Source organism: Mauremys mutica, chromosome 3 (assembly GCF_020497125.1).
Source record: "Mauremys mutica isolate MM-2020 ecotype Southern chromosome 3, ASM2049712v1, whole genome shotgun sequence".
Lineage (NCBI taxonomy): Eukaryota > Metazoa > Chordata > Testudines > Geoemydidae > Mauremys > Mauremys mutica.
The window spans coordinates 182,270,498-182,342,586 of NC_059074.1; positions in this window are offsets into that span (position 1 = coordinate 182,270,498).

Here is a 72,089-nt window from a genome sequence, read left to right on the forward strand (position 1 = left end):
CTTTATACAGCTCAGGCCTTTGATATTGGCTGTCTGTAACAGGTAATCAGCAGACAATGATCATCTCAAAAGGCTAGGTTTTTGCAAAACTGGAGCTGGGAAATTTGCATTAATCTCTCCCTAGGGATTCCCCAAGAAATCCACTTAACACTTATTGTCCCAATAGTCCATACTTGTCTGGCACATTTTCAACATAGTCTTTTGAACTCCCAGGTCTTACATGTGTCACACCTTCCCACAATAGAGGATATCTACAATTCTGGCCCATAATAATACATAAACTAAATAAATAAGGTATTTCAAGGATATTTCAGAAAATTGCCATCTCTGTCACAGTAGTGCAGGGGCTAGCATATAACTGTTTCTTTGTGGCTCTCCCTTTCCAGCTGCACCCACTGCTTGCCAGCTGCATATGGGGATTCAGCCCCAACTTTCTGCTGCAGTTGAACTCAAACAAAAAGTCACTTCTGTTCACCCCATAATTCTGATTCTTAGTCTCAGTTTGGAGATCACACCTGGTTTTTCTGGTAAGAGGAATGTTAGGATATAGATATGCAGGCCTGCCAGTAAAGGCCTATACTTTAAGAACTTACGTGTATTTTTATCACTTAGCTAGTTATAGAGGTATAAAGCAAAGAATCAAAATCACAGTCTGCCTGTCTATGGGCCTTCTCTCACTAGGATAGTCTGAGGCCTGGTTCTTAGGCTAAGGCCTTTGGCTAAGCAGCAGAGGCAGCCATAAACTGGGAAGCAAATGGTCATATCCTCACATTCCAAATTAGTCACATTGAAATAAGGTGCTATTGGGCTGTTAGGAAAACAATCCTGTCCTGATAATGCCTATCACCGCCAGATAAAGATGGTTAAAGAAAACTTAGTTTGATAGCATCCTGTCTGGCAAAAAATCACTTCTCACTACTTGTGGTTGTGAAATCCTCATTTCTCTATGTTTTATCTTTATGGCTCCCACTTTTTTATTGTTAATCTGACTGGTTCTCTAATTGTTTTTTTTTAAATTTTGCTAGGTGTAAGTTAATTAGGGTAGTGGGATATAATTGGTTAGAGAATTATGATACAAGGGGGAGGGATAGCTCAGTGGTTTGAGCATTGGCCTGCTAAACCCAGAGTTGTGAGTTCAATCCTTGAGGGGGCCATTTAGGGATCTGGGGCAAAAATCTGCCTGGGGATTGATCCTGCTTTGAGCAGGAGGTTGAACTAGATGACCTCCTGAGGTCCCTTCCAACCCTGATATTCTATCCTTCTATGAGTATGTTAGGCTTGGTTAGATAGATTTCAGTAAAATGATTGGTTAAGGTATAGCTGAGAATATTACTTTATAAATTAGGAGCAAACAGGAAGTAAGTTGGGATTCAAAAATAAGGGAAAAGGAGCTTGGATTTAAGATTGCTGGAAGTTCACCCCAATAAACATCAGATTGTTTGCACCTTCAGACTTCAGGTATTGTTGCTCTCTGTTCATGCGAGAAGGACCAGGGAAGTGGGAGAGTGAAGGAATAAGATCTCTAACAAGGAGTTCTTCAAAGTCATGAGATATAGGAATAGCTAAATACAAGTAGAAAAATTAAAAGTGTGTTGGGGGGGCAACTGGGAAAGGTGGGAGGAGCCACTACATCTAAAATGTATTAGATCTTTCTGACTGTATTTTTCCAAGACCAATTTAAAATTAAAAAGCATTTAAAAGTGCTCCTTAGGGGTCCATACACTCTTCAAAATACAAAAGTTTGGAAATGCTGCAGTTTTGTGACAAAATCATGTGTTTTCCATTTCAGCAGCAGCTAAATCCATGGCAATTGTCTAATCTGTGCTCCCTACTCCCATACAAAAAGCAGAATAGAAGTAACATTCAGAAAGATATGACACAACATGATACTTGAAATAAAGCTTTATGTCCCACAATTTAGGCCGCTCCAGTGCAATTCTTTCAAGAGGGGAAGGAGACCAGTTGGCTGGGCTATTTGGTCATAATACACAAAGCCTTTTCTTTTTAGAAAACAAGTCTCATTCTCGCCAGGTAAGTAATAATAGTATTACTATGTGGCAAAAGTTTGGTTATCTATGCAAAACCACTTGGTCTCACTGTAATTCCTACTAACAATTGCTCATATCACAAAATTATCTGTACAACTGATCTCATCAGCAGATGGGTAAAAGCTTAAATGGGCATTGAGCAAACATTCCTCTGACCTTAAGAGATTCTTCCTCCACATCAGGGGTGAGCCATATTGGTGGGGAAGCAGGCACTGTTTGGCTGTACCATTTTTCCTATAGAGGAGTGTAGTTCACAATTCTGCTCTCAGGAACCTTTCACAAGCATTAAATTGGACATTGGTCATCTCAGACCTACCCGTATCACTGTAACAGGCTTAAATACTTCATGAACATTTGTATGAAAGGAGATAATATGTCATATTCCATCATGGGTCATAGGGTCAAAACACCCTATCTGGTAGACTGATAAACAGCTACCACCTGGGATGACTTGTCATAAGGAAATACTTTAATTTCTTTTTTAACTCTGGTCATAAATGTCCTGGGCATTGACAATGCAAAGGCAGGATGACACTGCTCTATTTTGGGAAATGGGTGTGGTTTACAGGACAATGGAGAGTAAATGCCTATGGATAGTAACATTAAGAAGAATTTGGATTCCCTCTTGTTACTGTGGATAACAATGATGACATGGGTGTGTCTACGGCTGAATTCCTCAGGCTGCTATAAGTTTGTATCTTTATTTTTGCGTGCACTAAGGGGCTATTCTTATTTAACTTTGGTCTGTATAATGAAGTGACTGCAGTAGAGTGAATGAAATAGTCCCGTTATATTCAAACTAAGCAACTGTTCCAAATCTTTTGAGAAATTGGTATCTGAAAAATGTAAGACATGACTTGGGGTGCAATGGTAAGACTGAAGTAGGTTGTTTCTACTACTCATCACCCAGATCTTCATCTGGTGTAAACTGGCAAAATTCTGATATCAACGGAGGATGCCAATTTCTGCCAGTGGAGAATCTAACATGGTGTCATTAGCATTCTGTTGTACTGTGAAAGCAATGGTGGGAAGAATCTATTTCTTCAATGAGCTAAGAGAAAAACATGGCCTGCAGCTCTTTGCTTCTTTATCAGGTCAGGGATGGATCTACAGAGAAGGACAGGACCACTCTTGCAAATGTCATGGCTGCTGCTGCTCTTGTGAGTATTAAAGCAACTTGTTAGCTTCCCTTTGCTGTTCAGTGGTGGTTTCCCTTGAGTTTTTGCTACTTTTCAATGGACAGCACTATGTAGTACTAGTGACATTCCTAATATATTTCCAATAGTCTAGTTAACATGCAGGAAGTCAATGCTAAGAAATGGTGAGTAGTGTACAATGCAGGTTGAAGATACAGAACAAGCACTAGTATTCGTCAAGGTCTATCCTGAATTAGCAGCTTTGACACCAATCTATTATAAATGTTTCCTAAGTGAGGAACTTTCTGTACTGCATGGATCCTTCTCCCTTGGCTACCCTCAATAAAATCAAGCCAATAAATGATGACATGGGCCCAAGTCCTGCCCCTCTCTGCAGTTGCAATAGGTGCCCAATGCTGTGTCTGTGATGGGAAGGATGCCAGGTACCCCTGCAAAGTCCAGCTCAGGTGTAGTTTGGTGGAGTCAAGCCTGGCAGTTTTTTGGGAGACTCAGAGACAGAGAATCAGAGAGGAAGTATGGGCCGGGGTTAGGCACTTAGTATGGCACTTAGGAAACCTAGATTTGATTCGTTGCTCCACCACAATCTTCCTGCATGACCATGGGAAAGTCACATAGCTTCCCCATGCCTCAGTTCCCTGTCTGTAAAATGGGGATCTAGTACCTCACAGAAGTGTTCTGAGGATAAATACTTAAAGACTGAGAGGCACTCAGCTATTATGGCAATGGGTGGAGGGGTGTAATATAATTACCCTAAATAGGATCTGCTTCTACATGGATCATCTACTGTGCCCAGGCTTTATGACAAGCCTGATCTAATACATGTATTGGTGTAAAGACTGCAGAAAGGCTCTTTGACCTTGGGAGAAGATTCCTCACACCTTTATTTCCACACACTTATTCAGCTCCCACCATCACACATTGTACTGAATTGTACAAAATGTGAGTGTGCGACTTAATAATCCTTGGGTCACATTATGGCTTCCTGATGCAGGTGCATTTAGGTCTGAGAGGTCAGGTATCCCCTCCACATGTTCCTCCAATGCACTCATGCAGAAGGCAGCCACAATGCTGGTATAAGGGGTTCTGCTATAGCTGGTTGCAGCACTGCAAACCCCAAAGGGGGCATGGGCAGGGTCGCCATGCTAGTACCAGAACAGTGGGGCTGAAGAGGGCAAAATAAATCTTTTGCACAGGTGTAGCAAGTACATTGCTGAGCATGCTGTCCCCAGCACTCCTGGGGCTGTTCTATGTGCCTCCATCACTAATTGAGCATTACAATTCTGACTCTCCACAGCACTCCACTGTCTCAGAACCATCACATAGCCCTTTATGCTGAAGAGAAGGAAATGTGACTCTGTTTATCAGCACTGCATGTGCTATAGTAATAAAATATAATTAGATCCCAGTGCATGCAGCCATTTGAACAAAACAGAACTATTGACCTTCATTCTGATTATTAGTGTGCCAAACTCATAGCCTCCCATCTGTGAAAACTGTCCCTCATTTCTGAGGTGAGAACAAAAACAATTTCATTTCCTGTACCTGTGAAAACTTATTTTTGCTGAGGGTGAGAATTTTACCCACAGTAGCTCTAGCTAGCAGTTGCGGCATTGCAGATCACTGTACCTGCCTTCTTTTCTCATTTACTTTGTGTAATGCTATCAAACTTGAGGCGCTGGTGCCCTTCTAACTGTGGCATATGTTGATAGCAGCATGCAGAAACACTGCTCCCAGTGATGAAATCCACTCTCATGCAAAGACCAGTGCAGAGCCCTACACAACACTTATCTTGAAATGGGAAGGTGTCAGAGTAGGGTAAAATGATTATATACCCTACTATAACCAGGGCTGTCATTTGTTTCATATCATGTCATGGGAAGTTTTTTTTAGGACACCCAAAATGTTCTCCTTTTTATTTAATCCATCTGAACACTTGGATTTCTTATAATACAAACCATTTGTTCAAGATATATTACTATGGCAAGTGGCATTTGATCTGTGTTTACCAGGAAAAAACAATTCAGTGGAATCACTATTAAGTGTAATAAACGGTCTTTGGAGTGAAGAGGAAAACTGAATGAGTTAGCCACTATAAAAGCTGTTCTTTTGCTCAGAATGTATGCTAACTGTGCTTGTTCAGTTTCCTGATAAACTCATTCACAAAACTAAGTTAATAGAACAACAACAGCAACAAAAATCCTCTAATCTGAGAAATATACCTGCAGAGTCAGAAGCAAGCAGTAGTGACGCCAGCAGAGATTTTTTTTTAAAAAAGCTCTTTTGTCCATTATATGAGTGAATCATGACTCTCAAAATGTCAAGTCACCCCACTCCCTTATGCTCCCACAACACTTAGGCACTTTTTAAAATTTTATGTCAAGTTTAAAGCAGAGAAGCCCACTAAGTCCATAATGGGCTCTAACTTCTACCTAGAGGAGTAAAATATTCGTGACACAATTGTTATCTAAAACATAGAATCATAGAATATTAGGATTGGAAGAGACCTCAGGAGGTCATCTAGTCCAATCCCCTGTTCAAAGCAGGACCAACACCAACTAAATCATTCCAGCAGGGCTTTGTCAAGCTGGGACTGAAAAACCTCTAAGGATGGAGATTCCACCACTTCCCTAAGTATCCCATTCCAGTGCTTCATCACACTCCTAGTGAAATAGTGTTTCCTAATATCCAACCTAGACCTCCTCCACTGCAACTTGAGACCATTGCTCCTTGTTCTGCCATCTGCCACCACTGTGAACAGCCTAGCTCCATCCTCTTTGGAACCCCACTTCAGGTAGTTGAAGGCTGCTATCAAATCCTCCCCCCACCCCACTCTTCTCTTCAGCAGACTAAATAACCTCAGTTCCCTCAGCCTCTCCTCATAGGTCATGTGCCTCAGCCCCCTGATCATTTTCGTTGCCCTCCGCTGGACTGTCTCCAATTTTTCTACATCCCTTCTGTAGTGGGGGGCCCAAAACTGGATGCAATATTCAAGATGTGGCCTCACCATTGCCGAATAGAGGGAAATAATCACTTCCCTCGATCTCCTGGCAATGCTCCTACTAATGCAGCCCAATATGCCATTAGCCTTCATAGCAACAAGGGCACACTGCTGACTCATATCCAGCTTCTCATCCACTGTAATCCCCAGGTCCTTTTCTGCAGAATTCCTGCTTAGCCAGTTGGTCCCCACCCTGTAGCGGTGCATGGGATTCTTCCTTTCTAAGTGCAGGACTCTGCACTTGTCCTTGTTGAACCTCATCAGATTTCTTTTGATCCAATCTTCCAATTTGTCTAGGTCACTCTGGACTCTATCCCTACCCTCCAGCGTATCTACCTCTCCCCGCAATTTAGTGTCATCTGCGAGCTTGCTGAGGATGCAATTAATCCCATCATCCAGATCATTAATAAAGATGTTTAACAAAAATGGTCCCAGGACCGACCCCTGGGGCACTCCTCTTGATATCAGCTGCCAGCTAGACATCGAGACTTGATCACTACCCATTGAGCCTGACAGCTGTCTATTCACCTTATAATCCATTCATTCAATGCATACTTTTAAAACTTGCTGGCAAGAATATTGTGGGAGACCATATCAAAAGCTTTGCTAAAGTCAAGATATATCACATCCACTGCTTTCCCCATATCCACAGAGCCAGTTCTCTCATCATGGAAGGCAATCAGGTTGGTCAGGCATGACTTGCCCTTGGTGAATCCATGTGAACTGTTTCTGATCAGCTTCCTCTCCTCCAAGTGCTTCAAAATGGATTCCTTGAGGACCTGCTCCATGATTTTGCCAGGGACTGAAGTGAGGCTGGCCAGTCTGTAGTTCTCTTTCTTCCCTTTTTTAAATATGGGCACTATATTTGCCTTTTTCCAATTGTCTGGGACATCCCTGATCCCCACAAATTTTCAAAGATAATGGCCAATGGCTCTGCAATCACATCAGCTAACTCCCTCAGCACCCTTGGATGCATTAGATCTCAATCCGTGGACTTGTGCATGTCCAGCTTTTCTAAATAGTCCTTAACCTGTTCTTTCACCACAGGAGGGCTGCTCACCCCCTCCCCATACTGTGTTGCCCAGTGCAGCAGTCTGGGAATTGACCTTGTCTGTGAAGACCGAGGCAAAAAAAGCATTGAGTGCTTCAGCTTTTTCCACATCATCTGTCACGAGGTTGCCTCTCCCATTCAGTAAGGGCCCCACACTTTCCCTGACCTTCTTGTTGCTAACATACCTGTAGAAACCCTTCATGTTACCCTTCACATCCCTTGCTAGCTGCAACTCTAATTGTGCCTTGGCCTTCCAGATTACACCTCTGCATGCTCTAGCAATATTTTTCTACTCCTCCCTAGTCATCTGTCCAAATTTCCACTTCTTGTAAGCTTCCTTTTTGAGTTTAAGCTCACCGAAGATTTCACTGTTAAGCCAAGCTGGTTGCCTGTCATATTTGCTATTCTTTCTGCACTTCAGCATGGTTTGTTCCTGCACCCTCAATAAGGCTTCTTTAAAATAGCCAGGAAAGCTGGCTGTTTCTCCCCCTTTCCTTTCTGCAGTCTCAAGGCAGCCAGCTAGCCAGTTTCAAGAATAAGAACACAAAGTTTGCCTTACTTGCTGTGATGGTGCAGATAACCCTCACACCTCAAGAAGAGGTTAAAGTCCTTTGGTCCCAATCAGCCCCAATCTGCCACACTTGTGAGACTTGTCAGGCCTATGGAGAGTCCTTCAAAGGGAGGAACTCAACACGGTGGAGAAAAAAAAGCAAAGGTAGATCTTCCAAATGTGGTCCAATTACTACTAAGTGATGTGTAGCTTAAGAATGCTGCCTGCCTGAGTCCTCTGAGGAAGAAGACATGCTGGTCTGTCTTTTTCCTGTTGAAATTTCCGAGAACTAAGCCTTGGCTGTTAGCTGTGCAGGAGAGTGGGAGCTGAGGTTGCCTGCAGGGCAGAAAAAGTTGCTTCCCTCTCCTATGCATGAGGAAGAGGGCTGTGAAATCATTTTTCTTTTGTTTGGATTGCTTTATATTCCTGAAAGTGGGTGAACTTGATAAGAGGCACAGATGGTACCCCGGAACTGGACTACAGGGTTGCTGGTGCCCAGAGAATGACATATGAGATAATTGCTCTCATCCCAAGGAAATGACCTTGAGAGAGAAACATCGATGCTTGTTCAGGCCACAGGGTAGTTATAGATCATCCTGATGCCGCTGGACTCTTGTGTACCCATACAGTTGTGCCAGAGTATATATGAGATACAAAAAGTTATTTCCTGTTCCCTGTAGATGAAAAGAGTACACTCATCATTACCCCATGGCTTCAAAAGTGGGCCAGACCCTGAAATCTTTATAGTCCCCATCTTGCAAATAGCTGTGCAGGTACTTAACTCTATGCACTTGAGTAGTGAAGCCAATGGGGCTTTATTTAGGCTGTGTCTACACTACCACTTATGGCGGCAAAACTTAAGTCGCTCAGGAGTGTGAAAAAACACCCTCCCAAACAACATAAATTCTACCAGCATAAGTAGTGTGCACAGCGCTATGTCAGCGGCAGAGCTTCTCCTGCCGACAGAGCTATTGCTGCTCGTTGGGGGTGGTTTAATTATGTCATTGGGAGAACTCTCTTCCATTAACATAGAGCAGCTACACAACAGATCTTATAGCAGCACAGCTGCATTGGTGCAGCTGAGCTGCTGTAAGGTCTCCAGTGTCAACGTAGCCTTAAGGCTTTGTCTATACTAGCACTTTTGTCAATAAAACTTTTGTTGGTCAGTGGTGAATAAACACCCCCTTGACCGACATAAGTTTCACTGCCAAAAGCATGGGTTTGGACAGCGCCATGTTGGTGGGAGACGCTATCCTGCCGACATAGCTACTGTCACTTGTTGAGGGTGGTTTATTGATGTCAGTGGGAGAGCTCTCACCTGTCAGCATAGAGCAGCTACATGGGAGACCTTACAGCAGCGCAGCTGCAGCGGTACAGCTGTGTCGCTGTAAGGTCTGTTGTGCAGACATACTCCTAGAGTGTGAGCTCCTAAGGGCAGGCACTCATTCAAAATTCACTTGAATTAAGATAAACCAAATTAAGGCCATTTTAATTCTGAATTAAAATGCCCACTCAGGAAATGAGTGAAGTTTAACTACTAATTCACATCTTTAGTTAATTCAGATTAATTTTTCTGAGTGTCACTGTGTAGATAAGTCCTAGTACCTCGCAACCTTTAATGTATTTATTTTCACAACGTCCTTGTGAGGTAGGGAAGTGACACTCTCCCTATTATGCAGCTGGGGAACTGAGGCACAGAGAAACTAAAGGTTTGTTTACACTTCAAATGCTATAACTGCACTGCTGCAGTGGCTCAGTGTAGACACTACCTACACCAACAGGTGGGGTTCTCCTGTTGGGGTAAGTAATCCACCTCCCCACGAGGCAGTAACTAAATTGTTGGAAGAATTCTTCCAATGACATAACACCGTCTACACTGAAGATTAGGTTGGCTTAACTACACTGCTCAGGGGTGTTGATTTTTTCACGTCCCTGCGTGACATAGTTAAGCTGACTTAATATTCTAGAGTAGATGAGAGCTAAGTGATTTACCTGTGGTCACAAAAGTAGCCTGTGGCAGAGCAGGGACTTGAAAACAGGTCTCCTGAGTCCCAAGCTTGCACTGGACTACAGTTCTTCTCCATCAAATATAGACAAGATCTTACTTTTACTCAGCCCTCACTTGGGCAAAACTCATATTGATTCAAGGATTTTAAACCTGTGTCCATATAGTTACTAGGGAGTGAGAGAAAAACAACCTCTGTCACTACAGTATAAAACCAAATATTAAGGGCAAAACATCTAGGACAGGTCTACACTTAACACACTGTGTAAGTGCAGCTACACTGCTGTAGCATTTTAATGAAGATGTTCTAAGCTGAGAGGAGAGAGCTCTCCTGTCGGCATATTTAGCCCACCTCTGCAAGAGACGGTAGCTAGGCGGACAGGAGAAGCTCTCCCACCAACATAGCGATATCTACACTGAGGTTTAGGTCAGTATAACTACGTCACTCAGGCATGTGGATTTTTTATACCCCTGAGTGACAAAGTTATACCAATATAGGTCTGTAGCGTAGCCCAGACCTTAGGTTAAATCTGTCCACAAAGGTTTAAAGCAGTTTAAAAGTCAAGTGTTTTTGTTGTTGTTTTTTTTTCTTCTCAGCTAATGCCACAAGTGCAATGATGCCAGCACCTAACAGTCAAATAGTAATGGCTGCTGGCCTTGTTGGCTGGTGAAAGATGGATATGCACCTCAAAAGAATGTCATTTCAACTAAGAAAGAGCCTCTGAAATAAAAATCCTCGCAGGCCTCTTTAAACAGGGAGAACCTTTACCCCCTCAGCCTGTGGAAGAGCAGCGAGATCATGCACATTGGAGAAAATATCCATCCCAGCAGTAAATAGGGCATTCCAAGCTGTACAAGCCTTACAAAGGATTTCAGAAGGTCTTCACAATTAGAGTGGTGGCTCAAAAATTTGATCCTTAGTGTCTTCCAGAAGGAAAATGGATTAAACCAGTCTGGAAGTGTTTAGCTACAGTGGGTCAGATCCTCAGCTGGTGTAAATTAGCATTGATCCATTGATTTATACCAGTTGAGGCCCCGGCCTTGTACCTTCAAAGGATAGAGCTGCCTCCTCCTGGGAATTCTAGTCTGCACAGATTTTGCCAACACAATTAAAGAGGCCATTTGAACAAAATGTGACCCTTAATTTAACCAGAATTGCTAAGAATTAAATAGCAATTTATCCTGAGTTACAGGCTCAACAACCCGGTCTCTCAGCTTCTTATATCTTTGTGTTGAGCTTCATAACATGATCAATACAGAAATAATACATCTGAATGGCCTTGGCTGTGGCAAAGACATAAAAGCTATGGGAGGCTGTTAAAATGAAACTCTTCCTTTCTAAATGGAGAGTTTTTAAGGACAAAAAGCAGATGCTTTGCAATGCTTGTAAATTCTTTTCCCCCCGCAATTAGTAGCAAACGGTAAAAGCCTGTGCATTTCTGTGTATTGATGGCATTTCCATGGCTTTGGCAGCTTGTATCTTTTCTAAATGGCAATAACTGTGTGTGTGTGTGTGTGTGTGTGTGTGTGTGTTTCTTTCTGTTTAGCAGGGACTGTGGCTCCCCGTAAAACACAAGCTCATTCTGCATGCTAGCTCTAGGCATATTGTTCCAAGAAACAGTTTCCAGCATGGGCCTCTGTAATTAGTATTTTTACTGATATGTAATATAACCATAATAGTCCTGTTGTACTGAGTTTACATGAGATTGGTGAGCACTGAAATCTCTTACTAGCCAGCTGCTGAGCAGTCCTCTCTCTGTTCCCCAAACTCTGCAGGCAAAAACACTGCTGACTTGGTGTTACGAGGAGGAATAAGAGAACTGGCTTGTGTAAAGAAAGAGCTAATTTGAATCTTTAGCCATCCTTTGAATGGGAAACTTCAATAATTGACTTGCATCTCCCTCCTCTAGAGGCCGTGTGATCTAGTGGAAAGGGCACTGGACTGGACCGGGGCTCAGGAGACCTGGATACTTTTCCCAGTAGAGCTGGGTAAATAACAGATTTTTCAGATCAGTGGCAATTCCTAAAAACTGAAAAAAAAATCCATTTCAGGCCTTTTTTTTTTTTTTTTTTGGACAATTGAAAAGTTGGGGGAGAAATGCTTCTGGAAACAAGTAAGTGAAGCCGACACAAATTCACAAAACGTTTGCATCGCCAATTGCACAAACATTACATCCATGAAGGAGGTTAATGACTTACTGTTTTGAAGCTCTGATTGCCTGTTTCAGTATTTGAAGATGTAAATTCAGTGCTCATGTCTGGTAGAATTGACCAACTGGGCTTCAACTGCTATTAAAATCTATTATGTTCTGAACTGTGCAATATACACAAGTAACCTCAAAGCAAAAGCATTTCAATTCTGTAGTAGTGGAGCCCTGCAAAGGAATCTGCTAGCCGCTGGGACCCACCAGAATAGTTGTTTCTTCCCGCAGGAAGGTTGGAGAGTCATAGTGCTTGGAAGTGGGGAGAGGGTCAAAGGCCACCCTACTGAAAGTTGTGCCACTTAGGCACAGAGGGGGCTGCAGGCTTGCCTTTCAAAATTTCTCCCACTGGAAGGGGTGCAAAACTTTCACGGTCTCTTCCACTAGAGAATCTGGTAGCTTGAAAAGAAGGAGGGTCACGGGCTTTTGCTGGAAACTTTGGGTGTTCTATAAAGGAAGAGTATTGCAAGCCTCCAAGTGAAGATTCTTGCTGCTACCAATGGAGGTTGGCAATATTGCATCTTCACAAGTGCTCAAAACTCTTGAGTTAGGCCCCAGAGTTATGAGATGGGCTTAAAAATCATGTTAGTTAAAAAAAATTAAAAATGGGGGTTCTTTTTCTTCAGGTTGCACTTGGGTCATGTGTCCAAACTCTTCTCTGCACACTGAGACCTGAGATTTTCATTCAGTCTTTTAATTCCAGGAGCTGGGACTTTAAAAAAAAAATCCCCAAATATCACAGAGATTGCCAAAAATCATGAACTCACAACTCTGAGGGTAGAAGCAGGCCTATGATTGGATCTATTCAAGGTAAGGAGGCCGTAGAAGAGTTTTGTTTTATCTTTCCTAGACCAGGTCTAGCACTGTGTTTGTGCAGTACCTAGCACAATGGGTCCCATTCTTGGTTGGCCTTTAGGCTCTATCATAATAACCATGATTAATAATTGAATAAGGTGAAGGGGTTGTAAAGAAAAACATGCATGGGTGGATAAGAAGTTAGCTAAGGGGTGAGAAGGGGAGAGCCACATGGATAGGCAAGAGGGAATCAATAGGGGAAACGTATGAAGGAAAGGTCCTCCCTTACTATGTTTACTACTTATGATATTGTCAGACTGAGCATACACACTGAGCTGTTGTGTCTAGGGCTACAAACCTCTTAAGACCTGTACCAGAAATTAGGTACTGTGATTTACACACCAAGGGCACAGTTTGGCAGGGGAATTGTATGTTCTAGAAACTAGGCTCACATTTTTAATGGTGAGGTAGACTATTCAGTGGAACAACGTACCTAGGGATGTGGTGGATTCTCCATCACTCAAAATAAAGACTGGATATCTTTCTAAAAGATATGCTATAGCTCAATCAGACACTACAAGCCTGATGGGGGTGAAATTCTGTGGCCTGTGTTATGTAGGAAATTAGACTAGATGATTATCATATCGTCTGTTTTGGCCCTAAAATCTGCGTATGTGTAGAGTGACCAGATGTCCCGTTTTTAAAGGGACAGTCTCGTTTTTTGGGACTTTTTCTTATATAGGCGCCTATTACCCCCCACCCCATCCCATTTTTTCACAATTGCTATCTGGTAACACTACGTATGTTCAATAGAAAAACCCCACGTACTCCAGAGTTCCTTAGCTCCACAGGCAAGCTATGCAAGTAGAGTGGATTTAAGATTGCTGTAACTACTGTCACGAAGTGTGGGGGAGACAAGGCCCTGCACCCCTGGCTTCCTGAGACTCACCATGACTCTCAGCCAGCCAGTAAAACAGAAGGTTTATTTAGACGACAGGAACACAGTCCAAGACAGGTCTTGCAGGTACAGACAACAGGACCTCCCTCATTTAGGTCCATTTTGCAGGGGGGCAGGGAGGCCAGAGCCCCACTGGGAAGCCAGAGCCCCATCTGGACTCCCCTCCATTTTCCCAGCCAGCTCCAAACTGAAACTCCCTACAACTGTCTCACCCAGCCTCCCCCTGGCTCCTCCCCCAGCCTTTGTCCATTTCCCGGGCAAAGGTGTCACCTGGCTTCAGCCCCCCTCCTGGTTCTCATGTTACATGCTCAGGTATCTGGCCTTAAGGGAAAGTCTCCCCTCCCCAATGCAGACAGTCCCAGCAAAACTCCCCTGCAAACTTCCCAGGTCAATACTCCCCTTTCCCTGCTGCGTCACAGGCACCCACACAGTATTCAAAGAAAACATTAAGAACATCCCCAGTTCATCACAACTACAGACTGTGAACTTCCTTAATTCCTTAACAAGATCTCTTTAATCAAAATACCTCTCTTCCATACAAGGCAGTATGGTGTGGGGGGTGAAATGTTTGCAAAGGAGGGGACAGAGTTAAGGTTGTTTGGATAACTTTAACTATCCATTTCCATGCAAATAATTGTTTTACTATAATCTTAGCTTTAAATTCCGAGTCTTCCTAATGACTTTTGAGCAAACTCCAGTGTTTTCTTACACCCCCCCCCCCCCCCCCCCGCCAGGCCCTTTAAGCAATTAAAAGATGTTTACAGCCTTAACTCTAGCTTAATGGAATTGTTTTTTGCTTGGAAATTTTATACAGGCCTTATCTCCCAGCTTTTCTTTTGCAGTGCAAGCACAATTCAGCATCCATATGCAGTCGCACCTCATTTCTGGCCACTCAATTTTGCAGACTCCCTCACGAGCTGCAATGAAGGCAGTGGGCCAAATTCAGCTCTTAGCTATGCTGGTGCAACCTCATCTATTCAAAGCACAAATCCCTTTTCAGGCTTGTGTACAAATGAACCTACAAAGCTGATAAACCACTTCTGCAAAAGACAAAGCAGGACTGTTTACCCAGGATGAAAGCAGCCTTCAAAATCAATTCCCTCTAGCAAACCTTAATGCATGCATTGTTTTACAGTGACTAAGTCAGTGTTAGCAAGCTTCACAGCCTTTGTTAAACAATCACATTTGAAAGGGCAGAATCTTGTGGAAAAAGAAGTATTTTCTTGACTCCCCACCTTAAGGGACAGATATAGCTGGTGGCTTTTCCAGCCACAAGAAAAACAAACAAAATTTTTTTTGTTCCTGGAGTGGATGCCTGGCCTTGTCTTCTTAAGAGTCCCTGGATGAGGTTCTTAAGCAAACAGCAGTATGTATCCGAAGGCTCAAACCAAAAAACAAACAAGCAAACAAAACCCTACCCCAAATTCTTTATTTAAACAAAAATGCATTTTGTTTTCTTTAAACACTGGCAATACTGCATCTGGATTTTACTTTCAGTTACAGCAGTCTCCCATGCTGTTTATTATACCAACTCATGATTTATATCAATGTAACTCAAAGGAAAAACATTTTATTTTACAAAAAATCTAGGCAGTGTTAAAATTATTCTTCCTATCTTGTCTTGTTTTTATGGTTGCCTCAGTTCGATTTGTTTATTTCTAGCTAAACCCTTTGTATTATTTACTGCTCCCTTGAACAATGCAATATGTATTTCTTCCTCAGCACAGGGGTAATCTGGGCTGGTTTCCAAAGTTGTTTGGAAACTAGTTAGCCATAGCTGCTAGCAGTAGCATAGAAGAGGAGGCTCGGTGTTACTCCTTTGTCAAAATGTCTGTTGTGGTTATTAACTTAGGCCTGGTCTACACTAAAAAGGGGGTTCGAATTAGGGTACGCAAATTCAGCTACGTGAATAGCGTAGCTGAATTCGAAGTACCCTAATTCGAACTACTCACCCGTCCAGACGCGGCGGGGTCGAACTCCGCGGCTCCCCTGTCGACTCTACCACCGCCGTTTGCAGTGGTGGAGTACCGGAGTTGACCGCGGCGCTTCCGGAGTTCGAACTATCGCGTCTAGATCAGACGCGATAGTTCGAACTCCGAGAAGTCGAACTCACCGCGTCGACCCGGACGGTAAGTGTAGACATACCCTTACAGTGCATCAGTGGTCTGCTTAATTTTTTTCTTCTTGAATTTTTCAGTTATGTCCTGGCTCCACCCTTTTTGTGATTTCCCCCCCTTATTCCATTCCCCCAAGTGTGGAGATTGGGAGTGAACACAACACTGCCAGGGAGAGACTTAAAGCATATTTTGTGTCAAAAGTAGGAGTCAATAAGTTACTATAAATGCAGATAAGAATTAATATGAATGTGTTTATTGGGCAAAAGATTGTTGGGGGGTGGACTAAAGAGGAAGGAATAAAAGTAATATCATGCCAGTAATTATTTGCTATCTGTAAATCACTGTGGGTGGGAAGGAGAGTCTATTTTGATCTATGTCGAGTCCTTTGTTTAGTAACTTAACCATCAGTCTTTTTATGTATGTTGTATTCCCCTAACAAGACATCCTAGCATCCTATTGGTCCCTTTGTTAATATAGCTGCATACAGTCAGAATGCTTCAAGAATGTTTCTGAAATAACTATCAAATCTTTCTTCATCAGGTTGCTGTAATAACTCTCCATTTAGTGGATAAATACCCTCTCTGATTCTTTGTTACAAATCTTTTAAAATAATAAGCCTTCACTGGCTATGTACAGCACTGTATGTCTCAACTAGCTGGTCCTTCCAGACAGTCAGCCTCTTTCTGTGTAGCTTAGAGAGACTATGTATCTATCAAATATAGATGATCACAATTTTAGAATGGACAGCAGAAACAGAGGGTGTTCAGGAACAGAAGTTGGAAATTATTAGAAGCATGGAAAAATCTTCTACATGAAGAGGGAGGACAAAGACTGGAACTGTTCGCAGAGAAAAGGAATAAGAGGGGATGTGATATAAGTATACCAGAAAATCAGTTTCATAGAGAAGGCAAATCAAGTGCTACTATTATTTTCTCAAAAAACAATGGCAAAGGGACTTCTGATGTAACTGAAAGACAGCAAAGTTAAAGCTGAAAAGAAACTTTTAAAAACACAACACATAATTAGTTGGTGAAACTCATTGCCACAATATGCCAGTGAGGCTAAGAGCTTAGCAGGATTTTTTTTAAGAATGATTAGACACTTACATTACTAATGAGAACATCCACAGCTATGTTACCGAAATATTGGGTCCGTTATTTCCCTCCAAACTACTCTCACCTCTCTCCACAGCTACATAAAATAGAATTTTTAAGAAGAGATATTATAAATCTTCATGCTTCAGTCATAAGCCAGCCTCTGACTAAGGGGGGTTAGGAAGAAAATTCCCACATGGGCAGGTTGTGCCTTGTCAGGGTTCATATTTCCTCTGGAGCATAAGATACTGGCCACTATAAGAGACATGATACTGGAATAGATGAACCTTGTGTCTGATCTGATATGAGAATGTGTATGTTTCTAGGTATTTGACTGGTACCACTTTACAAGAACATATTAGAATCAGATATAAGTAGAAACTTGATGAAGGCCTTCATCAACACATCTGGTCTAATTCTGATACCACATTACTTCAGTAGAGTTATTTGGATTCACACAGGTAGCAGTGGAGAATCAGGTCCATAGTTGCTTTAAAATAGCTACACATTTTTTGTTCTTGAAAATTTCCAATAGTGTAAATGTGCAGGCTGCCAAACAGGTTCAGCAGTTATACCATATACGAATCCTCGCCCAGGTTATAGAGCGTCAGCACAGCCATTCCCTGGCCATTCGTGCAGCCTTGAGGATGCTGTAGGTTCTGTTTGGCCTGCATCCTTCCATAGCTGAACATTCACAAACCTCACCCAAGCTCATCTTCTGGCCCTAGCTGAAACTCCCCTCCAAGCAAAGGGAGCCTCTGCAGAGCTGAACTCTGTGCAATACAGAAGGAGCACAGACCTTTCAAATGCTGTTCTTCAGAGAAGTTCCAAGGCAGCCAGGGTGGTCTGTGGTCACAGAGAAGGGTTTGGATTTTCCCCAATGATGCAAAAGTTAATCTGTGAAATTCTTCATGGCAGACCACAGGCCTGTTCAATCCAACTGCATTTTAGGGGGTTTATGTTGTTTGTTCATGTCACTGCATATTGGGATTTCATGAACTGGCATATTGCCTTTGTTTATTATAATATTATCGACTATTTTTGTTAAGTATCAGAGGGGTAGCCGTGTTAGTCTGGATCTGTAAAAGCAGCAAAGAATCCTGTGGCACCTTATAGACTAACTGACGTTTTGAAGCATGAGCTTTCGTGGGTGAATACCCATTTCTTTGGATGCAAGTAGTGGAAATTTCTAGTAGTAGAGATAGGTTATCTCTAGCTTGCTTCTTGCTTGCATATATAAACCTGCCCCTGGAAATTTCCACTACTTGCATCCGAAGAAGTGGGTATTCACCCACGAAAGCTCATGCTGCAAAACGTCAGTTAGTCTATAAGGTGCCACAGGATTCTTTGCTATTTTTGTTAAGATGCTCGGAGACTTCTGGACCTGGGCACCTATGAATTAAGATTTCCGTCTATGATGAGATAACTGGCTCTGTAAATATGGGGAAAGCAGTGGACGTGATATATCTTGACTTTAGCAAAGCTTTTGATACGGTCTCCCACAATATTCTTGCCAGCAAGTTAAAAAACTATGGATTGGATGAATGGCCTATAAAGTGGATAGAAAGTTGGCTAGCTTGTCGGGCTCAAAGGGTAGTGATCAATGGCTCGATGTCTAGTTGGCAGATGGTATCAAGCTGAGTACCCCAGGGGTCAGTCCTGGGGCCAGTTTTGTTCAACATCTTTATTAATGATCTGGATCATGGGATGGATTGTACCCTCAGCAAGTTCGCAGATGACACTAAGATGGGGGGAGAGGTAGATATGCTGGAGGGTAGGGATAGGGTCCAGAGTGACCTAGGAGGTTTGGGCCAAAAGAAATCTGATGAGGTTCAAAAAAAATCCTGCACTTAGGACAGAATCATGCACCGCTACAGGCTGGGGATCGACTGGCTAAGCAGCAGTTCTGCAGAAAAGGACCTAAGGATTACAGTGGACAAGAAGCTAGATATGAGTCAGCAGTGTGCCTGTAACGGGGTCAGGACTCACCATCGCTGGCGCCTCCTGCTGGTTGCTCCAGGAATTAGCTCTTGTCAGCTGTGGAGCGCCCTCTGCCTGTGGTGTCTCGCCCATTGTCTGCTCTGCTGGTTTGGTACCCACATTGTTTCCTCCTCAGTGGAATCTGCTTCAGGACACTGCCCTCTGGCAGCACCCACTACTCCATTCTCACCCCCTTCCAGGGGTGGGGGGTGTTTAATTGCAGTCCTTTGGCTTGCACCTGCCTCAGTGGCCAACCACAACCCAAAGTCTAGTCCCTCATCTCAGGGGCAAGTTGCAGTCTGTCTCAGCTACACTCCTCTGTGTCCAGGTGCAGTGCAAGGGTGGGCGGGGAGGGGACCCAGGCCCACCTGCTACTCTGGGTCCCAGCCCAGGGACCCTCTAGCAGCAGCCTCTCTCTCTGCTCTTCTTCTCTCCCTGCTTGTCCACCTATCTTCCCTGGGCCACTTCCCCTTTGGCCCTGTGCACATTCTCAACTAGTGATGAGCTGCCAAAATATTAACAACCGGTTCCCTCCTCCTCACCCCATGAGGACCTCCTGAAGTCTCTTCCAACCCTAATCTTCTATGATTCTATGATTCATTTTAATTATTCTATAACTCCCCAAAGAAATTATACCATAAAAGCATGGGCTAAAGTACTGATTCAGACCTGGCTCCCAAACACAGAGAAACTCTACATGTTAAAACTTTTGAATTTACATTTAACTCATCTTGCCAGCCCCATCTAGCAGATCTTGATGTATTTTAGGCAGTGAACATGGACTCAAGGCTGCTTGATGCTTTGAATCATTAGACTCTCTCCAAGAGGTCCTCCCAAAAGAAATCTGCTCTAGTGAAACACCAGTATCAATGTGGATGGCACAAATGCTCAGTGATTTCTGATGATTACCCAAAATGTGTTGAATCATGACTGTGCAGCCACCTGTTGCACTGGGGGAACTTTGGTGGAGCACCACCCCAGCTGGCACTCCTGGAAATATTATGCTTTAGGAAGATATACACCTCCAGCAGAGAAGTGGGACAGCAACACCTTTTGAAAGGTTACAGCATGTCCCTGACTCTCATTCAGGATCTTCAGTGCTGGGGATGAGAAGTGGCCACTACTTCATCCTGCCATTTCCTCCCCCCGCCCCTCCTTTAGGGAGTCACCATTCCACTCACCTAGTCATAGAATATCAGGGTTGGAAGGGACCTCAGGAGGTCATCTAGTCCAACCCCCTGCTCAAAGCAGGAGCAACCCCCAGACAGGTGTTTTTGGTTTTTTTTTAAACCCCAGTTCCCTAAATGGCCCCCTCAGTAATTGAACTCACAACTCTGGGTTTAGCAGGCCAATGCTTAAATCACTGAACTATCCCTCCCCCCAAGCTCGCACTCCAGGGGGTGCAAGCTCTAGAATTGGGCCTGGCTGCTGCTGAGTCTTTGCACCCTCCTTTCCCCTTTGTGTATCCATGCAAGGCTGGGTGCAATCTAATCTAAACAGCATCTAGTGGAGGACAGGGATAATGTCTTCCAGGACATGTAGTCAGTATGTGTAACTCTAAATAATCTGCTATAGAGCTGTAGCACAGGGGTGGGCAAACTTTTTGGCCTGAGGGCTGCATTGGGTTTCATAAATTGTATGGAGGGCCGGTTAGGGGAGGGGGTGTGGCCCAGCCCCCACTTCTTATCTGCCCCATCCAACCCCCCCTGTTCCCTGATGACCCCCACAGGACCCCTGCCCCATCCACACACCCCCACTCCCTGTCCCCTGACTACCCCCCAATAACTCCTGCCCCCATTCAACCCCTGTCCCCCTCGACCACCCTGACCCCTATCCACACCCCCGCCTCCTGACCACTCCCTGAACTCCTCTGCCCTCTATCCAACCCCCCCTGCTCCATGCTCCCTTACCATGCCTGGAGCACCGGTGGTTGGCGGCACTACAGCCGCGATGCCCGGCTGGAGCCGGGCTATGCCGCTGCTGCCGCCACCACCACACAGCACAGAGCACTGGGTCAGGCCAGACTCTGCAGCTGCGCTGCCCCAGGAGTTCACAGCCCAGCCGCCCAGAGCATTGCACCAGTGGCGGAGCGAGAGAGCTGAGGCTGCAGGGGAGGGGGAACAGCAGCGAAGGGGCTGGGGGCTAGGTTCCTGGGCCAGGAGCTCAGGGGCCAGGCAAGATGGCCCTGTGGGCTGGATGTGGCCTGCGGGCCGTATTTTGCCCACCTCTGTTCTAGCATGGTCAATAAGAACAATTGTTTTTACATATTAGGGATTTTTCATGGATATCCTCAAATAAAATGAGCAGGGACAGATACTTGTCAATTATATTGGTTGCAGGTATTTTCACCCACTGGCTGCCTTCCATGTTTAAATTCTAATGGAAAGAGGTGGGAGGATTTTATTTCTCCCTTAGCTGGTCTCTGGATGCCTCTTGCTTAGGGACAGTTTACATACAGCCATTCTTTTATCATGGGCCCTGTATTATTTTGACACAGTGGCATATGAAACAACAAATACAGACAAATAGACTGCTTAAAACAAATGGATGAAAGAAGCAGATATCTGGGGAGGCCAGCTTTCTATACAGTGTGAAACTGCAGATGGTCGAATACACAGATAAAGACATGATTGGTATCGCCCTGCCACCATTCATGGCAATAAGGCATTTATTGTTTTCACTTGGGGTGGTGAGTGACAGACATAAACAGAACAACACTATGTATGGTAGCATGGAAATATAGGATGAGCATATGAGAGGTGAGGTGTGGAAATATGATAGGTGGTATTGGACGTATTATGACACTCATATAATAATATACTAGGCAAAAAATAGGAGCTCAGATGGGCCAGGGTGGACTGTATGACCCCCTTTTTGTATACTTTGAAAACAACAAATGTAAAGCTGTTCCCATTTCCATTCTGAAAGACTAGACCTAATAGAAACTGGGGAGACTTGCATGGTTCCCTGATTGGCATTTCACAGAAAATCTCCACCAAAGGAAGGCTAACCTCCTAAAAAAATCTAGAGGTTGCTAAAGATATATGCGGAGGAACACTGGACACTTGTCATCAATGTCTTTCATTGTTAAAGCTCTGCAAGGATGATTGAAAAATATCATTCTTGTATAGGCTATTGAAAGAACCCTAGATACCAGAAGCTAAATGTCAAATGAATTCAAGTCAGTGGTGTTGCAAAGTTGTAAATGAGAGCGCAACTTGGCTCAGACTGTTGCATTAGCATTATGGACCAAATTCTGCTCTGAATTATATGGTGTCAGTGCAGGTCATTGCTGCTCCTGAAATGTTCACTATAGTTGCTGAAACAGTGTAAAATATACATGTGGAGGTGTGTGTCTTTGTTTTTAATCTGAGATTTGCAAATATTGTTTTCTAAAAAGTTACAGAATTCTCCTTGAGAATTCAGTCTATTCACAGTGTATGCATTTCAAATTTGCAGATTTATATTGACTTGATAGTTAATTTCATTAAACATTTCAAACTTATGTATCCTATGTAGTTTTGTGGTCCCATAAGAAAATGCTCACAAAACTATACAAGTGAGTACCCTGTTCAGAAATAATTAATGTATAGTTAGTCTAGGTGATTCCAAAGAGGCACAAGCTTTTCAAGTTGGAAATACTTGAAGTTCCAAATGATACAATTCTTGCAGCACATGCGTTAGCAAAAGTGATTAAATGGCATTGTATCAGATGGTGCTTAACAGTGCCCTCAGGGCCATTGCTGAGAGAAGTGAAAAAAACAGGGAAAGATTGAACAAAGGAAGCTCTATTTAAAAATAAAAATACCTGCTGCTTAACCCAAGAAGTCTTCTGGTATCAACATGAAAGGGAAGCATTTGAGATAATAGGCCACTATGGCTGATAGCAGAATTGTTACACCATACTGTAGATCGGTCAATCTGGGGGTTGGGGGAAGGTTCCATGGTAGAACCATGACAGGATATAGTCCTTAAGGTCAGAGCTGAGGGCATGGCAAGAAAATCTCTTCACTTTTTTCAGAGTTGTATTGTAAAGGAAAAGTACAAGAGGGTGTCAGGAGTGAATCCTGTTAAGCAAAGGTGCTAAAGAAATCTAACTCCTCTACATGGTAGGCTTTTTAATGCATCCATCTTTATGCATGTGGTAGAAGCTATGTATGTAGCAAAATCATGTGTCGTGCTGGGGTAGAGTTATGCAGTCTGAAAGGGTAGCATTGGTTAGGAATACAGCTGGGTGGAAAACCTTTCACTCACTGTAAACTCCTTCAGGTAGGGACCATGGCCTAAATTGTCCAAAGTGACTAGTGCCCTATCTAAGACTCCTTTCAATGACCTTATTTTTTTCAAAAGTACTGAGGTATCCCTCTGACTGGAAACCCTGGAATGTTAGTAGTATTCTGATAGAACACACCAAATGACAGAGAACAGTTGCATTACTGTGTCCAGGGACAAAACTATGTTGGTGGCGGTCTTGCAGATATGGAACTGGCTTCTATCAGAGATTAGGCTGGGACTGAGTCTTGCCAGCTTCATGGCATATAGCTGGAAGAAATGCAATGTGCTGATATGTTCATAATGAATGCTCTGGGCCCCACCCCACTTGAAATTTGACCCTTCTATTAAGGGACTATGCAATAGGAGAAGAGTCAGTAGTCCTATATCTCTACTAAGGGATATCTTGTACAGGAAGAGATTTGTGTGAGTTCCCAGATTCTATGGCAATGAGTGAAAGTACTGTGAAAAATTAGGTCCTATGTTTCTCAAATTAGGTACAAAATTAGTGAACATTAATCTCTCTCTGCTTCAGTTCCTCATCTGTGAAATGGGGATATTGCCCCATCATCACAGTAGTACTATGAAGATAAAATTGACTCACATTTAGGAAGCACTCATACTATATTGATGAGAGCTGCTGAAAAGCCCATGAGCAAATTAACAGCAGGGTTTGAATAGTGTGTAATAAATAAAGCCCTGGGGCCACACATTGAACAATGAGGATAAAACAAAATATTGAGTAACTGCTCAATAATTGACTAACATCCATTCTATGTACTGAATGAGACAAGGGTCTTGTGGAGGAAAATAGTATTTGATCATTTAGTTAAAGACTCTTGTATGTGATTTCCTAGCTTTTTAATAAAGCAAAGTGGAAAAAATCCCATTATGTGGGGTCATATTGACACCCACATTAGACACCACCAGGATTAGAACCTTTAGTTCCACCAGACAGATCTTGCTACTTGATCTAATAGAGTAACTGATAGAGGATGGTAACCTATTACTTTTATGTGAACCGACACTAGAAGGAGTTGGGACACACCCATTTGCTAGTGGGCTTCACAGATATTTGCTGACACCAGAGGCATGGTGAGACTCAGGGATCCTGTGTTCTGTTCCAGACCCTGTGGGGGGGGAGTGGTCTCTAGTGGGCACTGACTGTTCTGCCCCACCCCCTCCAATCTGTCCCAGTCCCGTCTCTTCATCACCTCAGCTCCATGTCCCAGTCCCATTCTTCTCCTTTAGCCATTCCTACTTCTATGGCTTCTCATTCCAGTCATTGACTCCCCTTTCAAGTTTCTCATTGGAGTCCCAGTCTCCTTGTCCAGCAAGTCCCAGTTCCCCCACCCAACTCCTTGCCCAATCTGCCTTTTTCCTCTACTCCATTCCCATTTTCCCCATACCGACTGACTCCCAGTTTGCCTCTTTTGGCTCTTCATCCAGTCTCAGCCTTTTCCCAGCTCCTTGTTGGTGTCTCCTTGTCATCCAACCAGTCCCAGTCTCCCCTTCTGGTCCTCAGTTCCTCATCTTATCTCAGTAATTCCTGCCCCACCAACTAGCATCCAGACCCTTTGTTACCTATTAGCTCTGTGTTCTTGGGGAACCAGGGCACAGTATCCAGCCTGTCTAACTCACAAAAGACCTTCTCCCCTCCCCCCCAACTCTGTTTGAACCAAAACCGATCAGAAGAAAGACTTACAAAAAGCAATGAAAAGGCAGTGGGGAAACATCTAAACCCCTCCAGACAAGGGCGACAGGATTAAGGAAACTCCCCTAGCCTCATTTGCATCAAAGATGGGACAAGGAGGCATCCCCATTAGCATTCAGAATGGAGAACAGAGATCCCAGGGCAAGAACTGCATGGAATTCTGGGACCAGAAAAGCAGGGAAGCACTGCATGATGGGGGAATCTCTGCTCCAGATGTTAATGAACCCATGCCTGCACACACCCAGCTCAGTAGTTATCAGACCAATTCTAGTAATAAATCCTTTATTGGTATCCAAAACAGTGAAGCTCCCTAATTGCATAGTGAGCTCCCTTCAAGGAACACTGTCCATAGCTAGGAATGATCATTTCCTGGTAACCAATTGGTGGAGGAATACAGGAAGCACATGACCCTAATCACGTGGTACTTGTTAAGTAGTTGCTTCAGAGTGGGGAAACTGAGGCAAAGACCTGTGCAAACTGTCTCTTCTTTTTTCAGACTAAGCTCCTTTAGCGATATCCCTCTCTCATAGAATATTTGGTAATGTCCTGTAACTTTTTAGTTAAGAATCATGCTTAGAATAAATATAGGATCATGCAATAAGGAGTTAAAGTGCCTTAAAAGTAAAGATTTTAGAACAGTGCTGTGACTGCATGAAAGGGCTTTTGGTAGGGATGATTATTGAGATAAGGGAAGTAGAGATGGCTGAAAAAAAAACTTGTCTGCTCGCTTAAGACAGAAGAAAACCAACAGTTTAGAGGGATGGGTAATGAAGAAGGGGAAATGCCCCTGGGAAAGGGGGTTCCTTTAGGGGTGAGAATCTTCTGATTGAAGAGAGTCTGAGCTTTGAACAATATTGCACAACCTTTAAGCCATGGGGTAGTGCAAAGGATGTGATTGCTTCATGGGCATTATTTTATGCATGTCTGGACATGGTTGAAATGGTAAAGGGGAGGCAGGAGCTGGAACTGGAGAAAAAGCTTCAGTGTTTGAACAAATGTTAGACGGGTATGAATTTATAGCAGAAAAACTTAAAATGGTGACTGTACTTAGAAATATGCAAGAGGAGAGAGACAAGGCAAGCAGGAATGCAGAACAGGATAGGAAAGAGTTAACACACACAAAAATTTTGTTAGAAGAAGCAAGAGCAGCCACTTGCTTCCTTGTAGGTGAAAATAAGGCAGCCAAGGCAGCAGCCATTCGCTTCCTTGTAGATGCAAATAAGGCAGCCAAGGCAGCAGCAGGCCATCAGAAGTGTGAGGCAGAGATTAATAAATTGTGTGCCCAATTTAGCGCCCATAAGGGGGTGGTAGAGGCTGTAAGGTTGAGAAAGGATTGCAATTTGGAGCCCCCTTGATGCTGACCCCAAAAACCCATTCAACCCTGATTGGCCACACATACATAATGTTGCCCCTGTTTCCACGATGGAGGTTAAACACATAGTTGCAGGAGCCAATCTTCCCACAATGGAGCTGGTCACGGACGTAGTAAGATGGTCTCCTACTCAGGCCAAGGCTATTGCCGAGAGACTGGGGCCACTGAACCATGACACTGCTGTGTCATGGCTGGCTCGCATTTGGCAAATGTACCCCTCTGCTGATGGCATGGACTTAACCCAATTGGCTCAGTTATGCACCTTTTCTTGTGATGCAGATGCTCTGGACATAGGCATAGGTTCTTGGGAGCGGACTGCCACTGGACCCCAGGAATGGATGATAAGTGCTCTCAAAATATTACTGCCTGCTTCTTCCTTCAAAAAACTATATATAAGGGAAGAGCAGAAACGTAATTTGAAAAAGGATGCTGGAAACTCACTCTCATTCATTACCCCAGACAGAAGATAATAGTCCCATTATCAGGGACCCATTATCACGTCCCATTATCAGGGACCCAAATTAATACAGAGCACTTATGCAGGAATAAATTCTCAGACGAAGATGACCATGAGGGCCGTGGATATAGAACACCTAACCTGGAATGAACTAGTGGCAAAAATCAAACAGGCAGGGGGATTTGCTGTGAGAGACTGGCATCTTAAAAAGACAAATCAACAGAAAGACTACCTCAGAGCCAGTACAGGCTATCGTATTTGTGAATAATGGCCCTCACTCTGCCACTTGGCCTCCCAATTATAATCCCACTACCTCCCACAACCCTGGGCAGCACCAACCCAAGGAGACCCGTAGGAACATGATTTGGATGGAGCTGGTGAAGTTAGGGGAGGATATGGGAAAATATGATCGTCAGCATTGATTAATGCTTTGTCTCAGGTCATGTGGAGAACAGAGTTAATGCAGGGAGACCCCCCCTCAGCCCACTGCCCCAGTATGGAGTGCGTCCCTCATGCCCACACCCTGTCAAAACCAGATTCCTGCCTCCTCTTCCGAGTGGAGGCTCTTGAGGGAGTTGGCCGATCAGTAGGGATGCCCAGTTCCCTGCGGTCCTCCCCAGCTGATCGCAAGACTTCAGACTTTTGTTCTGAAACATATTCTGATACAGATTTTCATTTTCTTCCTATTTTAGTGTGTCAAATCTTTAAACTGTAGTCTGCTAACAGCTTGAAGTGAATATGTGGTGGGCATGATATTCATCAGTATATTCAGGTGCGTGCACACTTCAGAGTTTGTGCTCATGCCTGTTTGTGTATTGTGAATAATGAATAATACTTTTTGTAAAACCTGGCAATTTTTTGGTCAAAATTGGTTTAAACTGAAAACTAAGGGGCTTAGTATAGGCAACTAAACCAGGATATTATAGTGGAAAGCATTCGGAGTAACTTTAATAATAGGCAATGCTGCAGTAGTCAGAGTGGTAGCTGTGTTAGTCTGTATCAGCAAAAAGAATGAGGAGTACTTGTGGCACCTTAGAGACTTAACAAATTTATTTGAGCAAAAGCTCTGGGAAACCTGCAGAGCTAGAATTGGGTGCGTTCTACCTTTTGGGTAGGGGAGGATCTCACTCTCAGTATACCTTGGACTTGCTTCAAGCCCTGGAAGGGCCTGAAATAAGACTTTAAATTCTTGACATGTTTATATATACAGAAGCTGTTTTAGGGTCACTTTTTTTTATGGCTGTCTCTCTGAGCTCTGCATATTTGTTAATTAAGCCACCTGACTTACCAGGCAGAGAGATATGAAAAACAGTCCCAATAACTTTTTAAAAACTCCCTTAAACATTCATACAATATTTTTTTCTCTGACTTATGTCCCTTACAGAATACATGATGTGGGATAAAAGTTGTGTTGGCATGTCTTTTGCAAGCCCTGCATAATTTATTCAGGTTTTCCCCTGCACATATCTTAAACCAGGAGTCGGCAACCTTCGGCATGCGGCCCATCAGAATAATCCACTGGCAGGTCCTGAGACATTTTGTTTACATTGACTGTCTGCAGGCATGGCACCTGCAGTTTCCAGTGGCTGCCGTTCCCAGCCAATGGGAGCTGCAGGAAGCTGGGGGCTGCAGGGATGTGCTGGCCGCTGCTTCCCGCAGCTCCTATTGGCTGGGAACGGTGAACTGCCACCACTGGGAACTGCGGAAGGCCGTGCTTGTGGACAGTCAACATAAACAAAATGTCTTGTGGCCCGCCAGTGGATTACCCTGATGGGCCGCATGCCGAAGGTTGCCAACCCCTGTCTTAAACTATGCCACTAAAACCTTTTAGATGAGATTACACCATCACCTTTAAATATATTGCACAAACAAAATGTACCTCCTGCTTTTTTAGAAATGTGTATCTTAGAAACAACATGATGTGAAATTATTGTAATTGCTGTTGTTTGCATTATGGTAGGGCCTACAGGTATCAGCCATGATCGGGGTGGCGGGAGGCAGCCCATTATGCTAGGCTAGGGTGACCAGATGTCCCGATTTTATAGGGACAGTCTCGATTTTTGGGTCTTTTTCTTATATAGGCTCCTATTACCCCCCACCCCTGTCCCGATTTTTCACATTTGCTGTGTGGTCACCCTATGCTAGGCACTTTGCAAATATATATAAGAGACTGTCCCTGACCTGAAGAGCTTAGTCTAAGGCCTGGAGCCTACAAACATGTATTTTATTTCATGCACTGAGAATAGTTCTATTGAAGACACTGAGACAGTTCTCAGTGCGTGCAGACAAGCCTGGGCGTAAGTCTTTCCAGGATTGGGGATCTAACAGACAAGGTAAGCAAATGATAGGGGAAAGGGATGTAGTAACAAGCAGTTTGATCAGGGTGACAGTTGGTGTGTGATGGGGGGAATGGTGAAGCTGCCTGGGATCTGGTGATCTTGGATGGGGATCTCACTTACATAGCTCTGGGTATAGGCAGTGCAGGGGAGGAGAGCCTTGCCTGGCTTTCTCTGCACCCACACTCCCAATCCTGTATCTGATGCTGCAGGCTTCTACTTAGATGAATGTCAGGTTCTTGGAATGTTTTGTTTTCCCTAGGTTAAGAATCGGGTCTCAGTCCCTGAACTATTCATGGTAATAAAGCTCTTAACAAGTGCATGCTTACCTCTCAAGCCCAACACCCAAGGAAAGAGGATCTAATTCCCCTTTACTTCCACAACACTCCTCCCATTCTATTTGAACTCCCAAGGTCATAATTATGAGAACTCTGAAGCACAGAGAGGAGGAAGGTAGAATGTGAGAGGGTAAAGATATAGTTCCATAAGGCTACGCTGAGCAGGGTCTGCCCTACAGCTTGCACCACTGGCAGTGCTAGTGAAAAGGTCCCCCAGAAACTCTGTGGAGACAATCCCGTGAGGTAGATAGCAACTTCACTGAGAGATAGAACAAACAATATTTTTCCTCTAAAGAAATTGGAACTGTGTTTTGTATTCTGTGAGGTTAACGTGTTTAGACTAAAATTAAAAGGTAATTTTGATTTGAAGAGCTTACTGATCTGTGATAAGTAACAACAGGGGAACAAAATTAAGTACAAGATAGAGCCACTGTTAATATATTTTTATTTATTTCTATTCTATACCTTGGTTGAGGCAGTCAATACCAGCTAAATTGTCACAGGTTGTCTTAGCCTTTTTTTGTGTTGCATCTTTTTGCACCAATCCCTAGAACACGCACCTCCAAATTTGATATGGATAGCAGAGGGAAGGCCCTGTCCACAAGTGAACAGCAGAAGAGACTGGCAGGAACAGTGGCTGGTAAGTGCTACAATGAACGTACTATTTAACCTGCTGGCTAATACTAAATGTTATTTCTGCAACAGCTGGCAGAACAATATATTTACTAAGCAAATTAATTCAAACAAATAGGACTTTAACCCCAGTATCTAGCTAAATTCCAGAGCAATTAACTGCTTTCTGGATACCTACATTCCCCTGGAAATTTCTTCAGGGTAAGTTAGGACTTGCTTCTTGTTTTTAACAGTAGTGTAGGGTGGCAGGGTCTGGTAAGTAACATCTAGTAAAAAATACCCAGGTAACTGCATTTCAGAGAGAGTGAGGAGGAACTTTTTTCATATTTAGCCTGTGGGTAAGATTACCAGATGCCAGCAGGCACCTAGATACCAGGGTGATGGGTGTAATATATTCAAATAGGTAGTGGATATAAATACCCAGAGCTACAGAGAGATAGGATTAAATTAGACTTCTTTTTCTCTAGGTCTTTTACACTGCACTCTCGGAGCAATTTGTAAGGTAGTCTTATTGGATCGTTCTTCTTAGTGTATGCACAATGTGCTTCAGTTGGCATGTGACCAGGATTCATCACAGAATTTGGATCATGGTTGGATCATTAGCCCCTGGTTCCACCCCCACTTCACCCCTTCCCTGCCCCACCTCTTCCCACCTCTTTCCCGCCCCCAGTCCAACTCCTTCCCCAAATCCCCGCCCGGGCTCTGCCTCTTCCCCACCTCCTCCTCTGAGCCCGCCACTTTCCCGCTTCTCCCCTCCCTCCCTCCCTGAGTGTGCTAACACTGCCAAACAGCTGTTTGGCGGCAGCCGGGCAGGAAACACAGGGAGGTAGGTGGAGGAGCGGGAACGCAGCGTGCTCAGGGGGGGAGGAGGAGGTGGGGCGGGGGTGGAGGGAGCTTGGCAGCCAGTGGTTGCAGAGCACTCACTAATTTTTCCCTGTGGGTGCTCCAGTCCCAGAGCACCCCCGGAGTTGGTGCCTATGAGCAGCATGGTAAATTGGGAGAAATAGGGTCAGTTGGGTGACTATGCAGAAACAGACAATGAATGGTCTTAGAGGAGGCCTCTCAATGTTTGAATGAGATGTTTCTGTGAATCAAACACCTTTTGGGGTCTGCACCTCATTCATTGAGATTCAGCTGATGTGTTCGCATTGCTCAGCTTCTTACAGAGTTAGGCAGTGAAGCACTGAGTCCAGATCTAAGCTTAGATTTCTCACATTGTGGCTACACAGAATTCTGTGCTACCAGTCCAGAAGCTATAGCTCTGCGACCTGGCATTACAACAGCAAGTGTGAAAAATCGGGACAGGCGTGGGGGGTAATAGGAGCCTATATAAGAAAAAGCCCCAAATATCGGGACTGTGCCTATAAAATCGGGACATCTGGTCACCCTACATAACAATGAAGATGTAGCTCTTACACAGCAAAAAAAAGATGGTGAGTCCTCCTCATCTCTTTGAAAAGCTGTTTCTATTACTCAGGGGCGGCTCTAGGAATTTGGCCCCCCCAAGCTGTCATGCCTGCGGGAGGTGCATGACTGCGGAGGGTCCGCTGGTCCCGCTGCTCCAGGGGACCTCCCGCAGCTGCGGAGGATTTGCTGGTCCCGCGGCTCTGGTGGAGCATCCGCAGGCATGCCTGCAGGAGGTCCACCCAAGCCGCGGGACCAGCGAACCGTCCGCAGTGATGCCTGCGGGAGGTCGACTGGACCCGCGGCTCCGGTGGACCTCCCGCAGGCATGACTGCGGAAGGTCCACCGGACCCGCCTGCCGCCCTGCCGGCAAAATGCCTTCCCAAGCGCGCGCTTGGCACGCTGGGGTCTGGAGCCGGCCCTGCTATTACTGCAATCTGTGTTTGGGGAAGCTTTTACTCAAGAGCAAGCTCAATATATTGAGTCTCAGGCACTAAGAATCCATTCAGGGCATGAGCAAGCAAGCTGCATATGGCAAAAGCAGCCCTAGCTTCTTGTTGTTTAACCATTAGGGAAATCCTTTATCAGCAGCTTTTTAATCATGCTCACTCTTAGTTGGCCCTTAGCAAACACAAAGAGTCCATTGTCCTCACCCATACTGTGGACCTGTCAGTGTTGTTGTCTTTTTCCTGAAGAGGGAGGGGAGAGAGGACTGAGGACACCCCCCCCCCCCCATCAGGCCATACTGTAAGCGAATCTCTCCTTTGTGTCTCTCTCTTTTTCTTACACACACACATCCCTCCCATGTGGACAAATCAGAGAACTGCCAATAACTCAGTGTGACCATCCCATTATTGCATGCAGCAGGCTGAGTTAATGGGAATAATGAGGTCTGAGGCAAAGAAGTGGCTCTTTTCCAGCTAAACCAATATTTTAGCTGCTGTGAAAACATTCAGGGGCTTTAGATGAATATATTAATGAAAATGCTTATTGACAAGCAAATTACAATAAAATGTTCTTTTGATCACAAGGATCTTTCTGTGATAATATACAAATTCTCCACATTTTTCTAATTGTTTTAGAATTTATCATAGCCAAAATGCTTTCTAAAGGGATAAACCGAGACCAAATGTATCAGCATTAAGCTCTTATTAACAAGTTGTATTTATTTGTATTAAAACGATTCAGTCATCACCATTTCAGTCCAACAGATATTTTGTCAGGGAAACTAATTTGAACATGCATGATAGATGAAGTGCACTGAAAATTCCAATTTTTATCATTGATAACCCTTGATCTTAATTAATTCCTCCACATCTGTTGCTACGGAAACCAACAATACAATCAATAAAATACAGTGGCTGGCTACATGTGCTTTAGAAATAAGCAGAACATTTTATTTTCACTTGTTTGCTATTGTCCAGCTCCTGGGCCCAGCTGTGGTATGATATCAGGTCTGTGGTATGAAGCCGTCACAAACTGAAGTCATATCAGTGGGTTCTGAGGGGGCAGGATCCCAGATGAGAGGGCAATATACCAATAACATGGCCACCAAACCCTTCCCCAGGCTTGTACTCGCTGCTGTCTGGCCCTTGGGTAAGATGTTTGGATGGGGACAGTAGACTCATAGACTCTAAGGTCAGAAGGGACCATTATGATCATCTAGTCTGACCTCCTGCACAACGCAGGCCACAGAATCCTGCCCATCCACTTCTATAACAAACCCCTAACCTATGTCTGAGTTATTGAAGTCTTCAAATTGTGGTTTGAAGACCTCAAGCTGCAGAGAATCCTCCAGCAAGTGACTCATGCCCCACGCTGCAGAGGAAGGCCAAAAACCTCCAGGGCCTCTGCCAATCTGCCCTGGAGGAAAATTCCCTCCTGACCCCAAATATGGCGATCAGTTAAACCCTGAGCATGTGGGCAAGACTCACCCGCCAGCACCCAGGAGACAATTCTCTGCAGTAACTCAGATCCCATCCCATCTAACATCCCATCACAGACCACTGGGCATACTTACCTGCTGATAATCAAAGATCAATTGCCAAAATTAATTGCCAAAATTAGGCTATCCCATCATACCATCTGTGACGAAGTGGGACTGTTTGTACTGGGGGCTGGGTACAGATCCTAAGTATCTAGCAGCAAAAGGCCATGCAGCCAAATGCCTGAAGTGCTGTCTCCTAGCAACGGATGGCCCGGCCCCTCCCTGCAAAGGTGCATCTAAAGGTGTTGGAGACAAAGGGGTCAGGTGACCTCCTGGCCCGGGAAAGAAGTGGAGCAGAGAGGAGGGGCTGGAGGGGGTTGGGCAGACTGGAGTTGGCTGGGGAACAGAGGGGAAGCAGAGAGAGAGGGCTCTGATCCCCGATGGGGGTTATGGGGCCCCAAGATGGACCTGACAGGGGGGGATCCTGTTATCTGTGCCTGCAAGACCTGTGTTGGACTGTGTTCCTGTCGTCTAAATAAACCTTCTGCTTTACTGGCTGGCTGAGAGTCCTGGTGAATCGGCAGGGAGCCCGGGGGTGCAGGGCCTGACTCCCCTACACTCCGTGACACCATCCCTTCCATAAACTTATCAAGCTTAGTCTTAAAGCCAGATATGTCTTTTGCCCCCACTACTTCCCTTAGAAGGCTGTTCCAGAACTTCACTACTCTAATGGTTAGAAACCTTTGTCTAATTTCAAATCTAAACTTCCTAGTGTCCAGTTTATACCCATTTGTTCTTGTGTCCACATTGGTACTAAGCTTAAATAATTCCTCTCCCTCCCTAATATTAATCCCTCTGATATATTTATAAAGAGCAATCATATCCCTCTCAGCCTTCTTTTGGTTAGGCTAAATAAGCCAAGCTCTTCGAGTCTCCTTTCATAAGACAGGTTTTTCATTCCTCGGATCATCCTAGTAGCCCTTCTCTGAACCTGTTCCAGTTTGAATTCATCCTTCTTAAACATGGGAGACCAGAACTGCACACAGTATTCCAGATGAGGTCTCACCAGTGCCTTATATAACGGTACTAACACCTCCTTATCTTTGCTGGAAATACCTCGCCTGATGCATACTAAAACTGCATTAGCTTTTTTAACGGCCATATCACATTGGCGGCTCATAGTCATCCTGTGAACAACCAATACTCCAAGGTCCTTCTCCTCCTCTGTTACTTCCAACTGATGCGTCCCCAATTTATAACTAAAATTCTTATTATTAATCCCTAAATGCATGACCTTGCACTTTTCACTATTAAATTTTATCCTATTACTATTACTCCAGTTTACAAGGTCATCCAGATCTTCCTGTATGATATCCCGGTCCTTCTCTGTGTTAGCAATACCTCCCAGCTTTGTGTCATCCGCAAACTTTATTAGCACATTCCCGCTTTGTGTGCCAAGGTCAGTAATAAAAAGGTTAAATAAGATTGGTCCCAAAACTGATCCTTGAGGAACTCCACTAGTAACCTCCTTCCAGCCTGTCAGTTCACCCTTCAGTACAACCCGTTGTAGTCTCCCCTTTAATCAGTTCCTTATCCACCTTTCAATTTTCATATTGATCCCCACTTTTCCAATTTAACTAATAATTCCCCATGTGGAACCGTGTCAAATGTCTTACTGAAATCGAGGTAAATTAGATCCACTGCATTTCCTTTGTCTAAATAATCTGTTACCTTCTCAAAGAAGGAGATCAGGTTGGTTTGGCACGATCTACCTTTTGTAAAACCTTCTTGTAATTTATCCCAATTACCATTGACCTCAATGTCCTTAATTATTTTCTACTTCAAAATTTTTTCCAAGACCTCATATACTACAGATGTCAAACTAACAGGCTATAGTTACTTGGATCACTTTTTTTCCCTTTCTTAAAAATAGGAACTATGTTAACAATCCTCCAGTCGTACAGTACAAGCCCTGAGTTTACTGATTCATTAAAAATTCTTGCTAATGGGCTTGCAATTTCATGTGCCAGTTCCTTTAATATTCTTGGATGAATATTATCTGGGCCCTCCGATTTTGTCCCATTAAGCTGTTTGAGTTTGGCTTCTACCTCAGATGTGGTAATATCTACCTCCATATCCTCATTCCCATTTGTCATCCTTCCATTATCTCTAAGCTCCTCATTAGCCTTATTAAAGACTGAGGCAAAGTATTTATTTAGATATTGGGCAATGACTAGGTTATCCTTAACCTCCATTCCATCCTCAGTTTTTAGTGGTCTCACTTCTTCTTTCTTTGTTTTCTTCTTACTTATATGGCTATAGAACCTTTTACTATTGGTTTTAATTCCCTTTGCAAGGTCCAACTATATATGGCTCTTAGCTTTTCTCACTTCATCCCTACATGTTCTGACCTCAATAAGGTAGCTTTCCTTGCTAATCCTGCCCATCTTCCACTCCTTGTAGACTTTCTGCTTTTCCTTAATCACGTCTCTGAGATGCTTGCTCATCCAGCTTGGTCTACAACTCCTGCCTATGATTTTTCCCCCTTTCTTGGGATGCAGGCTTCTGATACTTTCTGCAACTTTGACTTGAAGTAATTCCAGGCCTCCTCCGCCTTTAGATCCACAAGTTCTTCAATCCAATCCACTTCCCTAACTAATTTCCTTAATTCTTTAAAGTTAGCCCTTTTGAAATCAAACATCCTAGTCCCAGATCTATTTTTGTATATCCTTCCATCTAGTTTGAACTGAATTAGCTCATGATCACTTGAACCAAGGTTGTCCCCTACAACCATTTCTTCTATGAGGTCCTCACTACTCACCAAAACCAAATCTAAAATGGCATCCCTTCTTGTTGGTTCTTCAACTACTTGGTGAAGTAATCCATCAGCTATCACATCCAGAAAAATCTGAGCCCTATTATTGTTACTAGCACTTGTCCTTCAGTCTATAACTGGGAAGTTAAAGTTTCCCATGATCACACAATTCCCATTAGTGTTTAGTTCATTAAAAACATTAAAGAGGTCTCTATCCAAATCCAAATCAGATCCCGGCGGTCTGTCGCACACCCCAAGCACTATCTCAGGGGAGGCTCTCGTAGCTTTCTTTCCCAGTGTGATTTTTGCCCAGACAGACTCTGTCTTAACCATTCCATCACTTCTTATTTCTTTACAGTTAACCTCATCATTGATATACAGTGCTACTCCACCACCTTTGCCTTTATTTCTGTCTTTCCTAAACAGCACATAGCCTTCAATACCTGTACTCCAGTCATGACTACTATTCCACCATGTTTCTGTTATCCCTATAATATCCGGTTTCAATTCCTGCACCAGTAGCTCTAGTTCCTCCATTTTGTTACCTAGGCTCCTCGCATTAGTGTACAGACATCTTAATTTTTGCCGTTTGGCTTCACTAACATTCTTTACCCGGTTCGGCACAGACATTCTACAACCAGCGTCACCTATTAGACTGGTATCTACACTACCCTTCCTCCTTATGTCCATTGTTCTGCCCATGGCTGTATCCTCTCTTACTTTGTTTTCTTCCCTCTCAATGTTAAATTCCAGCGTGGAGATTACCTGTACATCTCCCAACCATCTCCCCCAAATTCCTAATTTAAAGCTCTCTTAATCAGTTGGGCGAGCCTCCATCCTAGAAGTCTATTTCCCTCCTTACTCAGGTGAAGTCCATCCCGAGAGGACAGTCTTCTGTCCATGAATGCTTCCCAGTGGTCGTACATCCCAAAGCCCTCCTTATAGCACCACTGCCTGAGCCATCTGTTGATCGCCATAATCTTGTCACACCTTTGTTGCCCTTCTCTAGGAACAGGGAGAATCCCACTGAAGATCACCTAAGCCTCGATTTCCTTAAGCGTCTTCCCCAGCCTGGCATAGTATCCCTTGATACATTCCAGCGAGAATCTAGCCGTATCATTCGTTCCCACGTGAAGTACAATCAACGGATTCTTTCCCGCTCCCATTAGGATCCTTTTCAGCCTGAGGTCCACATCCCGTATCTTAGCACCCGGCAGACAGCACATCCTTCTGTTCTCCGGATCAGCTCTAGTTACAGGCCTGTCTATTCTTCTCAGTAAGGAGTCCCCAATCACGTAGACCTGCCTTTTCCTGGTGACAGTGTGATTCTCTGGTCTATCCCTTGCTTCCACTGGCTGCAAGTCCTCTTGATTCCTATTCACCCTTGCAATCCTACGCAACCCTTCCCATATCCTCCTGGAGCTCATATTTGGTGTCGTCTCCATTGACTCTTCCCCTCTTCCTGTAGGACTAGCAGCTCTTCTCTTTTTTCCTTGCCCTTTCACCTTCAGTGACCACCTGCTGTGCCTCTTCTTCATTTTCCAACTCTGCAAACCTGTTCCTGAACTCTATTACTCCTTCACTGGCCCGTCTTTTCCTCTGCCTGGTTCTCTTAGTCAGATGCTTCCACCGTCCACTTTCCTCACCCAGCAGTCTCTCCTCAGAATTCTTTGGTCCTGCTTCCATCTGCAAGTCTGAGCTTTTCCCTTCAGCCTCCTCATGTCTTTGCTCCTTCATCTGCTCAAAGCCCCTTCTAAACTCTACCAGAGTTTCCACTTGCATCTCCAGTCCTCAGATCTTTTCTTCCATCAGCTCTATCAGGCGGTACTTCATGCAGACAAAACTCTTTTCGGGTACCCCTTCCAGGATCACGTACATACCGCAGCTTCCACATCCAGTCATCCTCATTGTGTCTTTCACTGCTGCCTCTGTATCGGTCATAGCCTTCCCACCTAAAACCTGTTAGTCCAAGAAACACAAAACAAAACAAACCCCCAACAGGCACCAGAACACAGGCAGACCACCACCCACTCCTTTCACTAGCCTGTCAGTTCCTCTGCCTAGGTCTCTTAGTCTCCCCCACAAACTCCTCCTGTAAACTCCCAGTGAAACTCCCCTGTTTACAGCTCTGTTCGCTGGCTGCTGTGCCGCTGCAGCTGTCTAAGATGTTTGGATGGGGACAGTACTTCCCCTTCAGCCCATATAAATGGCAGTAATTGGGGGTGGGGGAGAAGACACAGCCCTAGCTTCCATCCCTCAAAAGATAATAGGAGAGGGGTCCCATTTATAATCTCAGAGGGTTGTTATCCGTGCAGTCATCAGGACCTATTAGCATAATGCCCCACTCCCATTTTAGCTTTACCTGCCATCACGATGGTGTCCCAAAGAGAAAACAGTTTAACAAATTAAAACTGATACAAGGTTAACTATTTACATATGTATACTGTCTTGCTATCAATGTGTCCTCTCTTCACCAAACTAAATAGATATTTATTCCCACCTAAACACCTTTTTGATTTTTTGCTCCCTGTTGGATTTTCTTTCAACCACCAGTCAGCACCTGAGGAATGACTATTGTTTATGTAGAATATGCTGGCTGAGGCAGACCCTGCCCATTCTGGTTCAATGGGGAATTGAATTCTGTAACAACTTTTCCAGTCTCAACTTCCACAGCTACATTCTCAGATTTGGAGGAGGCGGGGTGGGGCAGTTGCACTGAAATTCTTTCCCTCAAACTGTAAGCACTAGCTTCTGTATCCACTGAGAAAGGAGTTTTGAGACATGGGTAAGCCAAGACAGGAGCAGCCACAAGAGCCTTTTTCAAGTCTGACAATGCTAAATCACACCTGCTGCCCTGAAATTGTTTCCCTTTTTTGCTAATTGTTGAATGCCAGAGTGATTGCCCTATAAAGAGCAGAAGGAGGCTGCAATGTAGGGGAGAAGTTGAGGAAAGTGTAGGGCAGGGATGTGCTGGCTGCCACTTCCTGCAGCTCCCATTGGCCGGGAATGTTGAACTGCGGCCACTGGGAGCTGCGGGAGGCTGTGTCTAGGGACAATCAACATAAACAAAATGTCTTGCGCCCTGCCAGTGGATTACCCTGATGGGCTGCGTGCTGAAGGTTGCCAACCACTGATCTAGCACATTCAGAGCTTTAGCAGCCAAGGTTCCCCTGAGACCCTGGTTCTCTAACCTGGTTTCAACAATTCCCCATCTTTCCCTGGCTGGAAAGCTACCTACAGCATGTAGCTTTTATAATGACTTCTGCCTCTGGAGACAGGACAACTTGTTCACTGCAAACCAATTGCCTACAAGCCATTTGACTCAACTGGGAGATTTGCACAGACAGAATATATGACATCTTTCCTGGCATTGATTTCCCCAATTACTAGGGGGAATACAAACCAATTATTAGCTTATCCACTATTTCAGCTACCTAGACTTCTTGCTCAAATTCCAGAGACCAAATCTTCAAACCCAATTTCCCCCTTGTTTGGTCTGATGGCCTTGCTTCAGTCGCTGTCTCCATTTGAGACCAGTTAGGTGGCTTAGTTCTGGATTCCCTATTTCCTAGCCTTTTTACCATCTCTGGTCTAACAAATATTATGTTTGAGGCCATATCAACCAATGCTGTGCTTTTTACACATCCTATTGCACTCTCAATAACCACACTACCATTATTGTTTAATTGCCCACATCTAACAAAAACTGTAGGGTTTGCTCCTTCAGCTTGGTGTACCCCCATTTCCTGAACAACGAGAGAGGCTTTCAAGACACTTGCAGCAGACCATCTTGGCCTGTCTTAAATGTATAATAGGGCTATGAAGTGATTAAAAAATGAATTGCAATTAATCATGTGATTAAAAAAATAAATCGCAATTAATTGTGTGATTAAAAAATTAATTGTGATCAATCACTCTGTTAAACAATAATAGAATAACATTTATTTAAATATTTTGGATGTTTTCTACATTTTCAAATATATTGATTTCAATTACAATACAGAATACAAAATGTACAGTGCTCACTTTATATTTATGTAAGCAGAGTCTGAATGAACTCTCCCCTGACATCTAGTCGTGAGCTGTGGAAAAAGACTTCAGAAGCTGATCTCGTTTGCATGGACACACCCACCCTGCTTGCCCAAATGATCACTTGTGACTGCTGTTGGATCCCCAGTCTCCTTGTTATTGGGGCAGGAGTAATAAAGAGTTGTTATCCTTATTGTGTGAACTGAGGGCAGCAGAATTGTACCTGGCATACCCCGATGGAGGGACTCACCCTCAACTGAATGGCAATTACTAGGCAGGAGACATGGGTTCCAAAGCCATTAAGTTAAGAAAGGGTGGGGACATATACCTGTACCTGGTTGTGTGGGCCTTGTTCAGGGGGTCTGAGACACCATTTGAAACTTCCCCTCTCTGTGGTATAATAAAAGAGCTCATTTAGACTCAATTGAGAATCTTGCTACATACTTCAGAGCAGAAATCACTGATATCTAGGTCTAGGTGTTAGATCTACTTTGGGACAGTGTTTCTATTGCAAGAGATTATCCAGTGTGCACCAGCAGTGAGGCTTCCCCACTAACAGCTGAAATCACTGAGGTGTGTGTGTGTGGGGGGGTGAAGACATCTTGGTGAGTGGCCAGCAGGGTGGCTGGTGGAGGGGCATGGCAAGCAGCCAGCAGAGAAGCTGGTGGAGAGGACCAGAGCAGAGCCCTGCAATTGGCCGTTGGGGCGATGAATGAGTGCCCGAGCAGTGCAGTGTGTAAGGTGCCTCCTTACCCTCAGCCCACCCCCTGCCTTCCACACAGGGTGGGAGGTGAACTCTGCGGATGAACCTCTGAACTCTGGGGCTGCACTGGTCAATGACAGCAACTGTGAGTGGGGTACAGAGAAAGGATTGGCATGTTAAAGGGACTTTTGGGTTGCTGGACTTAAGACCCTGAGGGGAAAATGACACTGCTCAACTTATTTGGGGGTGGGTCTTTTGCTCATGGTTTGTGTTTATGAACCCTAGTTGCAGTGTTTTCCAGTTGAAAGCTGAGTTAATTCCCTCCTTTTATTAAAAGATTTTGCTACACTCAGACTCTGTGTTTGCAAGAGTGGAAGTATTGCCTTTTAGAGGCACCCAGGGGGTGATGCGTAATTGTCCTAGGTCACTGGGTGGGGACTTGAGCTGGTTTTGTGTTGTATTGTTGAAAAGGAATCCCTAGATACTGAACCCGGCCCTTGTTGCTGCTGGCTCCATCCTGCAAAAGGGTTACATTTATTTTTTATTACAAATATTTGCACTGTAAAAAAGAAAAAAATAAATTGTATTTTTCAATTCACCTAATACAAGTACTGTAGTGAAATCTCTTTATTGTAAAAGTTTAACTTAAAAATGTAGAATTATGTACAAAAAATCAACTGCATTCAAAAATAAAACAATGTAAAACTTTAGAGCCTACAAGTCCACTCAGTCCTACATCTCGTTCAGCCAATTGCTCAGACAAAGAAGTTTGTTTACATTTTCAGGAGATAATGCTGCTCTTTTCTTATTTACCATGTCACCTGAAAGTGAGAACAGGCATTCACATGGTATTGTTGTAGCCAGCGTCACAAGATATTTACATGCCAGATGTGCTAAAGATTCATATGTCCCTTCATGCTTTGCCCGCCATTCCAGAATACATGCTTCCATGTTGATGAAGAGTTCTGCTCAATAATGATCCAAAACAGTGCGGACTGATGCACGTTCATTTTCGTCATCTGAATCAGATGCCATCAGCAGAAAGTTGATTTTTTTTTGGTGGTTCGGGTTCTGTAGTTTCCACGTCAGAGTGTTGCTCTTTTAAGACTTCTGAAAACGTGCTCCACAACTCATCCCTGTTAGATTTTGGAAGGCACTTCCGATTCTTAAACCTTGGGTCAAGTGCTGTAGCTATCTTTAGAAATCTCACATTGGTACCTTCTTTGCATTTTGTCAAATCTTCAGTGACAGTGTTCTGAAATCAAACAACATGTTCTGGGTCATCATCCAAGACTGCCATAACACAAAATATATGTCAGAATGCAGGTAAAACAGAGCAGGAGACATACAATCCTCCCCCAAGGAGGTCAGTCACAAATTTAATTAATGCACTATTTAATGAAGATCATCAGCATGGAAGCATGTCCTCTGGAATGGTGGCCAAAGCATAAAGGCGCATGCGAATGTTTAGCATATCTAGCATGTAAATACCTAGCAATGCCAGTTATAACAGTGTCATGCAAACAGCTGTTCTCATTTTCAGGTGACATTGTAAATAAGAAGTGGGCAGCATTATCTCCTGTAAATGTAAACAAACTTGTTTTACTTAGTGATTGGCTGAACAAGAAGTAGGACTGAGTGGACTTGTAGGCGCTAAAGTTTTACATTGTTTTATTTTTAGTACAGTTATGTAACAAAAAAAATCAACATTTGTAAGTTGTAATTTCATGATAGAGATTGCACTACAGTACTTTTATGAGGTGAATTGAAAAATACAATTTCTTTGTTTACAGTGCAAGTATTTGTAATAAAAATAATGTAAAGTGAGCACTATACTCTTCCTATTGTGTGTTATAAATTGAAATCAATTATTTGAAAATGTAGAAAAACATCCACAATATTTCATAAATTTCAATTGGTATTCTATTGTTTAACAGTGCGATTAAAACTGTGATTTACTGCTAGTAATTTTTTTAATCACAATTAATTTTTTTGAGTTAATTGCATGAGTTAACTGTGATTAATTGGCAGCCCTAATTTATAACAATCCTTTTTGTGGCCAATTTTGTCATAGCACCAGCATTTAATTGAACTGTTTCCTTTAATTTTTGCATTACAAAACAAATTAATCAGTTAATGTAATTGGTCAATACAGTTGTGAACCAGATTAGAATCCCCTCTTTCATCATGCACATTAGACACAGAACTATACCTATAGGGTCCATCTTCCTCCGTAGCAGCTGCTTCCTCTTCTGGTGATCTGGTTAAGTCCAAAGCAGATTGCGAAGAGTTCCAAGGAGTCTCGCAAAACTGAGTCACTGGGCAACAAAATGGCAGATGAAATTCAATGTTGATAAATGCAAAGTAATGCCTAGCCTCTGTTTGCCAGAAGCTAGGAATGGATGACAAGAGATGGATCATTCAATGCCTGCCTGTTCTATTCATTCCCTCTGAAACACTTGGCACTGGTCACTGTCAGAAGACAGGATACTAGGCTCGATGGACAACTGGTCTGACCCAGTATGGACATTCTTATGTTATGCAAGGAGGCTGCAAGAAACAATTTGTTCTATGGGAAATTCCACAGCTTCTGAGAGTATCTTTGGCCTCCTCTTGCAGACTTTGATCTGCGAGTCCAAATCCACCTGAATATCTATAAAATGGTCCCTTGAAGTCTATCCTAGAAGGCCTTGGTGGTATCTGATTATGTCAGGAGTACAAGCCTCTGCAGTCCTTTTTTCAGTTCAGATGGTGTTTCTTCTTTCCCTCTGCTTCTAACTCTCAGCTGTGCCCAGGCAAGCTCAGATTGATGGCTAGCTCCACACAACATGACAAGGGCTTGTACCAGGTCTGGATAACTCAATTTCTTTTCTGGGGGTAGGTTCTGCAGCACTATCAGAGCCGGGTATCCAAGCTGGCTGCTAGAAACATCTGTCCATTATACCAGATGTTCATTTGAGCTATAATGTTGAATTGTACTGAACTGAGTGAGGTCCTACAGAAACAACAAAAATGCTTGTACACAGATATAGGGAGTCTGGGCAATAAAATAGAGGAAATGGGACCTGGTGCAGGAGGTCAATCCAGATATTCTCGAGATTACAGACACACGGTGGAATAGCACTGATGACTGGTATAAGGGTACTGAAAGGTATGTGCTGTTTAGGAGAGAGGTGTAAAGGTGGTGGAATAGGGTCATATATCGACTAAGTGGTACACTGTAAAGAAATACAAAATGATTAGTATGAACAAACAGAATCTGTTTGGGCTAAAATCACTTTAGGGAAGGATTGTAAAAGAGGTTCTACTGGGATAGTGTTAGGGGTTTGCTATCGACACCCAGGGTCAGACTTCAGATAACGATAGTGATCTCTTTCCCATTATTAGAGATGTACTTTGGGGTACTGTGCCATAATGGGAGATTCTGCCTGGATATAGATTGGAGAATAAATGGTACTTATCCTTGTAGGGCCCCCTTATTCCTGCATCTGATAGATGGTTTTCTTCATCAAATCATCACTGAACCATCAATGTGTGTTGCAATTTTAGAATTGGTTTTGTAAGTAATGAGGAATTCCTGCTACAAGCTGAGGATTCTTCAGTTGGACATGACAGAGAAGGAGAGAGAGATGGGTGTGTAAGTCAGATCATAGGATGACTGAGCCATCAATATGACACTGTTGTGAAAAAAGCCAAATGTTATCCTTAGAATGTATTAGGCGAGGCATTTCCAGTAGAGATAGAGAAGTATTAATGCCGTTGTACAAGGGACTGGTAAGACCTCATTTGAAATATTGTATATAATTTTGGTGATCTAGTAGAAGAAAGATGAATTTAAATTGGAACAGGTGCAGAGAAGAGCTACTAGGATGATCAAGGGAATGGAGGGACTATCTAATGAGAGGAGATTGGAAGAGTTTGGCTTGTTTAGTTTAGCAAAAAGACTTTGAGACTATATGATTGTTTTCTATAAATACATTATGGGGGTAAATACCAGGGAAAGTGAAGAGCTATTTAACCTAAAGGACAATATTGACACCAGTACAGATGGATATAAACTGGCCATAAATTCAGGATAGAAATTAGAAGAAGGTTTCTAACTATCAGAGGAGTAAGGTTCTGGAACAGCCTCCCAACAGGAGCTGTGGAGGCAATTAGTTTTGAAAGAGAGCTGAATAAATTTGAGTGCAACTGTATGACAGGGTTGCTTGTGATACTAGGGAGCAGGGTTCAGCAACCCTGGGGCTCACTTTCGCTTTGTGTCTTATGTTTCTAAAAGCTCACACTTCAGGGTTTCACATGACCACTTGAGGGGTGAGGAAGGGATTTTTCCCCCCAATGTATTCTGAGTTTTTTAAAACCCATCATCAGGGATTGCCACGGCTGAAGATGGGACATTAGATGAGGAGAGCCATGGCTCTAAGGTGGCACAAAGCGTTATCTCTTAAGTGCTTGGCTGTCTGGATCTTGCTCACAGGACAGTGTCTCACTGATCATCGGATGTGGGGTTAGGAAGGAATTTTCCCCTGGGTCATGTTGGCAATGACCTTGGGGGTTGTTCACCTTCCTCTGCAATGTGTGGATTACTTGCTGGGATTATACGGCTATATCTCATTTAATCAATTCCCTACCACTGCTGGGGCCTCGGGCACTGGTGCACCTTGGTCCCTCTGTTCTCTGCTAGTCTAGTTTCCTGTGGGCTGTAATGCTTTGGTCTAATTTTGGTGGTTGGGTTTAGTGCGCAGGTGTAGTTCGCCTGTGATATGCATGAGGTCAGAATAGATCATCTGGTGGTCCCTTCTGGCCTTCCTCTCTGTCAATCAGATAAACCTCCCAGGGAGTTTTTCCTTCAAAGATAGTTGGCTTGTGCATCATTTAAGCTGGGACATCCCAACCTCTCTCCTCTTGGCCTCTGTGGATTACAAATAGGGTAGAAAACTGTTAAATATCTGGTCTTACCCAAGTCTTCTAACTGGCTCAATTCCTCATCCAGGCATCTGCCTTCCACTGTGATCCCTGACCCTTTGATTTCCTTCTGCAGCTGAATTTTCAACTCCTTAAATAATTTATTGCTGCTTATATCTGCTAACAAGTTACAAGTTTGCTAAAACTTGCTTGGTCTCCACTATTTCATGGGAAAACTTCTGGTTTATGGCAGTCAGATTGTTGGTCATCTCATCAATCTGTTTAACAATTCAACCCTGGGTATGTTGCAGCTGGGTTTCCCAATCTATCTAGGCCACTTTGTCATTGTTGCTTAGGGTGACCAGATATCCCGATTTTATAGGGACAGTCCTGATTTTGGGGTCTTTTTCTTATATAGGCTCCTATTACCTCCCACCCCCATCCTGATTTTTCACTTTTGCTGAGTAATGGTCTCAGGTTGCAGAGGGGGAAGTTTAGGTTGGACATTAGGAAAAACTTTTTCACTAGTAGGGTGGTGAAGCACTGGAATGGGTTACCTAGGGAGGTGGTGGAATCTCCTTCCTTAGAGGTTTTTAAGGTCAGGCTTGACAAAGCCCTGGCTGGGATGATTTAGTTGGGTTTGATCCTGCTTTGAGCAGGGGGTTGGACTAGATGACATCCTCAGGTCCCTTCCAACCCTGAGATTCTATGATTCTATGTCTGGTCACCCTATTGTTGCTTCAGCATGGCTCTCATCTCAGCGTGTAAGTCATCTCTGAGCCCCTGCTGGTAAACTTCCAGGTGTTGGTTTAATTCCTGCTGGCCTTTTTATATTTCTGCAAACACACCTCCATTATATGTTCCATCTTGGTTCAACAGGAATACCAGCTAACAATCTCTTCTTAGAAACTAGAAAACTGGTCCCTGTTGCCACTCTTTGACCTGAATGGCTAGTCAAAGTTTGGGACTTGTGTTTATTCCATTTGGGAGTTGGAATTGGTGGTAGTCAGGTATTTTTTGATGCAGTGTTTGTGTATTTAAAAAGAATGTACAGAGTCTTGCTTCTATGAATGCAGGAGGAACCAAAAACGAAAGGAGCAGTTTTGTCACTTGCAGACCCAAGCCTTTTTAGCCAATAACAAACCCAGAAGCACTCTGTAGCTTTTCCCAGGGTCACAGTGTGCTCACCAGCTACTGCTTTGCTTTCTTGGTGTGTTTTGTTTTTTGCCTCTGCCTCTCTCTGCCGTGTGTTCTGCCTGTGCACACATAATACTTAGCAAAAGCCCTCTGCTCACTCAATCTAAACTCCTGGGTAGGTCCACAACCCCCACCCCCTTTTTCTTAGGTGTGGGGGGGTTCTGATTTATCATAGTTGTCATAATTGGTTATTGAAGGGTGCATTCACACCCAAACTCAGAGGTTTGTGATGGATGAAGTCGCCGGTACCTTTGTGCATAACTATATATAAATATATATGACTGTGTGTAGATGAAACACAATCTTATTACATAGAACATAAAAAACATAAATAACACATTTGAAAGCACAGATTTAATATGCAGGCAGCAACATATAAAATGTCTGCTCTTTAAAAGAAGATTTGAGCAATATGCATCTCTAACATGTCTACTCTTTCTAACTGTAAAATGCATTTCCTACTCTCAATTTTCTCCCTCTTGCCATTCCCCCCCCCCAACCTTGTACACTACCTTGTTTTGAATTTAAGTACAACTGTGATTTGTTTGGAGGCATGGTGCAGAGGAAATTCAGGTTACTTAGGAAAGATATTTTTACAGTTATTTTATAAATGTACATGGAGTTAAAAATAAATATGGAGTTACAATGGCCCCTCACTTAGAAATGGTTTTGCAGTTCTGAGGTATTAAGTCAGTAACATTACATTACCTAGCAGTGTGAGCTGGGTTGCTTAGAATAATGATATGGAATGTGTACCTAGTGTTCTAATTAAAGCCCATGGTCATTCATCTCTCTAATTGCAACAATGCCCTCTAGGATAATTTCATCCCAAACATACCATTCTTCTTTTGCCTGAGCAAGTGACTTTAAAACCATCTGGATCCTTGCCAAGTCTTGAAGTGAAGAATTTACTTATGGTTATATCACACCACAAACTACATTACAGGAGGAAAAATTGAAGAGGTCAGGCAACGTAGTGAGATTTTTCCATCAGCCTTCTGAAGCAGAGGTGGGCAAACTACAGCCCGCGGGGCCACATCCGGTCCCTGGTCCCTCCCCTGCTGTCGCCTCTCCCCAGCATCCATACCGCTGCACATGTAGCGCTCTGGGTGCTGGATCGGCGCACTCCTGCCAAGCAGAGCGGCAGCATGTCTAGCTCCATCCGGGCAGCTTGGCTGCCAGACATGCTGCTCTGAGTGGCATGGTAAGGGGGCCTGGGGCGGGCGGTTGAATAAGGGGCGGGGGAATCTGGGGGGCAGTCAGGGGACAGGGAGCAGGGGGTGGTTGGATGGGGCGGAGGTTCTGGGGGTGGTGGTCAGGGGATGGGGAACAGGGTGGTTGGATAAGCGTGGGAGTCCTGGAGGGCCTGTCTGGGGGTGTGGCTGTGAAAAGGGATCAGGAGATGGGGAACGGGGGGGGGGGTAGGTGTGAGGGTTCCAGGGGGCCTGTCAGGGGGCGGGGGTGTGGATAGGGGTAAGGGCAGTCAGGGGACAGAAAGCGGGGTTGGAGTTGGATGGGGGTTCCCAGGGGGGTGTTTTGGGGTGGGGGGGTCCCAGGAGTGGGCGGTCAGGGGACAAGAAGCCGGGGTGGTTGGATGGGTTGGTGGTTCTGAGGGGGACAGTCAGGGGGTAGGAAGCAGGAGGGGGCATATAGGGGGTGGGGGCCAGGCTGTTTGGGGAGGCACAGCCTTCCCTACCCGGCCCTCCATACAGTTTTGCAACCCCAATGTGGCCCTTGGGCCAAAAAGTTTGCCCACCCCTGTTCTGAAGGTACTGACTTCTAATGTCTGAACATTAGCAGTTGTTTTCTCTAATTTCCCCCACAAATTAGTAGAAGTAATCTCTTAATAAGTAAAGATTTTCTAAAATAATCCATAAACACTGTGGCTGCTAAGTTAACAAAAAGATGAGGCCTAAGGGAGCTATGAATGGCAACAAGACAGGCATTCACAGTGAAGCCACAGAAATTTCTCTCTGAATAGTGTACACATAAGTCTTAGAAAATGGGCCTATTTATAAGACACCCCCTATTATATCAGTGACAAAAATCCTAAACACTATTAACCTTCAATGTACAGAACCAGCATACTCACTAGTATCAGAGCTACTTCCAGCCTGTAAGACTTTGTGAGGAAATCCTAAAAACTAAAGAATTAGTCTCCTTACAGGTCCATCAGAGCAATTCCATTATTATCAATGGATGTTCACATGTCTTGTTCCCGCACCCCAGATGCTTGAGGTATTTTTTTTTCACTGCTAGAAACTAAGTAGAGTTGAGCATCTGTAAACGGTTGGGTCGGGGCTCAACCCTCCTGCTGGCGGGAGGGGAGCCACACCGACTCGCTCCTCGTCTCCTCTAACTGGCCGAGTGTCAGGGAAACAGTGTTAGATCACCCCGGCCCTTGGGGCAAGGGGTGAGCCACCCTTTGGCAACACTAGCTCAGGCCCTGTGAAGCCGGGCTGAGCAACAAACAGTCTCTAGGCTTCAGGCCCTAGGAATCAGGGGCTGAGCAGCACACAGTTCAACAAGGAACTCAGGCCCTCTGGGGCAGGGGCTGAGCAGCAATCAGTCTCTAGGCTTCAGGCCCTAGGAAGCAGGGGCTGAGCAGCACACAGTTCAATAAGGAACTCAGGCCCTCTGGGGCAGGGGCTGAGCAGCAATCAGTCTCTAGGCTAAAGTGACCATACGTACTGGTTTTACCAGTACAGTACTGGTTTTTTGGACATTGGTCTGGTTAGTCGTGAGATGTAACCAGTACAGTTTAGGACTACAAAATCAAAAATTATTAATTTATCAAAAGATTGAGTACATCAAATCAATCCTTGATAAACCAGCCTGTAGCAATAAATGAAGCCAAGTTCGTCAGTCTGTTCCAGTGGAGCGCCCCGAACGGGGGTTTTCCACATCCTTTTATTATAAATGGTTACATAAATCATCCTATTATGCGCATATACTAACTCAGTCCAACTTCTCGCCCCTTCTCCTGATTGGTGCTTTATGCACTGCGTGTTCCAGTGGTAAACACCTGGTCGGCGCTTAATCAGTGTGTCTCCTGATCGGATGTTGGGGGGGGGGGAACCACTTCAGCCGCTCTAAATTCGGGGGCGGTCTTCCTACCCCCTTAGTGCTTAAGAAGTGTAAAGTTCCTACATCCCCTCCTTTTCTGTTTTGTCGACCCGTGCCTGGTCCGCATGTTTCATGATTTTATATGCATACATGACGGCTTGGGGTGTAGGCAGGGGTTTGCGCCGACAGGGTGTAAAACACATCCTAATTATATTAGGAATACACTGAGCAAAGCAACAAAAACCAATCAAGCAGGCGATAACAATCAAAGCATATTACAAAACAGTTCGGACCCATCCCATGGATGGCAGCCACGCCCAAAGGTCATCCCACCATGATGGGTTCCTGTCCTGCTGAATGTGTTGTGCCAATTCTTGGAGGTTATCTATGTGTGCTTGAATCCGTTTAGAATTGTCTGTTAGATTAAAACAACACATGCCATATACCTCCTCACAACCCACATGGCTGAGCAATAGCAGGTAATCAATTGCCGCTCGATTATCTAATATGGCATTGCGAAGCTCCTCCTGTTCTTGATTTAGCAAGGCCAAGGCGGCAGACGTATAATTAATATTTTTCGCTAAGGCACATGCCAATCGACTAAGCTGTTGGTGATTGGCTACTCCCAACGCAGGGAGACCCACCAAGGAAACAGCCAGAGAAATGTACTCAGCCCGACTGAAAAGGCTGACATTAGCATTACATTCTGATCTCATGGGGGTTGAGCTTCGCCGGCGTCAGGTGCGGGCCTCATTAGTTCGGGAGCCAGTTAACACTGACCTTGTGGGGAGTATCAATGTGAGCCTGCTTAGGCAGCATTGAGCTTCTGAAATATTGGCCGGAATATAATTAAAGGTCCTCTGACCACACGTAAAAAACCAACCTTCTGGTAACAAAATGTGCCCGTAATTGCTGGACACATTTTGAAAGCGTGTACAGTTCCATTTTGGGGTACCCACCCACAAACAGCCTTTTGGGGGCCTGTGACGTGTGCAATTAACCATCCGTACACAGGTCAAATTGGCGTGATTGGCTACCCGTGGGGTAAAGAGGGACAAGGCACTTGCGGGTTTCACATAAGTGGCCTGGCCCCATAGGCTCATAGAAGAATATTGAATCTCGGTGGCATTTATAAAATTAGACATCCCCGTTGCATGTGCAGCACTGCCTGGCGCCTTACATACTGGGACCAGGCAGGTGCCCAACAGGCCATGCATCTCAGGGGCCTGCTGTAAACAAAAGGAAGATTGATTGGCAAGGACCGCAAGTCGAGCCCATATATTATAACGCATGCGGCTATGCAATTCGGGTTCGGCCCCAACCGGTAACACACAAAAACAACACAACAATATAATAAAAAAATTAGCGGTCAAACAGGCAAAAATAGCAGCAGTAAAATTTTCGGGGGTAGGCTCGGCCTTGTTATTCTCCAGCGTTTGCTGAGCCTGCTGCGCCAGCCGGTTCACCTGCCCCCAGGTAACCTTTGGTGCCGTCTTTGTGGCTCGGCACGCTTGAAAGGTCTCGGTTAGGTTCAGATTGAAGTTGGGTATCGGGTTCTTGGGGCTTTGATGCCACGTCATCGTGCCACGGTCGCACGTTCTTGGCAGGGACCCACAACGGACCTGTGGGAGTAAGCACAGCGGCATGCCCCCGTCCCCAGGTTATCAATGGAACGGGGCCATACCAATTAGGGTCCGGGCTCTGCCTATATTTAACAGATGGGCGTGGGAGCGGGGTTTCCATCTTAAAATGTCGTTCAGTGGCTGTAAAATTTTGAAAAATATTTAAAGTATTTAGGGTAAACAATACTATCGCTAGTATCAGAGGGGTAGCCATGTTAGTCTGGTTCTGTAGAAGCAGCAAAGAATCCTGTGGCACCTTATAGACTAACAGACGTTTTGCAGCATGAGCTTTCATGGGTGAATACCCACTTCTTCGGATGCCATCCAAAGAAGTGGGTATTCACCCACGAAAGCTCATGCTGCAAAACGTCTGTTAGTCTATAAGGTGCCACAGGATTCTTTGCTGCTAATACTATCGCTAATTGATTTTGCTTGGCGCCCAGGGATGGCCCATCATCCCCCACTTTTTTGTTTTGCTTTTTTAGGTACTCTTTAAGTGTACGATTGGCTCGTTCCACAATGGCTTGACCAGTGGAATTGTACGGAATACCAAAGACGTGGTTAATTTGCCACTGCGTGCAAAAATCCGCAAATCTGTGAGAAATGTAGGCGGGGCCATTATCGGTTTTTATCTGTCGGGGGCGGCCCATAACGGCCACCGCAGCAAGAACATGATTAATTACATGTTTGGCTTGTTCGCCCCGTTGGGGGGTGGCCCAAATATAATGAGAGTAGGTATCAATGGTAACATGTAAATATTTCCAAGGAGAAAAAGGGGGATAAAGCGTGACATCCATTTGCCAAATTTGGTTGGATTGAAGACCGCGGGGATTAACACCCAGTTCGGGATAATGATGAAGACTTGCACAATGATTACAGGTTTGAACAATGCGTTGGGCCTGAATTAGGGGGATCATAAAATGCTTCGCCAAGGATTTAGCATTTTGATGAAAAAATGCATGACTATCAATGGGATCCGAAAAGACGGGAGTTAAGTGGAGAGGGGAGGGACTGAGTTTCGCCGCTAAGTCGGCGACCCGGTTACCCTCCACTAAAAATCCAGGAAGTGGCTGGTGGCTGCGTATATGGGCAATATACAACGACTGACAACGACTACAAAGAGCCAATTGCAGGGTTATAAATAAGGCCATGAGGTCGCTATCAATAGCGGGAGTGACATAGGCCCCAGGCAGGTGTCGCACAAGGTTGTGCACATAAAGGCTGTCCGTAATAATATTAACGGGGTCATCTGGAAAGGTTCGAAGCGCAAGGATCACAGCGGGTACTTCAGCGCGCTGCGCGGACACTTGGGGTAAAGTATATTTCGTTCTCCATTGTCCCATGTCCTGCCAGGCCAATACCCCATAGGTTGTCCCACCGTCCGTAAACACCGTCGTGGCATCCTGAAGGGGTTGGGAGGCCAGAACAGGGCGAAGGGAAAGGGAAATATGAGGGGAGGCGGTTAACCGGGGGTCCTTGGGCCCATGATACTGAAGCACCCCCACGAAGCCCCCAAGGGCCATTTGCAGTGAGGACGTTAAGGCAATGTACTGCTCCATCTCCTTTAGAGGGAGTGGTATCGTGATGGTTTCGGGGTCTTGACCAAACAAGACCAAATTGCGGAAGCGCCCTTTGGTAATAATACTCGCAATTTGGTCCCAATAGGGGGATAACGTTTTTGATGGGGTGTGAGCCAATGTTATCCATTCCAAAATATGAACCTTCCCGGTGGCTTGATTCATTTGATAAATAGTGGCAGTGGGCTGGCTCAAGGTCGGCATGATGGCATACTGGGGCGCTTGGCCAAGAACTTGTCTATCTACCCACACGGAAGCAAGGCGTCGATTAAATTCTTGCAACGCTTGTTCGGCGGGCTGCGTCAGCGATATCAAATCGCTGGGCTGCCGGCCCAGGGACAACAAGGAAAACAATGGGGACAACAGAGAGGTGGGGATGTTATAATATGGGCGGATCCAATTAATGGTACCAAGGAGTTGTTGCAACTTCACGTAGGTACACGGGTTTGGGATACACAACTTGGGCAACACCGGAGTAGCATAGGTTTGCAACATTTTGTGTCCCAAATATAAAAATGGTGGCACCCGCTGAACCTTTTCTGGTGCAACACAAAGACCGTATTTAAATAGCGCGGCTTGCAAATCAGCCTCCCAATCCAGAGGGATGCTTGGGGCAGCAACAAGGATATCATCCATGTAATGATAAACAATAGCCTCGGGGTAACTCAGGTGGAAAGGACACAAAGCCTGTTGCACATAATATTGACATAAGGTAGGGCTATTAAGCATGCCCTGGGGTAAAACTTTCCATTGATAATGTTGGGTGGGTTGGGAATTATTTAGGACCGGTAAAGTAAAGGCAAACCGCTCCCTATCTTTGGGACAAAGAGGGATTGTAAAAAAGCAATCTTTAAGATCTACTATCATAAGCTGATAATCATATGGAACAAGATTGGGATTTGGGGTTCCACACTGCAGGGGTCCCATGGGTTGAATGCATGCATTAATCGCTCTAAGATCATGGAGCATTCGCCATTTACCAGACTTTTTCTTAATAACAAAGACAGGCGAATTCCAGGGGCTAGTGGATTTTTCCACATGGCCCGCCTGGTATTGTTCCTCACATAAGTGACACAATGCAAAAAGCTTCTCCTGGGGCAGTGGCCACTGTTCCACCCACACAGGGGTACTGGTCAGCCACACAAGGGGAAGGGCAGTAAACTCAGTCATGAATGGTATCCGAAAAGAACAGAATGAGTTAACCGAAAAAAGCTAAAGATAAGACACTGGCCACAGTCAAGGACACCGCTTACAGCTAAAACTTGGCGGACAGCCAAGAAAAAGGGGGGCTTGGCGGACAGTCAAAAAAAGCAGCTATGAGAGCAGCAGAACTCGGCCAGGCAATAGCAAAATGTGTTAGCCAAAAAAGGAAGGGCAGTAAACTCAGTCATGAATGGTAAGATGTGATCCAAATTTGCTCAACAAGTCTCTTCCCCATAGGGATACAGCAATATCCATGATATAGGGTTTAAGGAGAATCTCCTTTCCCCCTTCTCGCGGAGTTATAGCAATCCATCGGGTGCTTTGTTGAGCAGCCTGCAATCCGCCCACTCCCCAAATGGCTGGCACTTCGGATTTGTCCCAGGTGGACGGCCACTGCCGAGCGGAGATGACTGTAACGTCAGCACCAGTATCCACCAGCCCCTCAAGGGGGATACCGTTGCAGTAATAGGTACGCTTAAATTTTGCTCGTCCTATTGCTTGAGTGATCGCCGCCACCTGAGGATGGGCCTTCGCTAAGGTGGACCCGAAACCCCCAGCGTCCCGGGTCACATTTGTTCCCCGTGCGGGCAAACAGAAGGGAAGGATCACCATCTGGGCCCATGAATCCCCTCGATGCAGCGGTTTTGGCATATGAGCCCAGATTTGGACATAAATACTTCCCTTATAGTCACTATCTATTACCCCGGGGACTATCTGAATGCCATATTTTCCGGCATGGGAACGAGGGAGGATTAGCCCCATAGTGCCCGGGGGCAGGGGTCCAGAAAGTTGGGTAAGAATCGCCACCACCTCCCCGGGGAAAGTGAGCTCCCTATCTTCCTGCAACAACAAATCAATTCCCGCACTTCCTAGGGTGGCCGCCGGGGTATCATAGGCGGTGCCTCCTCCCACCTTTGGGCCGGGGCTGGGGGATCGCCCGTTGCCCAGTTTCCCGGAGGTTGGGCATGGAGTGGGGGATTGCTACGGCATTGATTTGCCCAGTGGTAACCCTTCTTACATCAGGGACAAATAGATCTTGGCTTATTGGACTGCTGTCGCGTCCCGGTATTGGCCCCCCCCCCGACACTCCCTCTTAAAATGGCCTGGTTTCCCACAATTAAAACACTTTCCCTGGGGTTTGGACCCCTTCTGCATGGCTGCTGCCAGCAAATTCATCTGATGCACTTGGGTGCCAACATCTGTGCACGCTTTTAGCATTTCTGGCAGAGAGTATTCCGGTTTGGTCACAATGGACTGTAACACCTTGCGGCAGTCCGCATTAGCATTCTCATAAGCGAGTTTCCTCATTAATTCCCACTGGGCCTCAGGATTATCTACCTGCCTCTGAATAGCCTCCTGTAGTCTGTTAATAAATTCCACATACGACTCTTGAGGGCCCTGGCGGGTGACGGTAAAGGACCGGGAGGGTTTTCCCGTCACCGGTACTTTAAACAGGGCCTTTAAAACACAACGCCCCACAACTTGGAGCGTTACGAGAGGGATATTCGCAGCCTGCTCCCGTATGCTGGCAAACTGTCCTGCTCCATACAGCTGCTCGGGAGTATAGGCCCCCCCCCCGATGCCCGCCCCTATTGTAATGCTTCCTGTTGAAATTCACTATCCTAAATAACATACTGTGCGGGGCTTAAAAGCATCCTACAAAGATCCTTTCAATCTTGGGGGAGCATGCTATATCCATTTGCAATCCCTTCTAACATGCCTCGGGTGAAGGTGGATTTCAATCCCGACTCAGTAACCGCTCGTCTCGCCTCTCGGAGAACGGAATAGGGGAGGGCTGTGATCTCCACTTCAACCTCCCCCGCTGCGTTGCCAGGACGATGTGTCACTGGGAACGCAGCCAATAATTCCCCTATCTCCTCGCCTTTCAGTTCTCCCTTCTCCCTTTCCCTCTGTATCATTGCCTGAAAAGGGGACAGCCGAGAAATCGGCCGTGAAGAGCCATCCGCACCCGGACATGCATCATGGCATTCGGGTGCCGCCTCAGGTGGCTTGGGGGGCAAGATCCGAGGGTAAGGGGGAGGGGCCGAAGGCGCGGGAGCGAGAAGGATAGCCCTGGAGGACGCTCCAATCCCGATTGTCTCCAGAGCCTCCTTACATCGCTGCCAAAGCAGGAGCCACTGCACCGCGGCTCGAGGTTCCGGGTGCAGTGTCGCCCCTATCTTTATCCAATCATCTACCGACAGTGACCCGTGATCCGGGTACCAAGGACATTGGCGATTGATTTCAGCAAGTAGCTGTTCTAACTGACCCAGGGAGACTGGCCTGCCAGCCTGTCGTATGATAGCCTGCAGCTCTTTCGCATGAACTTTCTGCTGAGCTGACAGTTCCCCTCCCATACTCACGGAACGGGGCTTCCCAGCGAGGTTCGATGCACTGAAGGCTATTCCAGCCGGTGAGCAGGGGGAAATCACGTCGGGGTCACCAGATGTAGCAATAAATGAAGCCAAGTCCATCAGTCTGTTCCGGTGGAGTGCCCCGAACGGGGGTTTTCCACGTCCTTTTATTATAAATGGTTACATAAATCATCCTATTATGCGCATGTACTAACTCAGTCCAACTTCTCGCCCCTTCTCCTGATTGGTGCTTTATGCACTGTGTGTTCCAGTGGTAAACACCTGGTCGGCGCTTAATCAGTGTGTCTCCTGATCGGATGTTGGCGGGGGGGGAACCACTTCAGCCGCTCTAAATTCGGGGGCGGTCTTCCTACTCCCTTAGTGCTTAAGAAGTGTAAAGTTCCTACACCAGCCTAAATCAATTTTATTAATTTATCCTAGTTTTAGTTTTATTTTACACGACGGTTCTCGTCGTTGGATCTCGGCAATACTCGGCATTCAGCACACGCACTCTCACTATATTGTGGCCGCGGCGACTCTTCGATAATACTTCCGCGCATTACATACAGCCCGACTGTGGGAACTCGGTGATGACGTCATCACACAGAGCCCGCCAAAATCGACCAATTCGGTGTTAGCTTCGGACTATAAAAGGCCCTCCGCAGCACAGGAAAGACACCAGTGATTTGGCATCTTCGGACTGTGACACTGGCCCTCAGAGCTCCGCGCTCTCTCGGTTACTCGAGCTTTTCGCTCCGCCGTTTTCACGGCGCACCTCACTGCTTCGCCAGGACCTGATGACTTCGCCCCCTTGGACCAGGATCAACGCCTTCGCCCCTTTGGACCAGGACCGGCGTCTTCGCCCCCTCGGACCAAGACCGACATCCGACGAAGTTTGTAATAATTGTTTATTTTTGGACACCCATGGCGCCAAAACGACGAAAGTGCGTCTTCAATGATGAGTTAAAATCGAAATATACATTCATCTAAGCAAGTACTAATAATGACAATAGTGAGGTGGAATGTGTAAAATGCAGAAGTATATTTTCTATTGCAAACAGTGGAAAAACCAACATTGAAAACCACATACAAACAGTCAAACATAAACGGGCCGTGTCTGCAGCAATTGCAAGTACTAGTGTGACATCATATTTTAAGAAACAACAATTTGAAGATGCTGAAAGAAAACTAGCTGCAGCTGAAGGTTTATGGGCGTACCACACAGTAATGCATAATCACTCATTCCGATCAATGGATTGTACCTGCAAACTGATTAAAACATGTTTTGATGCCAGGTTTACATGTTCTAGAACAAAATGCGAGGCAATAGTTACCGATGTGCTGGTGCCTTATGCGAAACAGTTATTGGAAGAGGATTTAGATGCTGCAAATTTTATTTCTATTTATTCGGATGCATCAAACCACAAGGAAGTAAAGTTGATTCCCATAATAATAAGATATTTTTCATACCAGTCTGTAATACACGTCAAAATTTTGGAAGTAAGAGATTTGCCAGGCGAAACATCTGACATAGTTACTGATTATATTTTGGAAGTGTTAAAAAAGTATCGTTTAGATACCAAGGTACTTGGATTGTGTGCTGACAACACCAATACTAACTTGGGAGGAATGCGAAGAAGTGGGAAAAATAAAATTTTTACCAAGCTGAAATCAAATTTGGGTGGAAGAGAGCTTGTGGGAATTGGTTGTGCCACTCCTATTTTGAACAATGCTATACAAACTGCAGCCGACTGTGTACCAATTGATGTGCAAACTTTCACCACCAAGATTTATTCATACTTTTATATATATACAGTGCACGTTAATGAATTGAAAGAATTTTGTGAATTTGTGGACATCGAATATAAGAAAGTCTTGGGATACAGTGCCACACGATGGTTGGCGTTATGACCCGCGATTGAGCGCGTCGTACAAATATATCCTGCCTTAAAATCATATTTTGCCTCAAATGAGAAGAGCCCCACAATTATCACAAATTATTTTGATAATTCAGAGACAGAGTCTTGGCTTTACTTTTTGCATAACGTGTCATCAGTGTTCCACAATGCTATTTTGAAAATAGAAGGACAGGAGATTTCTATTATAGAAACTAGCAATATTTACAGTGACTTAAAAACAAAATTAGCTGACAGAAAAGCAAACGTTTTCTTGCTGTTACAGGTGCGGCAAAATTTGAAGCAGCTTGAGGAAGAAGGCATATTAAAACCTGCTATTTTCAAAGAAAAAGTGGTAGAATTTTATGACACATGTATTCAATATCTAGAGGAATGGGAAGGACCTATTAAGCATACCGAAAAATTCAACTGCGTTTTGTTAAACACTAAACTCACCCATGACAACATTCAAGTTTGCAGTGATTACATTCTTCAGTATTTTTCTGAAATCAATTTAGTAGAAGATGAACTGTTTGATGAAACCTGCTTTTTCCTGCGCTACATTACAGATGAAAAAATTACTCACTGGAGACAAAATTCTGTACCAGTATCGAACAGATGGATTGAAATATTCAAAGCCTTCAGTGAAAATGATGTTTCCTACAAAAATATTGGCAAATTGGTAGAATATTGTCTCTGTTTACCAGGAACCAATGCACCTGCCGAACGTCTTTTTTCTTTGATGAACAATATCTGGTCCAGTGATAAAACTCAATTACATGTTGAATCTTTGAAATGTTTGCTAATTACTAAATATAATTTTAGCCAATCTTGCATGGAATTTTATAAAAACATCCAGCAAAACAAATTATTATTAAAATCAATCCACTCTTCACAAAAATATAAGAAGCAAAATTAGGAATGTAGATTAAGTACTTTTGTACCATTTTTTATTAAAACCATTTTGTTTTACTGCTACACTTGTTTCTTTATCACTTGGATCCCAAAATCCTAAGTATACAATTATGTACTAATCTACCCATATCAAATAGTTGGGTTTTTTTTTGCAAAATTACTTTCATAATATATAATATAAATAAAAGAAGTACATTTTATTGTATTCTTTCACTTAAAGAAAAAATAAGATAAGCATACTCTGCAATATTTTTTCAACTTATATTCTACGACAGCGACTATTACTCATGCTGGCTGAGCTATTTTAAATGTCCTGGTTTTAAATTTGAAAAAAATGGTCACCTTACTCTAGGCTTCAGGCCCTAGGAAGCAGGGGCTGAGCAGCACACAGTTCAATAAGGGACTCAGGCCCTCTGGGGCAGGGGCTGAGCAGCAATCAGTCTCTAGGCTTCAGGCCCTAGGAAGCAGGGGCTGAGCAGCACACAGTTCAATAAGGGACTCAGGCCCTCTGGGGCAGGGGCTGAGCAGCAATCAGTCTCTAGGCTTCAGGCCCTAGGAAGCAGGGGCTGAGCAGCACACAGTTCAATAAGGGACTCAGGCCCTCTGGGGCAGGGGCTGAGCAGTAATCAGTCTCTATAAAGCCCAGGCCCTAGCTCAGGGCAGGGCAGCGATAGACACAGGGCTCAGACCCTCAGGCAGGGCTGAGCAGACAAACAGTTTATAAGCCCAGGCCCTAGCTCAGGGCGGGGCATCAATAAACACAGGGCTCAGACCCTCAGGCAGGGCTGAGCAGACAAACAGTTTAGTTCAGGCTTCTAAGCCTGAGCGTTGGAGTTGAGGGGGAGACTGCCACCCGTGAATGGGGTGGCAGGGGGCTCACAGGCCCACACACTCCACTGTGTCCCAGCCCGGGGCCCTAACAGCGGCTAGCACTGCCGCTGGTCAGTGGGGTCCTGACCGCAACACACTGACATGGGGACTTCTGCCTCGACAGCCTGACAGGGGTCGGCTACCCCCGGGCTACTTCCTATCTCCCCCTCCGGGCCTACCTCCTCCGTGGCACTGGACCCAGGCCAGTCGAGCTGCATGGGCTCCTCGGAACCAGGGCTTGGGGGCAGGTCCGGTAACTCCTGCTGGTAGTCCGGCCAGGCGTGCTCAGGCGGCTCCTCCGGGTAATAGCAGGGCCGAAGCGGGGCCGGCGGCTCCTCTTCGTAGTCGGTGCGAGGGAGTTCCAGCGGCTCCTCTGGGTACCGATCCCGGGGAAGCTCCGCTGGTTCCTCATCGTACTGGGCGCGAGGAAGGTCTGGCCAGTCAGGATAGCCGCCTCGGGTCCTAGAGAGTTCCCAGTCTGGAGCTCCCGTCGGCACGTCTGCTCGCGGCGGTGGCTGGGCTCCTACTGAGCTCTTGCTGCCGGCTTTTCTACTTCCTGTCCCGCCCCTTGACTTCTGGGGGGCGGGGACAGGGGGCGGTGGCTCCGCCCACTTGGGTGTTTGGAAGGGAGCTCCTTCTGCTGGGCAGGAGGGGAGCCACACTGACTCGCTACAGCATCACTTGTATGGCCCGAGGGAACGCACTAAGGGGCCTCTTTGCTCCTCAATATGTACGTAATTCCCACCAGCATTATTAGTCATTTCATATATGTACAGGAGTGAGACTACACCCCTCCTATGATTTATTGAGTCATTAGAAATAATAGACCTGCCCCAACAATGGATCTAAGGGTTTCAGTGGATAAAAAGTTTAACTTTGGGTGAGAGTGACACATGTCTTAATCAGGATTAAACAAAGACTGTGAATGGCTAGCCAACTACCAATATAGTTTCTCCTCCCTTGGTTTTCACACCTCAACTGCTTGAAGAGGGCCTCATCCTCCCTGATTAAATTAACCTTGTTATCTCTAGCCTGCTTCTTGCTTGCTTATATATAACTGCCCCTGGAAATTTCCACTAAATGCATCTGACAAAGTGGATATTCACACACGAAAGCTCATGCTCCAATACGTCTGTTAGTCTATAAGGTGCCACAGGACTCCTCACCTCCCTAGGTAACCCATTCTAGTGCTTCAACACCCTCCTACTGAAAAAGTTTTTCCTAATATCCAACCTAAACCTCTCCCATTGCAACTTGAGACCATTATTCCTTACTCTGTCATCTGGTACAACTGAGAACAGTCTAGATCCATCCTCTTTGGAACCCCCGTTTCAGGTAGTTTCAGGTAGTTGAAAGCAGCTATCAAATACCCCCTCATTCTTCTCTTCTGCAGACTAAACAATCCCAGTTCCCTCAGCCTCTTCTCATAAGTCATGTGCTCCAGCCCTCTAATCATTTTTGTTGCCCTCCACTGGACTCTTTCCAATTTTTCCACATCCTTCTTGTAATGTGGGGCCCAAAACTGGAAACAGTACTCCAGATGAGGCTTCAATAATGCTGAATAGAGGGAAATGATCACATCCCGCGATCTGCTGCCAATGCTTCTATTTATACAGCCCAAAATGCTGTTAGCCTTCTTGGCAGCAAGGGCATACTCTTGATTCATATTCAGCTTCTCATCCATTGTAACCCCTAGGTCCTTTTCTGCAGAACTGCTGCCTAGCCACTCGGTCCATAGTCTGTAGCAGTGCATGGGATTCTTCCATTATAAGTGCAGGACTCTGAACTTGTCCTTGTTGAACCTCATCAGATTACTTTTGGCCCAATTCTCTAATTTGTCTCGGTCCCTCTGTATTCTATCCCTACCCTACAGCATTTCTACCGCTCCTCTCAGTTTAGTGTCATCTGCAAACTTGCTGAGGGTGTAGTCCATGACATCCTCCAGATCATTAATGAAGATACTGAACAAAACCAGCCCCAGGACCGACCCTTGGGGCACTCTGCTTGATACCAACTGCCAACTAGACATGGAGCCATTGATCACTACCCGTTGAGCCCGACAATCTAGCCAGCTTTCTATCTACCTTATAGGCCATTCATCCAGCCCATACTTCTTTAAATGCTGGCAAAAATGCTGTGGGAGACCATATCAAAAGCTTTGCTAAAGTCAAGGAATAACGCGTCCACTACTTTCCCCTCATCCACAGAGCCAGTTATTTTGTCATAGAAGGCAATTAGGTTAATCAGGCATGACTTGCCCCGGTGAATCCATGCTGACTGTTCCTGATCACTTTCATAAGAACATAACATAAGAACATAAGAATGGCCGTACCGGGTCAGACCAAAGGTCCATCTAGCCCAGTATCTGTCTACCGACAGTGGCCAATGCCAGGTGCCCCAGAGCGAGTGAAGCTAACAGGCAATGATCAAATGATCTCTCTCCTGCCATCCATCTCCATCCTCTGACGAACAGAGGCTAGGGACACCATTCTTACCCATCCTAGTTAATAGCCATTTATGGACTTAGCCACCATGTCCCCTTTTAAACATTGTTATAGTCCTAGCCTTCACAACCTCCTCAGGTAAGGAGTTCCACAAGTTGACTGTGCGCTGCGTGAAGAAGAACTTCCTTTTATTTGTTTTAAAACTGCTGCCTATTAATTTCATTTGGTGACCCCTAGGTCTTGTATTATGGGAATAAGTAAATAACTTTTCCTTATCCACTTTCTCAACATCACACATGATTTTATATACCTCTATCATATCCCCCCTTAGTCTTCTTTTTTCCAAGCTGAAGAGTCCTAGCCTCTTTAATCTTTCCTCGTATGGGACCCTCTCCAAACCCCTAATCATTTTAGTTGCCCTTTTCTGAACCTTTTCTAGTGCTAGAATATCTTTTTTGAGGTGAGGAGACCACATCTGTACACAGTATTCGAGATGTGGGCGTACCATGGATTTATATAAGGGCAATAATATATTCTCAGTCTTATTTTCTATCCCCTTTTTAATGATTCCTAACATCCTGTTTGCTTTTTTGACCACCTCTGTACACTGCGTGGACATCTTCAGAGAACTATCCACGATGACTCCAAGATCTTTTTCCTGACTCGTTGTAGCTAAATTAGCCCTCATCGTGTTGTATGTATAGTTGGGGTTATTTTTTCCAATGTGCATTACTTTACATTTATCCACATTAAATTTCATTTGCCATTTTGATGCCCAATCACTTAGTTTTGTGAGATCTTTTTGAAGTTCTTCACAATCTGCTTTGGTCTTAACTATCTTGAGTAGTTTAGTATCATCTGCAAACTTTGCCACCTCACTGTTTACCCCTTTCTCCAGATCATTTATGAATAAATTGAATAGGATTGGTCCTAGGACTGACCTTTGGGGAACACCACTAGTTACCCCTCTCCATTCTGAGAATTTACCATTAATTCCTACCCTTTGTTCCCTGTCCTTTAACCAGTTCTCAATCCATGAAAGGACCTTCCCTTTTATCCCATGACAGCTTAATTTATGTAAGAGCCTTTGGTGAGGGACCTTGTCAAAGGCTTTCTGGAAATCTAAGTACACTATGTCCACCGGATCCCCCTTGTCCACATGTTTGTTGACCCCTTCAAAGAACTCTAATAGATTAGTAAGACACGATTTCCCTTTACAGAAACTGTGTTGACTATTGCTCAACAGTTTATGTTTTTCTATATGTCTGACAATTTTATTTTTAACTATTGTTTCAACTAATTTGCCCGGTACCAACGTTAGACTTACCGGTCTGTAATTGCCGGGATCACCTCTAGAGCCCTTTTTAAATATTGGCATTACATTAGCTAACTTCCAGTCATTGGGTACCAAAGCCGATTTAAAGGACAGGTTATAAACCTTAGTTAATAGTTCCGCAACTTCACATTTGAGCTCTTTCAGAACTCTTGGTGAATGCCATCTGGTCCCAGTGACTTGTTAATGTTGAGTTTATCAATTAATTCCAAAATCTCCTCTAGTGACACTTCAATCTGTGACAGTTCCTCAGATTTGTCACCTACAAAAGCCAGCTCAGGTTTGGGAATCTCCCTAACATCCTCAGCCGTGAAGACTGAAGCAAAGAATCCATTTAGTTTCTCCGCAATGACTTTATCGTCTTTAAGCGCTCCTTTTGTATTTTGATCGTCAAGGGGCCCCACTGGTTGTTTAGCAGGCTTCCTGCTTCTGATGTACTTAAAAAACATTTTGTTATTACCTTTAGAGTTTTTGGTTAGCCGTTCTTCAAACTCCTCTTTGGCTTTTCTTATTACACTCTTGCACTTAAGTTGGCAGTGTTTGTGCTCCTTTCTATTTGCCTCACTAGGATTTGACTTCCACTTTTTAAAAGAAGTCTTCTTATCTCTCACTGCTTCTTTTACATGGTTGTTAAGCCACGGTGGCTCTTTTTTAGTTCTTTTACTGTTTTTCTTAATTTGGGGTATACATTGAAGTTGGGCCTCTATTATGGTGTCTTTAAAAAGGGCCCATGCAACTTGCAGGGATTTCACTTTAGTCACTGTACCTTTTAATTTTTGTCTAACTAACCCCCTCATTTTTGTATAGCTCCCCCTTTTGAAATTAAATGCCACAGTGTTGGGCAGTTGAGGTGTTCTTCCCACCACAGGGATGTTGAATGCTATTGTATTATGGTCACTATTTCCAAGCGGTCCTGCTATAGTTACCTCTTGGACCAGCTCCTGCGCTCCACTCAGGATTAAATCTAGAGTTGCCTCTCCCCTTGTGGGTTCCCGTACCAGCTGCTCCATGAAGCAGTCATTTAAAGTATCGAGAAATTTTATCTCTGCATTTCGTCCTGAAGTGAAATGTTCCCAGTCAATATGGGGATAATTGAAATCCCCCACTATTATTGGGTTCTTAATTTTGATAGCCTCTCTAATTTCCCTTAGCATTTCATTATCACTGTTACTGTCCTGGTCAGGTGGTCGATAATAGATCCCTAATGTTATATTTTTACTAGAGCATGACATTTCTATCCATAGAGATTCTATGGAACATGTGGATTCGCTTAAGATTTTTACTTCATTTGAATCTACACTTTCTTTCACATATAGTGCCACTCCTCCCCCTGCACGACCTGTTCTGTCCTTCCGATATATTTTGTACCCCAGAATGATTGTGTCCCATTGATTGCTCTCAGTCCACTTTCCTCTCCTCTAAGTGCATCAGAGTTGATTCCTTGAGGACCTGCTCCATGATTTTTCCAGGGACTGAGGTGAGGCTGACTGGCCTGTAGTTCCCCGGATCCTCCTCCTTCCCTTTTTTAAAGATGGGCACTACATTAGCCTTTGTCCAGTCATCCGGAACCTCCCACAATTACCATGAGTTTTCAAAGATAATGGCCAATGCCTCTGCAATCACATCCACCAACTCCTTTAGCACCCTCGGATGCAGCACAGCCGGCCCCATGGACTTGTGCTCGTCCAGCTTTTCTAAATAGTCCTGAACCACTTCTTTCGCCACAGAGGCCTGGTCACTTCCTCCCCATGCTGTGTTGCCCAGTGAAGTAGTCTGGGAGCTGACCTTGTTCATGAAGGCAGAGGCAAAAAAGCATTGAGTACATTAGCTTTTTACACATCCTCTGTCACTAAGTTGCCTCCCTCATTTCACTTCTGCATGTCTGAGCAATATTTTTGTACTCCTCCTTTGTCATTTGTCCAATCTTCCATCACCCCCTCCCTCTGTCACTCACTCTCCCCACCCTCACTCACTCATTCATTTTCGCTGGGCTAGCTCAAGGGATTGGGGTGCGGGAGGAGGTTAGGACTCCAGCAGGGGGTGCAGGTTTTGAGGTTCCCAGCCAATGGTAGCTGTGTATCTGGTGCTTGAGGTGGGGGCTGCCCCTATGCCTAGGAGTCAGAGGGGGGACATGCCTCTGCTTCTGAGAGCCGCATGGAGCCATGGCAGGCAAGGAGCCTGCTTTAGCCCTATTGCGCTGCCAGCCAGACTTTTAACGGCCCAACCAGCAGTGCTGACCGGAGCCGCCAGGGTCTCTTTTTGACTGGATGTGTAAATAGACAGTGTATTACAGAACATCTGTATGACATGTTTTATTGGGATGATAAATTTCTTGAAGTGCTTGAAGCAGCTATGATTTTGCTGATCATCTTGAAATGTACCTGTTTGTTTCTACCCATAATTAACACTGGGTTCATGCTATAATACAAACTTGTGGGGGGAGGAGTGGGGAGTTCCCTATCAAATTTTGTGGCCTACCTGATCTGCTGCTGCTGCACTGGCATGTGAAAGAGATGGAGTTAGTACTCTGGTTCTGATCTTTTATTTCCCAGATCACCAGGGACTGGGAGTGCAGTACGGGAAGCAAAATGCTTTCTTTGGCGTGTCCAGTGTGATGTATTCAAAGAAGAACTCTGGACATTTGACCCCACACCTGCCACATGTGTTTTCAACTTTGTTTTTTAACAAGATTCATGTGTGCTTTCACTTTATAAACAGGTTTGCCCTGACTTACTGGTCAGGTTGTGTTTCATATATCCTTTAACAGGCAGATAGGAGTAGGTATAAGTGAATCTAAACAAAGGTATAAGTGATCCTCATGGAGATTCGTTTTAAAAAAGTAGCTGAAAAAGCAGTTGTCATGCCTTTCTTCTCCTGACCCTTGCTGACAATCAGCTTTGTGCAGTGACAGACGCAGTATGCATCAAAGAATATGATTTTTTTTTGAGACTTGGATATTTTGTGAGTCCAAAAGTATTACTGTACGTGTGGGCTGCATCCCATGCTGCTTCTGGTTTAGCATGCGTCACAGTATCCTAGGAGATAACATGAGAACATCTACAAGGACAACAAGGAGTCCGGTGGCACCTTAAAGACTAACAAAGTGGTTTTTTACCCTCGAAAGCTTATGCCTAAATAAATTTGTTAGTCTTTAAGGTGCCACCAAACTCCTTGTTGTTTTTGTGGATACAGACTAACATGGCTACCCCCTGATACTTTACAAGGACAGTCATTTATGCAATTATATGTAGGGTGAAATCTGCTCCCCACCAGCAATGCCAAAAGCCTAACAGAAATTATTAACACTTATATTGTAGTGATGCATATAGGCCACAAGCAGGTTGACCTGCATTGTGCTAGGCACTGCACAAACATAGAATTAATGATAATTCCTGCCTCAGAGAACTTCGGGACAGAATTTTAAAGGTATTTAGATGCCTAAAGAAGCAGAGAGGTGTCTGGTTATTTTTGAAAATCCCACTAGGCACCCCATCTGCATCTTTAGGAGCCTAAATATCTTTAGAAATTTTGATGCTGCAGAAATGCATGCAGAAATGCCATGTTTGTGCTGTACAGGGAGGACCAGGCTGCAGAAGCCTGCACAGGAGGACACTGCAAATCTTGAAAGCCACGTAGCAGAGATGGGATGTTATGGTAAAGGTAGGGTAGGGGTAGGGATAGCTGAATCTGTAAACTGTGTTAACCCACAGGATCCTAGCTGCTACTCCTGCCTTTCCCCTGCACTTATTCTGTGCATGTGTGTAGTTGGATGTGTGTAGTTGGAGCTGAGGCATCTGACCCACGTGTATGAGATTTACTGCACAATCCATTTACTTATCCTCTTTATCAAGATTTCACCTGGGATTTCTGCCACAGATATTGCCCTACATGCAAAGAATGGAGCCATATGCTAAATACCTTTGGAACTACTTCTCCTGTCTCTTCTGCTGGTGTAAATCAGGAGTAACTCCATTAAAGTTGGTTACCTTATTGCAAAACTGGTATCTATGAGAGGAGAATCAGGATGGGTTGATGCAAGAGAAAGCCTTGAAGTTATGATGCCCTGTAAATTCTATATAGTCCTGATAAATCAAGGTACTTAAGCATGTGCCTAATTTTAATTATCTAAGTAACATCATTAAAGTCAATTGGACTATTAATATGCTTAATGTTAGTCACTCACTTAAATACCTTGATTAATCAGGGTCTAAAGCCTGGTCTACACTATGAGTTTATATTGAATTTAGCAGCGTTAAGTCACATTAACCTGTCCACACAACAAAGCCCTTTATATCGATATAAAGGGCTCTTAATACCAATATCTGTAATCCTCCCCGAAGAGGAGAGTAGCGCTGAAATCGGTATTGCCATTTCGGATTAGGGTTAGTGTGGCCGCAATTCGATGGTATTGGCCTCCGAGCGCTATCCCACAGTGCACCACTGTGACCATTCTGGACAGCAATCTGAACTCAGAGGCACTGGCCAGGTACACAAGAAAAGCCCCGCAAACTTTTGAATTTCATTTCCTGTTTGCCCAGCGTGGAGCGCCGATTAGCACGGGTAACCATGCAGTCCCAGAATCAAAAAAGAGCTCCAGCATGGACCATACGGGAGATACTGAATCTGATCTCTGTATGGGGAGATTAATCTGTTCTATCAGAACTCCGTTCCAAAAGACGAAATGCCAAAGCATTTGAAAAAATCTCCAAGGCTATGATAGACAGAGGCCACAACAGGGACTCAACACAGTGCACCGTGAAACTTAAGGAGCTGAGACAAGCATAATGGAAAGTCGAAAAATCAAATGGACGCTCACAGAGGGAGGGAGGGAGGGGGGACTGTGGACTCTAGCTATCCCACAGTTCCCACACTCTCCAAAAATCATTTGCATTCTTGGCTGAGCTCCCAGTGCCTGAAGGGTCAAAAACATTGTCACGGGTTGTTCAGTGTATATGTTGTCAGCCCCCCCCCCCCATGAAAGCAAAGGGGAAAAAAATCTTCTCACCTTTTTTCAATGTCACCGTATGTCTACTGGATGCTGCTGGCAGATGTGGTGCTGCAGCGCTAAACAGCAGCATCCCCTCCCCGATGGCAGATGGTACAATATGAGTGGTATCCATATTCCACTCCCAAGAGAGATTCAAGTGCTGGCCAGTTGATTAGCAGAGTGTGCACATCTGTCAGCATGTGTTCAGGTGCCCCTCCCCCCCTGCCGTGCAGCCATGTTGCTCCACCCTGAAGCTGCTCCTGGGACCCTCCTGCTGGCTGTGCAGAGTGGGAGGAAGGGAGAGGAGTGCTGATGTCAGGGAGTGATGTCAGCACTCATCATCATCCCATGAGTGCTCCTGGCTGGCCTCGGTGAGGTCGGCCGGGGGCGCCTGGGCAAAAATAGGAGTGATTCCCGGTCATTCCCTTCTTTAAGCTTTGTCTAATGGAGATTCAGTCCTGCCTGGAATATCATAGCAACTGGAGGCTGCCTTCCCCCCCACCCCCTTTTATCTCTGATTGCAGACACAATAAAGTCAGTTTCTTATTCATGCATTCTTTATTACTTCATCACACAAATCGGGGGATAACTGCCATGGTAGCCCAGGAGGGGTTGGGGAGAAGGGAAGCAACGGGTGGCATTGTTGCAGGGGCACCCCCTAGAATGGCATGCAGCTCATCATTTCTGCGGGATGTCTGGGGCTTTGACCCAGAGTGGCCATATGCCTCTCTGGTTCTTTAGTAGACTTGCCTGATATTCTAGGCAGGACTGACTCTACCTTTAGACAAAACTTAAAGAAGGGAATGACCTGGGGAGTCATTCCCATTTTTGTCCATGCGCTCCCGGCCAACCTCACTGAGGCCAGCCAGGAGCACCCATGACAGCAGCAGATGGTACAATATGACTGGTAACCATCTCTGCTAACTTGCAAAGGCAAGTGAATGCTGCTGTGTAGCACTGCAGTACCGCGTCTGTCAGCAGCATCCAGTACACATATGGTGACAGTGAAAAAACGCTAAATGGGCTCCATGGTTGCCCTGCTATGGCGTCTGCCAGGGCAATCCAGGGAAAAGGGCGCGAAATGATTGTCTGCCATTGCTTTCACAGAGGGAGGATTGACTGACAACATTTACCCAGAATCACCTGCGACACTGTTTTTGCCCCATCGTGCATTGGGATTTCAACCCAGAATTCCAATGGGCGGGGGAGACTGCGGGAACTATGGGATAGCTATGGGATAGCTACCCACAGTGCAACGCTCCAGAAATCGACGCTAGCCTCGGTACATGGACGCACACTGCCGAATTAATGTGCTTAGTGTGGCCACGTGCACTTGACTTTATACAATCTGTTTCCAAATACCGGTTTCTGTAAAATCGGAATAATCCCGTAGTGTAGACATAACCTTTGTCAGGTGACTGAAAAGAGCTGGCTTGAAGGTTTCAAGCAAAATAGATAGATTATGAAATCTCCAAAATCTTGGTTTGGAAAGATGAATAAAACTGTGTGGCATTTATCTGTTTTTCAAAAGAGAGGGGAATAATTGGCTCTAATAAAAAATGAGCTGTTAGGGTGAAACAGTGAAGCTAGATATAAGGCTCTTGCTTCAGTCATTAACACTGATTGTATTATAAAACCTTGGTACTGAAAGTCTTATATTTGTGCACCTCACAAGTACAATCTACAAGAAATGTATGCAAAGTACTCTTTGGAGTAAAAGCTATGAATTGCCTGGAAAGGCACTTATGTAGCTGGGAAAAAACAAAATCTAAACTAGGAATGTACCCCTTAGTAGTGTGTTGGTTTTTTTTGAGCGGCTGGTGTCAAATGCTCGTCTTCTGCCTGAAAGGATGGAGGCTCAGCTTCCCTCCAAGCTGATAGTAACACCACTATGTGATTCAGGCAAACGAGATCACATGGAATCAGAGGGGCAGCCCATGGCTGGCATATCTCATCCCTGGAAGTAAAGCTGGTGTCACCCCTGTGGTTTGAATAATCTACACTGCAGCAGAAAGTGAGAACTCCCCATCCAACTCTGAATTTATGTGAGGGTATGTCTACACTACCCGCCGGATCGGTGGGTAGTGATCGATCTATTGGGGATCGATTTATCGCGTCTAGTGTAGATGCGATAAAAATTGATCCCTGATCGCTCTGCTGTCGACTCCGGATCTCCACCGCAGCGAGAGGTGGAAGCGGAGTCGATGGGGGAGCGGCAGCAGTCACCTCACTGCCGTCCTCATGGCCAGGTAAATCTACCTAAGATATGCCAACTTCAGCTATGCTATTCACGTAGCTGAAGTTGCGTATCTTAGGTCGACTCCCCGCCTAGCGTAGACCTAGCCTGATACTGCCACTGTTATAGCAGGATGGCTAGAGAAGATTTTGGTTTTTAACTTGGAGTCCCAACAGTTGTTACTGCTGATGCAATGGTCTATTTTTCTTTTACCATCACTATGTCTCTCTCTTTCAGATCTTTTTTATTTATCCTTGTCTCAACTATTTCCACTTTGGGTTCCACATAGAGGATATTTGTTAAACTCTGACTTTCTCCCCTGAGATCCCAATTTCGATCCCCCTGTCTTTGGGAGTAATGCTTGGAAATCATATATCTTTTTCTCTGGATGGTTAACATGTGTAACTGTTCTCTCTTTATAGACTAACAGACGTTTTGCAGCATGAGCTTTCGTGGGTGAATACCCACTTCTTCAGATGCAAGTGGTGGACATTTCCTGGGGCAGGTATATATAAGCAAGCAAGAAGCAAG